The sequence below is a fragment of the Apium graveolens genome, chromosome 9 (assembly GCF_009905375.1).
Source record: "Apium graveolens cultivar Ventura chromosome 9, ASM990537v1, whole genome shotgun sequence".
Lineage (NCBI taxonomy): Eukaryota > Viridiplantae > Streptophyta > Magnoliopsida > Apiales > Apiaceae > Apium > Apium graveolens.
The window spans coordinates 22846557-22918645 of record NC_133655.1 but is presented as its reverse complement, the minus strand read 5'-3'; the positions used below and the strand labels follow the sequence as shown (position 1 = coordinate 22918645).

At 36.9% G+C, this 72089-nt stretch overlaps 3 protein-coding genes and 1 non-coding gene across 6 annotated transcripts; 3 read left to right on the top strand and 1 right to left on the bottom strand.

Moving 5' to 3' along the window:
- Nucleotides 1-6331: 6331 nt before the first annotated feature.
- Nucleotides 6332-6438, top strand: LOC141688186 (small nucleolar RNA R71). The gene has a single exon (XR_012561646.1). It is a non-coding gene; the product is annotated as a small nucleolar RNA R71 (small nucleolar RNA).
- Nucleotides 6439-21950: 15512 nt separating this feature from the next.
- LOC141687148 (uncharacterized) lies at nt 21951-25734 on the top strand. 3 transcript variants are annotated; one of them, XM_074492315.1, is made up of 10 exons: nt 21951-22106; nt 22187-22393; nt 22619-22785; nt 23017-23115; nt 23247-23315; nt 23382-23522; nt 23632-23721; nt 24448-24615; nt 25315-25393; nt 25475-25734. In XM_074492315.1, the coding sequence occupies exons 1-10, from the start codon at nt 22040-22042 to the stop codon at nt 25612-25614; spliced, it is 1227 nt and encodes a 408-aa protein (XP_074348416.1). In that variant the 5' UTR covers nt 21951-22039; the 3' UTR covers nt 25615-25734. The 3 variants fall into 3 exon arrangements, with proteins under 3 accessions (XP_074348416.1, XP_074348417.1, XP_074348418.1); XM_074492316.1 differs by having other exon boundaries at nt 21952-22106; nt 25487-25734; XM_074492317.1 differs by having other exon boundaries at nt 21962-22106; nt 22197-22393.
- A 717-nt stretch (nt 25735-26451) lies between these two features.
- Nucleotides 26452-39228, top strand: LOC141687334 (uncharacterized). Its single transcript, XM_074492576.1, has 4 exons — nt 26452-29906; nt 30173-30432; nt 33892-34488; nt 36547-39228. The coding sequence occupies exons 1-4, from the start codon at nt 26601-26603 to the stop codon at nt 38984-38986; spliced, it is 6603 nt and encodes a 2200-aa protein (XP_074348677.1). The 5' UTR covers nt 26452-26600; the 3' UTR covers nt 38987-39228.
- Nucleotides 39229-40631: 1403 nt separating this feature from the next.
- On the bottom strand, nt 40632-46279 carry LOC141687364 (NAP1-related protein 2-like). Its single transcript, XM_074492606.1, has 10 exons — nt 46063-46279; nt 43779-43901; nt 43620-43670; nt 43330-43401; nt 43104-43217; nt 42961-43022; nt 42162-42222; nt 41426-41482; nt 41275-41319; nt 40632-40853 (listed from the first exon to the last, which is right to left on the bottom strand). The coding sequence occupies exons 1-10, from the start codon at nt 46180-46182 to the stop codon at nt 40806-40808; spliced, it is 753 nt and encodes a 250-aa protein (XP_074348707.1). The 5' UTR covers nt 46183-46279; the 3' UTR covers nt 40632-40805.
- Nucleotides 46280-72089: the final 25810 nt, after the last annotated feature.

Genomic DNA, 72089 nt, shown 5'->3' with positions numbered 1-72089 from the left:
GTCCTCACCAAAAATGGGCCACTGGATGTCAGCTTCAAGGCCTCTGAAAGCAGTCCCAAGTGCGAGGGTGAGCTCCTGAGCAAACCTACTCTGCGACTCATACATCGCATCCATCCTCCTTGATAGCCTCCTATACTGGGCATCAACCATCTCTGAACCTGCACTTCCTGGGCTCTAGAAGAGCCTGCCTCATCACGAGCCTGACTGGGCCTAGCCATAGTAGCACCGGCTGCTGGTCGTCCTCCTGGAAGACGATATCCCAAACCATGTTCTTCGGGCTCTCCACCCGTCCAATGAACTCTGCAGCTGAGTCAATAGGATCGGCCGACATCTGCAGCTGCTCATAAGAAGGCCAATGAACTCCAACTGCTCTGCACAGCCTCGTGACAGTAGATGCATACGGGATGTTGCTGTGTGTCCTCCCCCTCAAAAACTTCAAAATCCCTTGGTAAATGAACTCACCAAGGTCCACATAATACTCCTCATTCAAAATCCCCCATAACAACCTGGCTCGCTCAACTGTAACCTCATGTGCATGCGAAGTAGGTAAAATATTAGCACAACTAAAGGCATTCCATGCACGGGCATACATGTTCATCGTAACAGCCGGAAAAGAATGATACTCGTTAGATCCCATCTTAAACTTCCACACTGTGTCTGGCTGACAGAGGGTAGCAACAATCAAATCCAAATCAAAATCCTCGGGGGTCTTCTCATTCCAATTCTCCTCCTCGGGCTTCCGTTATCGCTGTCCAATCACACGACGAATCGCCGCGGGATGATAATCAACAGTAAGCCCACGAACAACAGTAAACCCATTTTTGTCTGCCTTTGCGTTCGCATAAAACTCGCGAACCACACTCATTGGAACCGCCTCCGGCGACTCGCAAAAAGAAATCCACCCTTTCTCCGCAATCATTGGTAATAAATCACCATCCCTCCCCGATGGTAAAAATCCCTTCTCCTTCAGAATTTGCTTAGTCAAAAGCCTAGTATACTCCTCATCAGCAGCCCTATCCATCAAACGGGGTCTCGCAACAGTTTTCCTCGAAGAATCAGCAGTAGGAACGGTGCTGTTGCTATCAATAGTTCGAGATCTCTTAGGTGCCATTGAAACTGAGAAAAAGTGTTTAGAGTTGTGTTTTGAGTGTAGGGGAGAGTTTTTAAGTTATAAGTATATGGGAGTGTATATGGGAGAATGTATGTATATATAGGGTGGAATTTAGGTTTAGAATTAGAATAGGAGTGGGGTTGTGGGCAAGAAATCGTGGGTTGTGGGTTGTTTGTTGTGGGTATTTATTTTATTTTGGGTTTTCTGATTTTTTTGGTTTTTTATAAGGCTGGAAAAAATTTCTGACAGAAGAGTTCCGAGCGGCCGCCCAGGCTTTCTAGGCGGGCGCCCCAGACTCCGGGCGGTAGCCCGGGAATTCCAGGCGGGCGACCCAGGGGTTTTTGGAAAAAAAAAATTCTTGCCCAAATTTTCTGATTTTTTTTGGTTTTTTGGATATGGTAATAACTTCTAAAGGTTCCTAAAGTCTCAAGTCTTGGGTTGCCTCCCAAGAAGCGCTTCTTTTACGTCATTAGCTTGACGTAGAGGAGTTCGATCAAGTTGACAATAAAACGACACTAACCACTTCCCGGTTTGTCGTGTCCTCATAATAATGCTTCAGTCTCTGACCATTAACCTTGAATGCTTGGCCCTGATCGTTCTCAAAAATCTCCACCGCTCCATATGGAAACACAGTTTTGACGATAAAAGGTCCAGACCACCTTGATTTCAACTTTCCAGGAAAAAGTCGGAGACGAGAGTTGAATAGAAGAACTTGTTGCCCCGACACAAATGACTTAGGAGATAGCTTCCTTTCATGCCACCTTTTTACTTTTTCCTTGTACATTTTGTTGTTCTCGTACGCTTGAAGTCGAAATTCAACAAGTTCATTTAATTGAAGCATTCGCTTCTTTCCAACTGCATCTAGATCAAGGTTCAATTTCTTCAATGCCCAATAAGCCTTATACTCTAGCTCCGCAAGTAAATGACATCCCTTACCATAGACAAGTTAAAACGGGGACATCCCAAGTGGAGTCTTGTATGATGTTCTATATGCCCAAACAGCTTCATCGGGCTTTAAAGACCAATCTTTCCTTGACGGACAAACAACTTTCTCTAGAATGCGCTTGATCTCTCTATTAGACACTTCATCTTGACCATTAGTTTGTGGATGATAGGCAGTAGCAATACGATGATTCACATTGTAGCGCTGCATCATAGAATTGAACTTACGGTTGCAGAAATGCGACCCCTTATCACTTATGATTACTCGTGGTATTCTAAACCTTGTGAATATCTGCTTATGAATAAATTCAACACTACCTTTGCATCATTCATCGGCAGAGCCTTGACGTCTACCCATTTCGAGATATAATCGACTACCAGCAAGATGTACTGATTATTGCAAGACGAGATAAATGGTCCCATGAAATCAATTCCCCAAACATCAAAGACCTCGACTTCAAGCATCACATTTAAAGGCATATCATCCTTTCTAGTAAGATTACCAACTCTTTGGCAACGATCATATCTTAAAACGAACTGATGTGCATCCTTAAACAATATAGGCCAGAAAAAACCTGCTTGCAGAATACGAGCTGCTGTCTTTTCACCACCATAATGTCCATCATAAACTGTGGAATGGCAGTCTCGTAATATCCCCTCCATCTCACAGAATGGGATACATCTCCTGATGATCTGGTCAGCTCCTTGTCTAAAAAAATATGGTTCATCCCCCATATACCACTTCACCTCATGCAGAAACTTCTTCTTTTAAGTTGCATTCATATTAGGAGGCATTATATTGCTGACAAGATAGTTCACAATGTCTGTGAACCATGGTTCTTCCTCCTGAACTGCGAACAACTGCTCATCCGGAAAAGATTCGTTGATCAATGTCTTATCATGTGAAGTAGAATCGGGATTCTCCAATCTAGAGAGATGGTCAGCTACTTGATTCTCAATACCTTTTCTATCCTTGATCTCTAACTCAAATTCCTGTAGCAAGAGCACCCAATGAATAAGTCTAGGCTTCGAATCCTTCTTTGAGACTAGATAGCGGATGACGCCGTGATCAGTGAATACTGTCACCTTTGTCCCAAGCAGATAAGATCGAAATTTTTTGAAATCAAAGACTATAGTCAAAAGCTCCTTCTCAGTAGTGGTGTAGTTCATTTGAGCTCCATTAAGCGTTTTACTAGCATAGTAGACCACATGAAAAAGATTATTCTTGCACTGCCCAAGAACTGCTCCCACTGTATAATCACTCGCATCACACATCATCTCAAGAAGTTCTGTCCAATCAGGTGCCGTAATAACTGGTGCAGTTATCAAACTCTTCCTGAGAGTCTCGAATGCCGCCAAACATTCATCATCAAATTTGAAAGGCACATCTTTCTCGAGCAAGTTGCACAACGGCTTAGATATCTTCGAGAAGTCCTTGATGAAACACCGATAAAAACCCGCATGACTAAGAAAACTACAGATTCCTTTCACAGAAATAGGTGGTGGAAGATTTTCAATGAGTCCCACCTTGGCTTTATCCACCTCAAGGCCCTTGCTAGAGACTTTATGCCCAAGAATAATGCCTTCACACACCATAAAGTGATATTTTTCCCAATTGAGCACCAAATTAGTTTCCACACACCTTTTGAGCACCGAACGAAGATTATTCAAACATTCATCAAACGAATGTCCAAAGACGGAGAAGTCATCCATGAACACTTCGACATTGTTATATCAGAGAATATAGCCATGATGCATCTCTGAAAAGTGGCAGGTGCACCACATAAGCCAAACAAAACTCTGCGAAAAGCAAACGTGCCAAATGGACAAGTGAAGGTAGTCTTTTCTTGATCTTCCGGTGCAATGCAAATATGATTATACCCCGAATAGCCATCCAGAAGACAATAATACTCATGACCAGCCAACCTGCCAAGCATCCGATCAATAAATGGAAGAGGGAAGTGATCCTTCCTCGTGGCTTTGTTCAACTTTCTGTAAGCCAAGCATACCCTCCATCCTGTGACTGTTCGAGTGGGGATGAGCTCATTCTTGTTATTTGCTACCACAGTTATACCTCATTTCTTTGGTACATATTGCACGGGGGTCACCCAAGAACTGTCAGATATAGGATATATGATTCCTGCATCTAGCCACTTCAGAATTTCTTTCTTCACCCCTTCTTTCATGATAGGATTAAGTCTTCGTTGTTGCTCAATAGTCGGCTTGCTACCTTCCTCTAATAGAATTTTATGCATGCAGTACGAAGGGTTGATATCTTTTATATATGCTATAGTCCATCCGATGGCCAATTTGAATTCTCTCAAGATCCTCAAGAGCTTGTCCTCCTTACTACCTGAAAGGTCAGATGCAATAATAACTGGCAAAGTAGATGCATCACCTAAAAAAGCATACCTCAAGTGTTCAGGCAATGGTTTAAGCTCCAAAGTAGGTGCTTCCTTAATAGATGGTTTGAGTTTTCCCTCAGCATTCTTGAGATCAGTATTACCAAGAGATTCAAATGGTATGTCTAGCTTTCGCCTCCAAGGAGAAGCATTTAGATATTGTAGTTGCTCATTGCCTTCCTCATCTTCACTGTCAAATTCCCCCACTAAGGCTTTCTCTAAGGCATCAGATATTAGCACATGATCAAGTTCTGAAATTACCGCAGAATCAATCAAATCCACCTTTAAGCACTCATCGTCTTCTGTAGGGAATTTCATTGCCTTGAATACATTGAATGTCACATCCTGATCCTGCACCCTCATAGTAAGTTCACCTTTCTGCACATCTATCAAGGTATGGCCTGTTACCAAGAAAGGTCTTCCCAGGATTATGGGAATCTTCTTATCTTCCTCGAAATCCAGAATGACAAAGTCTGCAGGGAAGAAGAGCTTATCCACCTTTACTAACACGTCTTCCACGATGCCTCGTGGGTATGTAATAGAACGATCAACCAATTGTAGAGACATGTAGGTGGGCTTTGGATCAGGCAAATTCAACTTTTTGAAGATAGACAATGGCATCAGATTGATGCTTGCTCCCAAATTGCACAAGCACTTGTTGAAAGACAACTTGCCAATAGTGCAAGGAATGGTGAAGCTACCTGGATCTTTAAGCTTTGGAGGTAATTTTTGTTGCAGCACAACACTGCACTCTTCCGTTAGAGCAACTGTATCAAGGTCATACAGTTTCACCTTCCTTGAAAGAATACTCTTCATGAATTTTGCATAGCTAGGAATTTGCTCCAGAGCCTCAACAAAAGGTATGTTGATGTGAAGTTTCTTGAACACCTCCAGAAACTTACCAAATTGCTTATCCAGCTTTTGTTTTTGCAATCTCTTAGGAAAAGGTGGTGGAGGATAGAGTTGTTTCTTCCCTGTATTACCCTCAGGCAGAGTGTGTTAAACAGTAGTCTTCCTTAGTTCCGCCTCTTTTTCCTTTTGCTTCTCTTCTTCATCTACAATTTTAGCTCCTTCATCTTTTGCTTTTTCAGCATTAGCAACTTTTCTGGACCTTAAGGTAATAGCTTTGACTTGCTTTTTAGCTTCCTTCCTACCTGGCATTTCAGTATCGCTAAGAAGTGTGCCATGTTGACGATTGAGCACGACATTGGCTATTTGACCAATTTGATTTTCCAAGGTCTTGATTGAAACAACCTGACTTTTGCACAACAGCTTTAGCTCCTCAAAATCAGCGCTAGAAGGTTGAGCAGCACCTCCTTGTTGAGGATATGATTGCCTTTGAGCATATTGCTGAGGTTGCGTGAATCCAGGTGGATTAAACTATTTATTTACACCTTGTTGATATGGTTGCTGAACAGTATTATGACTATTGCTCCAGCTGAAATTGGGATGATTTCTGTTATTAGGATGATAAGTAGCTAGCACAGGCTGCTGCGTTCGCTGATAATTGTTCACATACTGAACAGATTTATTAACTAGAGAACACTGATCCGTAGCATGAGAGCCTGCACAAAGCTCACAGACCATAGCTATCTGATTGACTCCATAGTTGGCTAAAGAATCGACCTTCATAGACAGCGCTTGAAGCTGCGCTGCAATAGCTGTGGCCGCATTAACTTCCAAAATACCTGCTACCTTCCCAGGTATCATCCTTTGAGTTGGGTTTTGATGCTCGTTTGCAGCCATAGTTTCAATAAGATTATAGGCTTCAGTATAGCTTTTGGCCCACAAGGTGCCTCCAGCTGCTGCATCGAGCATGGGTCGAGATTGGGCCCCCAAACCATTATAGAAACCAGTGATCACCATCCAGTCAGGCATACCATGATGTGGACACTTTCTTAACATCTCTTTATAACACTCCCAAGCTTCACACATAGATTCTGTTGGTTGTTGCGCAAACTGAGTAAGAGCACTCCTCATAGCTGTAGTCTTGGCCATTGGATAAAACTTCACCAGAAACTTTTGCGCAAGATCTTTCCAAGTAGTGATGGACCCAGCTGGTTCAGAATGTAACTAGTCCTTAGCTTTATCCCTCAGAGAGAATGGGAAAAGCCTCAGCTTGATAGCCTCATCAGTAATACCATTATATTTGAAAGTACTACAAATCTCGACAAAATTCCTAATATGCATGTTGGGGTCTTCAGTCGCAGCACCTCCGAAAGAAACAGAATTCTGCACCATCTGAATAGTGCCCGGCTTGATTTCAAAAGTATTAGCCTGAATAGCCGGATGAAGGATGCTTGACTGAATGCCATCAATTTTAGGCCGAGAAAAGTCCATAAGAGTTGGATCTGCTGCTGGAACTATACGATCACCCATCATTATCGGTTCTTTCTGCTCACTCTCTTTATCCGAATCTTCAAAATCTATCTTCTCCGGAATATCAAGAACTGAGTCTGTCTTCTCAGCCATATCTAGAGTTCTCTTGCGAGTACGAGAACGTGTTTGCATAAACGCTCTCTAGAGTACCTGAAACACAATCGGAAACAATAAGTAACACGTCATAATCAATGAGTCCTAATGACCATTGATGGCAAGTACATAAACTAAACAAATATGCCGAGTCCCCGGCAGCGGCGCCAAAAACTTGTTAGGCACAAAACACGCGCTAATAATTCACGCAAGTATACATGTTCGCAAGTAATATAGAATAATTTCTAGTTCGTTCCCACAGAGACTCAGAATTATTATATTTAATTAACACTCACTCCCCAATATATGATTACTTCTCAATGTCAAGACAATGACTCTGTAAGTTGATTAACTAATTATTAACTATAATTAACTACGAGATAAAAACACTTAATTAACACTTGAATTAACAATATCAAACACACATGAGATCATAACTTCATTATTACTTCCTTCAATAGTTATTGTTATTACCCTTAGCATGTAACGGTGATGATATTAATCGAACAATACGAAACTGATAAAAGCCAATTTTCGTTGTACAATTACCATTCTACCAAACATCCACAATTAAGATAGAAGTTGAATAGGCATCAATTATGTTGAGACCCTATATGTCTACAGAATTTGACAACATAACGATTTAAGCGCAAGTTATCCATTATGATTACACAGGGCAAGTAAAACGGTTAGAGTTACCCACTAATCATGCATACACATATATGAACCTATGCTAGCATGGCAAGTTCTAAATCTCAAGATTCATTGTCACTTCACAAGAGATTGACACACTATCTTATATGTTCACGACGCACATAAGATGAATAAGCGCAACCTATGCTAGATATCATACAATCATCACACACCAAGGCATCACACAATTAACTAAAGAAATCCATAATAAATCCGCTACGACCCCGTGATCACGATTAGCCCACGATAGAACTCATCGTCACCATGGGTTCATATGAAAACCTGATAATAACACACAATATAAACTAATAAAAATACTTATTAAAAACCAGAGTACGTCACAAGAGTAATAAGGTTCAAAGTAAAGAAAACTAGCATCCACTGTTACAACGAATAAAAGAATCACAAGAAAACGTATGCTTCATCTTCTTCGTTGCGATGTGCTAAAACGGTCTTCTTCCTTCTCTCCTTGCTCCTTGCTTAATACCACACACTGTGAAACGTCTCTAAAAACTACTTATATAGCAGCCCACAAGAACCAGCCGTCTCAGAAGTCCATCAGAATAAGAATTGTAAAAATCAATATTTAATTTTACGTCCCCGGGCGGCCGCCCCAGCTTCCTGGGCGGCCGCCCCGATCCCAGGCGGGCGCCCCAGCTTCCTAGGCGGGCGCCCCAGCACCTTCTGGAAAATCCTGCATTCTGCTCCTGATTTTGCTAAATTATGCTCCTAACTTCCCACAACCAATGCCAAGCACTTCCCTAGGCTTATTTCGATGAATTCTTCCTACATACGCAAGTTACATCCTGAAATACAAAAACACTAGAAAAACGCATCAAATACACAGAATACATGACTTCAAGACATCAATTCAAGTCATTATAAGGCGTTCATAAAATGCCACTTATCAGTTCTCTACTTCGATGTGCTAAACGAGTTTTGGAACTCAGCTGTGGTGAATATTGTTGTGCATGAGAACCATGCAGTTTTTTTGGTGGTTAATTGCTCAATTCAGGGTAAGCATGTGGAGTTTGATGCCAATAATGTCAACAAAGCTTTAGTAATTCCTACAGATGGCATGGTGGAGGTACCAACAACACATGAGTTGGATGAGTTTATGGATTTCATAAACTACGGTGAGAAGATCAACCTTGCTAGCCTGAACAAGAAGCATCTAAGAAGGGAATGGTCTTTTCTCTTTGACTCCATTGTGAGAGCATTAACATGCAGGAAGACTGGGTATGACAATATATCCAGTGTTGTACAGAAGCTAGTGTTCTCCATGGCATTCAACAAGCCCATCAATGTTGGTCTATTGATCCTGGAAGAACTCAGCACCAGGCTTATAATGTCATTGGTAAGTAGAGGTAGGGAAATTTTCTTCCCTATGTTCATAATGTCTACTTTAAACTATAAAGTTGCAGACATTCATTTACTTGAAATAATATATATAGAAGGAAAATATACAATTATAAACAGGTGTCCAAAATCTAATTTGGGTCAATTATTACAAAGAATCAAATGAGGGTAGATCTAAATGTTACTAACTTCATGTTGGAGAAATTTATGACCTACCCTCATCATATGCCTGACATGAGGACTAGTGCAATCTCTAGTACAGTAGTGGCTCCTGCACCTGTAGAAGTACAAAAACAGGATAATCAATAGGGGCCTTTCACAACTGAAACCACTTCTTCAAAACCTTAAAAAAAATAGGGAACCAACTACTTCATCCTCTCAATAGGGTGGAGTTAGTAAAAGAAGAGAAATCAAACGCCAATGATTACTATTTCTGAGAGTGGTGAGGACCAAACAATTATTGAGGCAAACTTGGTCAGAAAGCCAAAGAAGTCTAGGAAGGTTGAGTTGACCACTCAAATAGCCACATCTGCATCTTCTAAAAAAGATGTAGTTATAACAAAGGGGCACGAATAGATTCTAGGGGCACCTTCTCAACAAGGTGTCACTATTGAACAAAGTAGTCTCCCCACTGCATTCTGTATAGAGTCTGCACCACCTCTTGAGCAATCTCAAGGGGTTGAAAGAAGTAATTTGAATGGCACACACAATGAGAGCACATCTGTTGTAACTCCCTCATCCATTCAGGGGGAGTTGCCAAAAATAAATTCTGAAATCTCTACTCTTATTTCCCAAATTTCTTCTTCTTTTAATGAAATGCTTGAATCTACTTCTCAAGTCTTGCCAAAATTAAGTGACACAGTTCAAGAAACTGTGATCACCACTTTGAAATAACATTTAGATGGTGAGAGGCTACATGTTGAGGTATACCTCGATGACACCATCACAAACACAGGGGTTTCATCAGTTTTTATTGAAAACCCTGTGCATGTTACCTTAGCACCTTCATGTGCACCACAATCTTCATAAACTGCTAGGTTTGAGGGTAGTCCTCTTGAGGGGGAGCTACTCAAATCCTCGCTAATTCAATTGGAGGTTACTCAAGTAGAAATAACTCCTCTCATAACCCTAGCTGACATTGTTTTGTCAATTGAAGCTAGGAGTCCAGTTGCCAATGATTCAGTCAATGAGGAGGCAAGTATAACACATTCAAGTGCCAGTTCCTTGTAAGATAAACAAGAGTTTGAAGCCACAATACATGATAATAACATCCAGTCAAGCTACAATTCAAAAGAAAGACGATGTTGATGTTGGAACGGACAGACTTCTGAAAGCAGCTGGGGGACCTTTCTTGACAAAGAATTTGATGAACTTTCCAAGGCTCTCAGAATCTCTCTCAACAATAATCATTTCACCTATAAGAAGGCTTTGGATAAAAATATTAATTTTCTGAGGGTGATAATGGTGATCAATGAAGCTTTAGAGAAAAGAAAATTGTTATAAATATCAATGACTCAGGAGTGGACCAGTGTATGCAAGTGTCTCTTTCTTATCCCCAATCTAAAAGAGCATCTGAGCTGGACATCCTAATCAACAAAGTCAACAGGGTGATTCAGAGGACACTCTCTTGCTAAATGAGCTCAAAAGGGTCAAATAACTGCATTTTCAGAAGCTTACCTTCAACCTAGCAAGGGAGTGGCTTACATCTGTTCATCTACCAAAAATGCAAGCACTTCACGATCCCTGAGCACTGTGTCATGGGAAATTTGAGACTGATCTTGACTCTAGAGACTGATTTGAAGACCAAAAAGATCAAGAATGTTGAAGATGAAGAGATGGCCAATATTTTGGGTAGATATTTGAAGAATGCTGAAACCATATTTCTTAGAGCTCAAGTCAATACTAAATATGACTTAGATGATGATGAGTAGAAGAAAGATGAACATAAATATTCTGGCTCAAATCCAAGTCGATCTAGCAAAGCAACCGGTAGCAAAGTCGATGACTAGAAAAAGGAGAAGGAAGAAAAGAAGGGAAGGGATGATGGAAAAAGAAGGAGCAAGGATGGAGAAGGGATAACAAAACAACAATATATCCAAGAAACTCAAAAATCACAAGCGCACCAAACTCAAACCCACAAACCTAGCCAAAAAAACACTTAATCAATCCAAACTCAAAAACCCAAGTACCTATACAAGCCAACTGTTAAATCCATACTCAAGATACCTATAACTGCCGGCCAAGTCTCCTTAAAGAAAATATCAAATCCACCTTCATTCAAATCTCCAACCAAAACACACTTCAAGAATACAGGAAGAAAACCAAGAAAAATTCAGGCTGATGATGGTTCCATCTGGAATCGTTTCAATCAGGATGACTTTCTACCAGTTTCAAGAAGCATAACATATGATGATTATCACCAACAACTAGCTAATGAGATAGTCAAAGTTTGTGTTATTTCTTTGGGAGAAGTCAGGATCTACTACAAGGATAACTCCTTCATTTTGCTGAATAGAGAAGTAATAGAGACATTTTCAACTATAGAATTGAAGAAGGTGATTAGTTTGATGAAGACTAAGGACTCGAGTATAAGGATGATGAAGGTTGTATTGGATGAAAGGTTGAGAGAAAGGAACATAAGGCGTGCTAGGAAAAAGGCTGAGAAGGAAGAAAGGGAGAGAAAATATGCCAAGAAAATTGAGATGTTTGAACAGAGATTTAATGAACTCAAGGCAAGGGGGTTGAGCAGGGTTTTAAATGATGGAAATTTTGTAAACATCAAAGTTGGAAGATTCTCAAGATTCACAATTAATCTCCTCAACAATTACTCATTGGAGGAATGGCTCAAACTAGTGAAATCTCTAAGAGTGACTGAAATCATTGAAGAACTTGAAGTGCTAGTCAAAATAAAGGACCTCATTAGAAAAGAGCCTGGTTGTGAAAAATTCACCTAATGTTAGTAATTGTGAACCGATGTAAATTTTCAATATATAAAAAATGTATTTGTCAATCTGTCAATTTTATTGTATTTGATTTTATCCTGGGGTTAGTTTTGTTATCAAACATGAATTTGTGATAAGCAATCTTCTCACAAATTGGGGGAGATTGTTGTGCAAGACATGCTTGTATAATAACAAGACTAAGTCATATTGACAAGCCTAAGATTAAGTTGTATGATAATCAATATTTGTATTTTGTAATTGTATTCCCTGGGTCTGTAAAAATATTTAGTAGATTAGACTAGAAGATTTTTCCGTGAATAGTTTCAAGCTAAGGAATAAACTCTGGAAGAAGACCAAGTACTGATCATGCCTCAGAGAAAAGTGTAGAAGCTTGGAGTTGAATAATGTTGTTCTAGGAAAAATGTTCTAAGTCAAGATATCGACAAGTCACAGATCAAGGGATATCGAGAAGTCAGTTGAGAAGTCTAAAATGACTTTTAGAAAAGTCCTAAGAGATATCGACGAGTCATTTCTGCATGTAGAGATCTTAGAGATATCGACAAGTGAAATGAAGATGTAGATAACTAGAGATATCGACAAGTCATTTCTGCATGTAGAGATCTCAGAGATATCGACAAGTCAAATGAAGCTGTAGAGAACTGGAGATATTGACAAGTCAATTTTTTATATAGAGATCTCAGAGATATCGATAAGTCAATTTTTTATGTAGAGATCTCAGAGATATCGACAAGTCAATTCTTCATGTAGCGATCTCAGAGATATCGATAATTCATTCTACATATAGAGAACTGGAGACCTCGACAAGTCAAATATACCTATAGAGAACTCAAGATATCGATAAAACATTATAATTATCGATATATCACTTCTCAATAGAACAAACAGAGATCTCGACATACTATCTCAAATCAGAATACAGACAAGTTCAAGATTCAAGATTATCAGTCAACAAATAATTCAATCACCGAATTGGAAATACTATAAAAGCAGCTTGAAGAATACAAGATCAAAGGCCAAGGTTCACTGGATAAAGGATGGTCACAGACCTGCAAGAATTTGCACAGATTTGCTAACACCAGAAAAGGAAATAGACAAGGTTGCTTTAGAAATTGGTTTAGTATATTTTAGTGTAAGTTTTATAAACCCGTGTTGCTAGTCTATAAAGCATGCACAGGTCCTTAGTTTAGATGTAACAAACAGATCTAGAAAATCTTGTATTCTCTCAAGATAGAAGCTGAGTTCTTATTTCTTTTAAGAACACAAATTTGTAGCAAGACAAACTTAATTAATACAATTAAGTGAGTTTTTGAGATATTGTGTTTGTGTGATTTCTGTTAAACATAATATCTCTACAATTCTTAACTGCTTTGTTCAACCAATATCCAAATAGTTTTAAAAGTCAAGTAAAATCCAACATTCACCCCCATTCTGTGTTACATTTCTTTGCATTCAATATCTAACAGTAGCTATTTGATGGAAATTTCCCTGCGATCTGCATCGAGCATAGCTATTCGTCTGCGCCACAAAAACCGCCCTATAATAAATTATTTTAAACTTTTGTGTTATGGTTTAAAATTTTGACAAACCGTACGGTGCAGGTTGCGATTCATTTTCTACACTGTGGTTTAAAGGTTTAAAGTTTAAACCGTACCGCAATGTAATATTTATATCGTAAATAATTATATATATTTATGTTAACCTATAAAAGTATATTGGATAAACATCTTATTTTATTTTCTAGATCATATCACTTTAATGCAGGGATATATTACTTTTTTTAACAATAGTGACAAATAGGTTTGAAAAAAATAAAATATATTAAAATAATTATATACTGTATCTCGTATTTCTCTTGAGGTCTATGTACCCTTTACAAACTATTAAAGCTTTCCTCAAGGTTGTATCATCTTCAATAGTTTTATATACTCAAATGCTCTCACAAAATGACCCTTAGATTTAGGGAATTTACCAAATATATCACTTTTATGAAAATATTTGCAAAAATACGGACGCGGGTTGCATATGTGGTTGCACATGAGGTTGAAACGGTTGCATATGTGGTTGCATATGAGATTGATATTTAATTTTGCAAATATTTTCTGCAACTTAGGTATTTATATAAAAATCCCTAGATTTTAACTTGTTTGAGCATATCATAATTTTTTACAGTTTATATATATAAATTTAAATACAATTATTTTTACTAAAAGTATAAATCGTAGTGAACCATATCACAATGCACTGCATTTTTGTGAACCACGTGATTTTAAAATTTCGTGATATGGGTGTGGTTTGAGAATTCAAGAACCACATATGTTGTTTGGTATATGTTTTTTGTAAAATAATAAAACCGCATATACTGTTTGATATGTGATTTTCATAAAAAAATCGTACAACGATCACCCTTATTGAGTCCCCACCTTTGCAACTGCAAAATAGTGAAGTTCGATACTTCTTCTCGATGGGGTTGTGGTCCTAACTGGATTTTGGATATGTTTAAAGTAAATTGAAGGTTTTAATGGTAGTTTTTAAATTTTTGTAAGTTTGTGTTTTGGTTTCACCTTCAGTATTGATCGTAGACATGGTTAAATAATAATGGTGTTTTCGTTTTCCTCTAAGAAGTTCCCGCATGAGGCGCCGCCAAATGTTCAACTTGCGTTATACATTACCTTTATAGATTTGGTGCTTCTGCTTATAAAACTTGATGGAGGTTTGGTTTTTCTTATGGATTTTAGACGGCACTTTAGAGCTCGTTCTCAAGAATTATAAGGGTTTTGGATCCATCTCAAGATGTTTAATATTCTTTTTATAAAGGATCAAATATACACAGTTCTTTCAGGAAAAGTCACCTCATCTGATTATGGATGAGGCAAAGATCCTGTTGACGATCAGACTGGTATTTTTTTTTATCGTGCACTCTTGATTGGAAATATCTGATGAAGGGTAGAAATGCATCTCTTCAATATACTCATTCCCGTTTTAGGAAGTCTGATGAAGAGATGATCCTGCTATACCGAGAAGCTAGAAATTGCAAATTTTTAACACTATGTTCCACCCCCTATTTTACAGTATCTCGTATTGAAATGGAAGGATACAAAAATGGAACTAATATTAATTGATGCTTCTACTGGAGAAACGATGACCAATGAACTTATATCTTCACAAAATGTTAAAATTTTAGTTCTTGTTAGAGACTTTGATGATGTGGGCGACAACTGGACACATGGGAAGTTTAAGAGTAACTTTGTTAGAGCAAGGAAGATGAAAAAGGCCCTTATAACAATGGATGTTGTTTTAAATCTTGAAGACGAAGTTGGTTTGCTTGGTGATATAATTAGTAATATAATTTAAGTTGGTGAAGGCTCAAGTGCAGACTGTGAGCATAGTTATAAATTATTGTAGTGAAATAAGGGTGATAGAAGCTAAGACATTTCCATTTTATTCTTCATGGTGATCCTTACGAATGGACTTGTCTTTTCTTCTCTCGCCATAACTTTATTACAATTAGCTCCCAACCTGAACTTACGGATTTTTCTCCAGCTTGAATCATCTGTAATAATTATATCACCAAGCAAACCAGCTCCATTTTTAGGATTTAATACTACATTTCCAAACTAAAAGGGCCTTTGTCCCCTCCTTGGACCTAACAAGGTTACTGTAGAATGCCGCATTTGTCCAATTGTTACCCACATCATCATCAATCAATGCCTACATCAAGAACCACAATTTCAACCTTTAATGAATACAGGTTAACTGCTAACAATTTCTTTAGTAGAGGCATTTTTATAACTCAATCTGCTTCAAAGAGAGATTCACTAAATATGGGCATTTTTATATTATTGATGCAGAATATAATGCTGGAATCTGCAGAGAATAAATGTCATTCCCTTTGATAATGGGGAAATTTCAAGTCTGGATAAAAATGATTGGGATTTTTTGAACGCCATGAAGAATTGGAGACCGAGCTAAACATTAAATATTAAAATTGGTACTCCCTCCATCTCATATTACATGTCCTGTTTTAATTTTTAGCTAGTCAAATTGACTAGATTTTGACTGATAATTAAGAAAAAGTTATGTATTATTTTAAATAATTGAAAAATACATTTTAAAGAGGATTAAATATATTTTCTAATGACGTAAGTTTTCAAATTTATTTAACAATAAATTAAGTGTAATTTGCGGTCAAAATATGATAAAGTTGACTATAGACTAGTCAAAACATGACACATAATATGAGATGGAGGGAGTATTAGATATATGCTTCAGTATTGACTTCTTAGTTAAGATCTTTTCTTATTCCCCTATCAACCGAGTTGTTTTAAGTTTAGTCTTCTATATTTATTTTAATGAAGTGTCACCATAACGCTTTAGAATTTTAGTGTGTACATATAACAATTGGCAGAATTGGAGGATTATGCTATCAAGTAATTGTTCTACAGTTGTATGTGTCACGTATAAGTGGAACGATATGGTGTCTTTTGTAAATTTGTAAGGAAAAAGCTTCAACGAAATATGTTGAGGTTCTCCTCGTTTTCTTAAGATATAACTGAACTATGTTTAAAGAGCAAATATTATGTAGGATGACAAGGAAGATTGGTAAGAAATTGTGGACGGTTTAAATTTGATAATTAAATTTAGAAAGGATATGGTGTTTTATTTAATTTGATAATTAAATATTACGTAGGATGATAGAGAATATACTAGTACTTCGGAGGATTTTAATTGTTTCATGCTATTCTTTATGTCCTTGCAGCTTTAATATTACTAGTCGCGAACGTCTCTAAACTATCAAATGCCATGTCTTGACCATTAGGTGTTAAGTGTACTCTTGAGGGTGTTAAATATCATAAGAATTTCATTTTTTAGTCGTGGACAATTGAATTAATTTGAAAATAGCACTTCTGAGGATGTTGAACTATAGTCTTTTTTGCTAGAATTTGAAAGTGTCTTTAGATAAGGTTATTTATAGAAATGTGTTTGATAAAAAACATCTTTCTTACCTAAATAGGGGGTTTTAATTCTTGACATAACTTTGCTACAAGTTCGTTTATTCATCAACATTTTTACTTCATTTTATAATTGTTAAACTCTTTGTCTGATTTTTCTTGTTCTTTTATGTAAGGACAGGGTGAAGGAAATGAACTTAATATACAATAAAACTATATTTGCCTGTTTAGCTAAATAATATCAGTGGTGGATGAAAATCTATCTAATTGTGTCTGTGATTTTCGCTTATGTGTATCTACTTGAATTAATGTTGTGTACGCTTGTTTATTTTTGTGCTGATTAAGATATTCCTCATAGTTGTGCTTGTTTCATGATATAATTATAATTCTCTTCTAGTCTTACTTTACGGTGTTGCATGCAACTGTATATGTGTGTGTCATGGTCAGGTTAATCAAATCATGTTGTGTTTTTTAAGAATTTTTAAATCAATCGAGTTGGGTTCGTGATCATGTCCAACACCATCACTTGTTTCCCTTCACTAATCCAGATGCCTCTACCCTATGTCATAAAACTTTCATAAACATATTGTTGCAGTTGGCACTAATTTCAAAAGATATATAAAACCAAGTTTGATAAATTATTTTTAATGCAAATAGTAACAATCTTAATAAAAGCCTAGATAGTTCATTTCAAGGTGTGTTTGTATCCCTGTAAAAGAGCAGACCGATGTTATACATGAGAATGTAACATGTGTTACAATATACTATATGATCCATTTAAGAACTCTGACTAGGATTTTACGTAGTTAATAAATTATAACAAGGCATGGTTGAAAAAAAATGATCTTAATTTATAACGAAAAAGTATAGTCATGTGTAATGTGGTCGGACTAGTTAGAGGTTCACCGAAGGTCCCCGTATTTTCCTATGAATATGTTATCTGATGATGAACAAGCATATTTTTCCTATTTTTAAGTTGATTAATTTGATTTATTATTAAACAGAATAATATCAGTCATGGAACACTTCCCTTACACCTCAAAATAACAATGATGGAAACTCCTAACCAGTTCAACAGTTGGAAGATCTATTTCTAAGATGATTCTAATTGTCTATGCACAAACTTTGTGTTTGTACTATTATCTTCAAAATCTATATTCTTAACTCCCTGTATTGCGAGGGTTATTCGTGATACATCATATTCGTAACATGCTAGTGGATAAGTTCATGGTGCTCTAGAAATCGAGACTGATGGTGGATGGATTTGTGGGTTGGCCTGGCCTGTTTGGGAGTGGGATGTGATCTTGGTGGAACATTTTAATATGATCCCCAAGAACTCATGAGCAGGAATTATAATGGAGCTAAATTTGGAATGCCTAGTTAACTTGTGTATGGTAAGAGAACTCCGGAACAAGAATGTAGTCGAACTTGTTGCTGGGCCTGATCCTGATCCTCAGGAACTCCAGAATAATAATCATAATGGAACTGAAACTCCATTTGGCGTCATATTTATTCACAATCCTCAAGAACCCAACTGCATGAATCATTATATGAGAATGAAGTAGGATTTGGAAGTTTAAGTGGGCTTGTTCTAGGGTGGATTTTATTAATGATAACGTAACAAAGGTTTGGTCCTTCCTGCTGTAGCAATGATGGGACTGAATCATGGAACATGAGAAATTCTCAGCGTCATAAACTGGAGAGTACTAGTACTGGAGGGAGCATAACTAAAAATCAAGGAAACCGATTTCAGAATATGAACTGTCAGCACTTAGCAACCTAAATATTTTTGAGGCAGAGACTGATGCCCTTTTCGATAATATAGTATTCCTCACCTTTTCAAGGGTTACCCAATCACGGAATTTGAACTTTGAAACTTCTTTACTAGGTTACTAGGTACTATTATCCAATACAAAGTATGTGTCTGTACTATCATCTTTATTATCTAAAAACTCTCATATTTGCAATTTATACAAGATTGCAACCTCTATGAGGTTGCTACATACTGCAAGCCAAATACATAGTTAGGCAATATTTCAGACTTCTAATTTGTCAAAAGCTCACCCTAGTGACTAGTGAATGCATTGCAGTGCTTGCATCTTATTCTTTAATGATCTTCCAGGTTACAGACTTGTGCTAACTTGTCGGTACAGAATGAGTTTATTATACATCATACGTCCAATTTTTTATTCATCAGTACATAATGAATTTATTGTTATAAACTGAAACTTTGAGGCATAATTAGATTATGATCTTGATGGAATTTCCTGAAATCATAGTTGGAAGTTGTTCCTTGTTAAGAGGACCCAAACTTTCATGTTTGGATCTAAGACATTTTTTTAGTGGAATCCATAAATAAATGGAGTTGAAATGGCTAGCTTGAAATGAATTTGTGGTTGATTAAGTCGTAAAAACTTGAGTACCACATTGATATGGTAAAAGAGTGTTGGTGGCTTTATATTGTATAACATGCAAGTGTAGTGCAAAACTACTAAGGCATGTGGGTATGCATGGATATAGTGTGGGCCTCGTGCGCACACACACACACGCGCCGTCGCCGCCTCGCTACGCCACGCCACGACTCGGGTCGGGTCGGGTCGAAGGGTGATTTAGGCGAATGTCTCGGCATCTCGCATACGCGAGGCAACCTGGGCGAGGGATTTTACTATTGTTTTAATTAAATAAATAGTGACTTAATATAATATTTTAATATAAATATTATGTGTTAGAATTTGTTAGTGGGCCTAGAATTTATGGGCTTGGGCTTAGTATATTGGGCTTGTCTAATTGTTACAATTCTAAATAATATTCATATTGAAATATGCTTTAAGTAAAAGATTTATTTTAATTAAAAATATATCAGTTACGTTTTTAGGATTAATAATATTCATAAAAACGTTTTTGAAGTAGTGGAAAACCCTAGCAGCCTCCTCTTATCTCTCTCTCTCTGAAATTCATACATACATAGGTTTCGGGCGACTGAGGTCTGATCCCCGTTGAGCATCGCGCTACTGTGAGCCTGGTGTTATGTTGCTGTTTTATCCTGGGAGGGTTGTTGCAGGCTCTGGATACAGTAAGTGAGGGCAATAAACTCTTCAAGAACAACCTCTTCCTCTTGAGGGATTGGTGACTCAGCTGTGAAAACTTCATTATGATAAACTTTCTTTCCCGTCTTATTTTATTTAACAGTTTCTGATTGTTTTATGTTTTCGACCTTCGTGTCTTATTTTCGTTATTGGTTATTTGTCTTGTTCTTATTATTCGTTATATAACTGCCTCGTTGTGTTAATATAGTCGTTGTACTATTATTTTTTCCCAACATTTATTATATATCATACATCCATTTTTTTTACTTGTCAGTACAGAATGAATGTTATCACAATTTATTAAAAATTTAATTTATGCAATTATACAATACGTACATCGATTGTTTTAAAAAGGATCGAAATGTTGCACTCCATCTAGTGTCTCAACCTATGAAATGTCAGCAACAAGTTAAATGTAGACATTAATGCATTATGTTACAATTTATATTCCCTCCTAATCAATGGCGGATTCATGTAATGACTAACTGGGATTAAAAATTACCGATTTTTTACTAAAATTCTAAGGTATAAGTATGTTTATTTTAAAAAGTACCCCCTCTAAAAAATGTTAAGTGTGCCCTATAATGCTAGTAAATCTTTTATAATTTGAATTATACTTGGTTTAATTTATAGTTATATGATCATAAATTGGAGATTAAATGGTTGAAATACTATTTTTTAGCACTTAAGTCTTGTGCCCAAAATCTTGCATGGGCTAGATTTAAGGCCCATAAAGGGGTTGAGCTTGATTGACATGGATTATGATATGTTTTGGTATGATTTTGGCCCAAAGGTTCATGGTTTTGGAGCTACCTACACTAAGGTGCAGAGCCTTGGGTAAAGCAATGGCTAAACCAGGAGGTTCACATGGCTATTAGCCGGTTTACATGGTCGTGAAAGGTGCTGTTGCCCAGCAATTGAAGCCTTGTTAGGAATGTAAGGTGATGGAAGCACTGTGGTAGCTAGTCAGGCTGGAGAGCTACGAAGGCAGGTGCACCAGCGTACCTCATGGGCAGAATCAGTATTTAACAAGGAATGTACAACCTAAAATCAAGGAGAATGGACTCTATTTTCAAGGAATGGCTTTCTAATGCAATTCTAACACTAAAAACATGGTGATAACTTCTAATTAAAGGATATATGTCGGATTTATTGGATAATTATATTTAATTATGGATTAATCAAGTTTTGAGTGTCCTGTTAGAGCTAGGACACTAGAAGCTCACGTGGAAGTGGTTGGATAAACTTTCGACACATGAAATGGATTTTTAATAAGATTCCACCACTGTAAATGTGGTAAATAACAAGGATTAAAAGAAAAATACATGACTTAATGATAATCATGTCTCAGTTGTGGATCAAATTAGGTTTCTAGTGTCCAGCCGCACTTGGACACTAAAATCTCACTTGGAAACAGTTGGATTAACTGTGGGAACTGGTTTTGGCTTATAAAAGACGTGGATTATAGGTCAAGGAATATAGTTCAACCCTAGATAACTACATTGAGTTTGATCCCTATATATAGGGTATGTAGGCAATTGGAAAAGGGGTTCGAATAATTAATTTTTACGCGAATTGGCACGTGTGACCACGACTATTTCCAGGTACATTTGGCCAGATTGAGAAGGATATTCTTAGCCATTTTTACTTGATTCTTTGCCGATTCAGCTCTTTTTTCATATACGATTCCGGCTTTGTTTCTGCAGTCGCACCTCTGTTCAGCAGCCACCTTCTCACCCGAAAACCAAGGGTAAGTTAGTTATTTCGGCACAATTAATTCGGGGTGCTGTTACCAAATTACTCTCACAATATTAAGTATTAAAAAAATTGAAAAATCTAGTGAAAATGTTAAAAAAAATTTGAGTTTCAACCATTGACACGTAACACAATTTAGTTAAATCTGAACTGAACATCATAAATTTTTATTGAAATAAATAAAAAATCTAGTTAAATACACGAAATTCATAGAAATTGAAAAAAAAAATCGAAGCTCTGAGTAAGACGGGAGATTGCAGAAATATAAAAGTATAGAAATGAAGACAAAAGAGAAGTACAAATAGAGATGAGTTTGTTATTGCATCCACCTTGTTCTTCATCATCACTTCAAATTCCAGTTAAAGCAGCACGAGGTTCTTAATTAAACTAGCTAATTTGTTTGGGTGTTTCTGGTTTAACAAATGTGACTCAGTTTTTGACTAAATCTTGATAGGAAAATGCAGTAGTCTGATGATGATTAGTAAGACAAGTGGTGGGAATTGCATTGCAAGAATGTCGATGATATCGAATACGAACACGATGAAAAAGAAGAAGCAAGTGTGGGTGTGGACTGAGAATCAACAAGTGATGACCACTGCTGTTGAAAGAGGCTGGACCACTTTCCTCTTCTCCTCTCCCCATCTCGCTACCAATTGGTCTTGTTAGTCTCTCTCTCTCTCTCTCTCTCTCTCTCTCTCTCTCTCTCTCTCTCTCTCTCTCTCTCTCTCTCTCTCCGTCCCTCCCTTCCTCCCTCCCTCCCTCCCTCTCTCCCTCTCTCCCTCTCTCCCTCCCTCTCTCTCTCCACATCTCTCCCACTGTCTAGCATATACGTAATGTAATTTGATTGAAATTTGTTGAATATGTTGTTTGAATGTGCATTGTGCAGCAATAGCAAGGATCAATCCTCTTTTTTTAAAAGACAGAAATATTTACAATGTTGATGATCAATTAGTTGCCACTGTTTCTTCAATTTCTACTCCAGAAGAATTAAAGCAGTTTCAGCCAACTGATCAGCAGCCAGATAATATTATCGTCAATCTGCTAGATTGGCAGGTATCTTATCATTTTCACAAACTTGTTTGTATAGTGTTAGCTCTTTGCTTATTTACTTAGGAATACAGGCCTAAGGTACAGAGAGATCCGTCTAAAAAACCTAACAAGGCAATTTTCGAATAAGGCCAATCTTTAAAAGTTTTTGAAGATTCGTGATGATGTAACCAATATTAACTGTTTACGAATAGTGTAATAAATCTAAACTCAGCTGCCTTGAACTTTTCTTTGTAGGCGATCCCTGCAGAAAATATAGTTGCAGCATTTCAAGACACGGACAAAAGAGTAATGGCAATTTCAAAAACTCCCAAGGAAGCTCAAATGTTCCTTGAGGTAATATACTTCATTTTTAGTTGATAAGATGATTGAATGACGTATAAATGCATTGGGGAATTCCTATTACTAATTGTTGAGAAATTTCTAGTCTAATGCGTCTCATATGGTTTCTTGTATGCTATTTATAGGCACTGGAGCTTGGATTAGGAGGAGTGGTTTTAAAAGTAGAGGATGTCAAAGCTATCCTTGATATGAAGGTAATCCATCTTTTAATGATGCTTCCTTGGGCAATTATTGTTTCTTATTATGTTTGATATCAACAGGAATATTTTGATAGAATAGATGAGGTGGGCATCCCATTAGGCTTGACCAGAGCTACTGTATCTCATGTTCAAATGACTGGAATGGGTGATAGAGTCTGTGTGGACATCTGTAGTTTAATGAAGCCAGGGGAAGGTCTTCTGGTTTGCTTCCTGTGCCCCAGCGGCATTTGTGATCTCCATCAACTACTAATTGATCATCCAATATATTTTAGATGCATCAATTTTATAATTTGTGATTCAATATTTGAAGGTTGGATCCTTTGCAAGAGGGCTGTTCCTAGTTCACTCAGAGTGCTTAGAAACAAGCTACATTTCGAGTAGGCCTTTTCGAGTCAATGCAGTGAGTCTTCTTATATGTTCTTCAATATAAAAGGCAATGTTACCATAAATTATGTTCAAATATACAATGTCTGCCATCCAGATTACCAGGTAATTGGTGTTTGGATTTCACTCATATTCCTACTATATATCATATTATCATAACTTGACATATTGTGCTGCACTACGGCACATGAGACTTGAGGGTGATACATTTTACAACTTTAGCGATAAATAGAATTCAGTTTAGAACTTTCTCTAGAATTATGCCACGATTTTTCTAATACTGGGAATCCTTCACAATTTAGCAAGTCCAGTACGGTATTTCTATCAAATGCTAGCAGACGCCCCAGACCCTTATAATATACAAAACTACCTGCATCTCAGTTCACCAGCCTAAATCAACTTTAAAACAAGTGAGAAAAATATTGCAATAATTATAAAATGAAGTTACGACTTCAGACATTTTAGTGGAAGAAAAAAATTCTAGTAATTGACTGATTGTCACCTTTATTAATTTCAGTAAGTTTCCATGAATGATTTGTCTCTCTCTTTAGCTCTATTTTTCTTTGGATTCAATACTCAATCCATTTCCATATTGTATTGCTTAGATGGCTTAAACAAATTAAACCAGTGTATGTTTGGCCATCCAGCCCATCCTAATACCTTAACAAGTAAATTTAAAGTGATCATATATCTGATTTTTCGGAACTTGTTTATTTTTATTTTTTATTTTGGATATCTGCAGGGACCTGTTCATGCCTATGTTTCTGTTCCTGGAGGAAAAACGTGTTACCTCTCAGAATTAAAATCAGGCAAGGAGGTGATAGTTGTTGATCAAAGTGGGAACCAGCGGACAGCTGTTGTTGGGCGTGTAAAGATAGAGACTAGACCGTTAATTCTTGTTGAAGCGAAGGTGTGTGCTGCATATTTTGTACTTTTAAAGCACAATAATATAAGGAGGCTTTCTTTTGAAATGCTGAGTTTGTTGACTTACTAATACTTTTATTCTCTACTAGTTTGTTAAGAGCTTTCTTGTTATGCACTGAGATAAGGGTCTCTCTTTTAAAGTAAGATTGGAGAAAATCTTCCACCAGGTTATGTACCAATGATAGGCTAGAATCGGTTACTGGATAAAAGTTTTATTAGATCCTGCGGGTAAAATCTGAATTAATTGATTCAAGATTGGTGATTTATTTTTGCTGATGAAGGGTATTAAAAAATATAATTTCATCTGTGAAAAAAAGGATATAGATTCACAACTAGATTTATATATACATGTCCACTCCAAGTATGCAACACAACATACTCATTTAGACATTGCTTTTTTCCTGTGTTGCATGAAATAATGGAACTTTAATTTTCCAAGTACCAATTTTCCACAGCACACAGCGTGATTGTAGGCACTGAACACTACTAAATAGTTCGAATTTGTGACATGTTCTTAAAATACGAGTCCACGGAGTCCACTGTCAAACATTTTTAGCATTTGAGCAAGTATAACTAATATCTACTTCGAGGTTTTGCTCATTCATTCGTTTAACTGCATCCCTGGAGGCTGATTTTGAGTTCTAATTTCCTGCATAAATTTTAACCTTCAGCACTGTTACTGCAGGCAGAAACTGATAATGAAACTGTTTATAGCACACTATTACAAAATGCTGAGACGGTTGCCTTGATCTCGCCAAACAAGGGTATGCTATCTCTATATTGCATATACCATTTCAAATTTCGGACTTGAATTGTTAGTTGTGTTGATAACCGACTGTTGCTAGTATGTCCTTCAGGGAGTGGATCTGCAAATATGGCAATACCTGTCACTGCACTGAAAGTTGGAGATGAAGTTTTGATGAGAGTGCAGGGTGGTTCTCGTCACACAGGAATAGAAATTCAAGAATTCATTGTTGAAAAATAAGAATTTTACTTATGCTTGTACATTATATATTTGTACGAGTCAATAATATTAACATATTATTTGTGAGATTCGAACATTACATACGAGTGTAAATTGAGCTAGTTGACAAAAATTTTAATATTCCATCTTTAATCTAATATTCCTTCAGTCTCAGCCAATTGTTATCGTTTCTTAGATAGTGTCCGACACGCATTTTAAGATTAATATAAAGTATAGTTCTATAACTTCTTTTTTTTAAAAAAAAATTCTGAATAAAAATAGAATGTTTAAAATTTTGTTCAGAAAAAGATTTTATTTTTAAAAGTTATACAACTATAATTTTTATTCATCTTAAAATACGTGTCGGACACTCTCTTAGAAACAATAATAATGGGGAGGGACGGATGGATTATAATAGTATAGATATGAGATGTTTTATATATAAAAAAATACAAATCGTAGAAAATAGTAAAAGCTGAGTTAAAAATTGTAAAAATGGAATTAGAAAATCGTAAAAAAAGGTATTATATTTTAAGTTTTAGGACATAAAAAACGTAAAAAAGGACAAGGCAAAGAATATTAAAAATAATTAAATAATCACAATTTATATTGTATTTAACCATTACTCAAACAATTAGATAGGATAACATTTTTAGTTCAATTAATAAATTTAATATGTTAAAAATGTTTATATCCTTAATACAAACTAAAATAATATTAATCACAAAATTTATTGAAAATTCCTATCTCAGCGTCGAGTTAATATATTAACGTTGCTAAAATTAAAATATAAAAACTGCAACCAAATTAAACTATGAGTGAGCAAACTGCAATTTATTCTTCTTCCTTAAGAATTATATACTGTTTTTTTTACAAAAAATTGCCCTAAAATCCCTCCTTGTGCCGCCTCCATACTCAGGCCATCTCTCTCTCTCTCTCTCTCTCTCCCCCCACCATTTTATATAGAGTGAGAAAACCCATAAAGCTAATTGAGTTAACAACAAACAATGTCAGCAAAGTGGCGAGCTTTACAACACAGGCATCGTTATACATACAGCGCCGTTATTTTCCCTCATTATTACATACAAACCTTAAACCAAACATCTCCGCATCATGTTTCTAACTGTAAGTCTTTTTACTCTCACTTAAATGAATTAGTTTCTCTTAACTCTACTTATGCTCAACTTGCCCATGTTAAAAAACTAGCTCTAGCTTTCTCAGACTTACTTACATCATCAAATTGTGATAACTTTGTGTCTGTGGCTTCAAGATTTTACTTGGAAATACTTTTTCTCGAAAATTCGTTGCCTTTACATAAGACTTTACTTGGTGTTCTTGGTAAAGTTAAGAACTTTCATAGTGTTATTGGGGCTTGTTTTAGAGTGCTTTGTGAGGATTATGGTGGGGAGAATGGGAAAGGGAGGAGGTTTTGTGTGTCGAGAAGTGTGTTATCGGTAATGGGTTCGCCTAAATTGGGGTATTTGTTTGAGGTTGTGGAGGAATGTGGGGTTTTAGTGGGGTTGGATGTTGTGGGGGGTTTGAAAGGTGTGATCTTGGAGACTAATGACGGGTCTAGGCCTTCGCCTATTGTTATGGAACAATGTCAAGAGGCTTTGTCGTGTATGTACTACTTGCTTCAGAAGTTCCCGTCCAAGTTTAGGAATGATGAAAATGGTGTTTTGGAGATGATTGTGACTGTAATTTTGAGTTTATTGAAGTCGTCTGCGTTTTCGAGGGATTGCTTGGTTGCAGCGGGGGTTAGCTTTTGTGCTGCTTTGCAAGTGTGTGTTACGCCTGATGAGCTTGGTTTGGCCATAGTTCGAGGAGTTTTTTGTCAGAATTTTGTTTATGGTTCCGATAGTGAATTGTTAGATGTGACTAAGAAGGTTGCATATAAGGGGAATTTGTTAGCTGAAATTGATGAATTTCCTGTTTTAAATAGAATTTGCTTGATAAGAGGAATACTTACAGCTGTCTCAAGAACAGTACTTAATACACCTATTGTTGTACCCAAGGATGGGTCAACAAGTTTTCATACAATTCTTTATGATGGCATTTTACCGGAGCTGTGTAACCATTGTGAGAATCCCATTGATAGTCATTTCAACTTCCATGCATTGACGGTAATGCAAATCTGTTTACAACAGATAAAAACATGTATACAAGGAAATCTTAGTGATCCGCCTAAAAATGATGACCTGATTTCTGAAGAGATGGGAACTAGAATATTGAGGATCGTATGGAATAATCTGGAAGATACACTAAGTCAAACAGTGAAGCAAGTTCATCTTATATTTGATCTCTTTTTAGACATTCAGTCCAGCCTTAGTTGGGCCATGGGTAGTGATAGAATCAAAAAATTTCTGCAGAATATTGCGTCTGACCTTCTTCGTCTGGGTCCACGTTGCAAGGGAAGATATGTTCCTTTAGCTTCCCTTACCAGAAGGTTAGGAGCAATGACTATTTTAGATATGAATCCTGATTTGTTGTTTGAAATGTCAAGAGCGTATATTGATGATGATGTCTGCTGTGCTGTCACTGCATTTTTGAAGTGTTTTCTTGAGTGCTTACGTGATGAGTGTTGGAGTAAATATGGTGTGGAAAGTGGGTATATTAGATATAGATCTCATTGCTTGCATCCATTTTTGTATGGACTTGCTTCTGGAATTCCAAAGCTCCGTTCAAATCTGAACACTTATGCTGTACCAGTTTTGCTTGAAGTAGATGTAGATAGCATATTTCCTATGCTTTCAATTTCAGTTGGTCAACGTGGAGAGAGCGACAAACTGCTCTTTCCCGACCTTGATATTGCACATGGGTATCTTACAGTTGAACAGCAAGTAGCTGTTTTAATTTCATTGCTCAAGGTCTCTCGTTCACTTGCTTTGATAGAAGGGGATATTGATTGGTCTGAGAACACATTAGTATCCCAGGAAGAGATTGCCAAGACAGAAAAAGATTATCGCTACGCCACCGTATATGTGAAGGGTATAAGTATCAAATTCCTGGTCGCCTGGCTAATATTGGCGCTGACTCATGTTGATGAGACACTCCGTGTAGATGCAGCAGAATCTCTGTTTTTGAACCCGAAGACATCAAGCCTGCCATCCTCTTTGGAGCTTAGCCTGATGAAAGAAGCAGTGCTTTTGAATATGAGGTGTTGCTCAACAGCATTCCAGATGAAGTTGACCAGCTTGTTTAGGAAATTCTTTTCTCGAGTTCGAACAGCACTGGAAAGACAATTAAAGCAGGGAATGTGGCGGCCTCTTACATCGAAAGATAATAAAGATATCCACCCTTGCAAAACAATTGATAAAAATTCAACCGATAGAGCAGAGGATCTTTTTCAATTTATGAAGTGGTTGAGCAATTTCTTATATTTCTCACTTTATCCTTGTGCACCATATGAAAGGAAAATAATGGCAATGGATCTTATGTTGATAATGAACAATGCTTGGTCTATTGTTCTTCCTTTGCAAGATAAGTGTGATCCTACTTCTTCTGAAATTGTTCTCAGTCCTTACAGTAAAGCATTTACTTCACCCGATTCTACCTTGCTCTTAGTTGGTTCAATAGTTGACAGCTGGGATCGGCTGAGAGAGAATTCCTTCCGCATATTGCTGCATTTTCCTTCTCCACTTCCCGGAGTTTCATCTCCAGAAATGATCCAAAGAGTAATTGTATGGGCTAAAAAATTAGTTTGCAGTCCACGTGTTAGGGAAAGTGATGCTGGAGCTCTGACTATGCGCCTTATTTTTAAAATATATGTTTTGGAGCTCGGGTGGATTATAAAGGTCTCACCCAATGTAGTTTCTTTCCATCCATGGTCCGAAGTGGTTAATGGGGATTATGTAAATGGTACATGTAGCTCAGCTACAATAGAATATGTAAATTCTCTCCTTGACTGGTTGCGTGTTGTTGTGGAGGTCGGAGAGAAGGACCTTTCTGAAGCTTGCAAGAATAGCTTTGTTCATGGAATACTTCTTACGCTTCGTTATACGTTTGAGGAATTGGATTGGAACTCCAGTGTAGTTTTATGCAGTCTCCCTGAGATGAAGCATGCACTGGAGAAGCTCTTAGACTTAGTCATGCGGATAACTGCATTGGCTCTTTGGGTGGTTTCAGCAGATGCATTGCACTTGCCCGAGGACATTGATGACCTGATGGATGATGATGTTTTATTGGATGTTTCCGAGGAGATGGATGTAGCTGTCACTGAGTCAGAAAGCGAGGTTAAAAACTCAGAACTGATGAAGGTTGTTGGTCCATCCGAACAGATTGTAATGGTGGGCTGCTGGCTCGCAATGAAGGAGGTATTTAAGTATTCTTTTTATGGCTGTCTAGTTATCGCAATGCATCATATGTTGGTAACAACCTTACTTTCATATTTTTTGTAAATAGCAACTAAATCTGGTTATTGAACTTGGAAGAATATTACGAGTCTAGTTCATGAAGTCAAATTAATTTTCTTATTTAATCAGTTAAAATTTTTAAGTAAGCTCTCATACTTTATTTATAAATTGTCACAAAAGAATTCGTTTTATCCCTTATATTTAGAGTGACTTGATTATCTGGACAGGTGAGCCTCCTACTAGGAACCATTATAAGGAAAATTCCATTGCTTACTTCGGACATGTCAAAGTCGGTGGTGCCGATTCATGATGACACTGATGCTGTAGAATTGACTTCTTATGTCATGCTTGATTTGAAACAATTGGAGAGAATAGGAAACCATTTCTTAGATGTCCTTCTAAAAATGAAGCATAATGGTGCTATTGACAAGACAAGAGCGGGATTTACTGCTCTTTGCAACCGTCTACTTTGTTCAAACGATCTAAGGTATATATTCTCTCTGGCATTTCAATATATGTATAGATGCGCTGCTCATGCCTAATATAATCTGTATGTAAACAGCAATATTCATTCTGATCTATCCTATAAGTAAATTTGTGTAATAAGAACAACAGTAACCAGGATGTTAATAAAATCATCGAGTGAAATATATGTACCATGTCATTCCACAATCATGATCTTCCCTAGTTTATTCATGATGCAGGACAAGAATTGAAAAGACAACGATTTATTAAGCAAGATCGATAATAAGAGACAAACGATGAATTATACGATTCCTAAGAATAATTAATCAATATTATTCTCAAGAAAAGTGTATAATCAAAGCTAAGTGATATGTGGGGGGTTACAATGCTTATATAGGGAACAGAAACCCTAATAAAATAACCTAGACCAAGGCCCATAAACAATTGGGCTTTATTATAAATAAAATTCTTAACTAATATACTCTTAGCCCCACATATAAAACATATAGATAAAATATAATACTTATCTTTATACTAAATAAATATAAACTACTTAATAACATGTATATTAGTTCTTTATTCTCGTTCCTCATCATTCTCCCCTTGTTAGAGAAAACTCGACCACGAGTTTTGTAAAAATCAAGAATCACGCAAAGATGAGATGGAACCAAGATAGAATTTCATGTTCTTATGGGAGAACGGTTGAGGTGCAAAAATCTCTGGAAATTGACCAGCCAGCGAAAGAGGCTTAGGCACGTACTCCGGAATGATGAAGTCGATGTGCTCAACCTCAATACTACCAACTACATTATGATCGTCAACAGTTTGAAAGCAGTCAGGCTTGGTTTCTTCCACTTGCTCACTAACAATCTCAGTATGCTCAACTTGTTTAACCTCCTTTGTTAGATCTTCCGTAATTTGTTTAACCTCCTCAACTGGATCTTCCATGACAACTTCTTCAATAGGCTCAACTTCCATTTCCCCTTTGACCATTTTCTCATTCTCCAAATGCATAAGACGTTTTACTTGGGATTTGAGAGTCTCAATAATACTCTTTGCATCATCCACTGTTTGGTTAAGCTCCTCATCTCTACGTTTGCGCCTTTCTTTGCTCAACTCAATTTCATACCTCTTTTCCAATCTTTTAAGTTGATCAAGTTGATTATTTAACTCCTTCACCGTAAGTTTATATTGAAGTAACCAACGTTCGTGATGACAAACATAGACTTCGTAGTAAAACTCATCATGTTCACGCTCAAGACAATAGATATTATCTATTACAATATCAATGTGACACTTGATATGAGCAGACATGTCTTGGAAACATGGAAGAACTATTCAGGAGCAGATTCTGAAATCTCAGGGGGTTGGAACTGCAGATTCGGAATTTTCAGGGGCTGATTGGAACTTTCTGGAAGCCCTATTATGTTCCAAACACAAGCAGACAAGAGATACAACACTGGGAATGAACACTGAAGAGGCAGCAAGCTTTCCCGGTGGCCGCAGTGACCCTTTCTGGCGGTGAGAACTCCAGTGGGTGACGGGTACTTCTCCGGCAGGTCCGTTTCCTTGTTCCCCCTCTGATTCTTGTCTCTTCTTTGTCCAATTGTGATGTTTATAGAGGATTGCAGCAAGTTTATAGTGCAGCAACGACTTATGGATCAGGTTCAGGACTTGTTTTGAATTGGGTTTCAATTGGGTCGGGTTTTTAGGGTCCAAGTATGATTTTGGGATTCTGGATAATCGGTAATACTGTGGTTGCAGCTGTGGTATAGAAAAGGACTTGGGTTCTGGACTGGTGGCTGGCCTGTTTTGAGGGCTGATAGGGTTTAGAATTCGGGGATCAAGGTTGGTAATCTGGCCGGGTCGGGTATACAATTAGGGTCCAGAATATAGGGATTTGGGTAGATTTTTTGGTGGGTTTTTTCCTGGTGGGGGTTGATATTTATGGAGATAGGCAGCGGCGGGGTTGTATAGAGATGGCAGCGGTGTGAAAATCCAACTTTGAACAGCGAAAAAAAGCGGTGAACAGTGATTCCGTCAATGAACAGTGAACAGTAAAAAGATTCGGGATTCAGCTCTGATGCCAATTTGATGCAGGACAAGAATTGAAAAGACAGCGATTTATTAAGCAAGATCGATAATAAGAGACAAGCGATGAATTATACGATTCCTAAGAATAATTAATCAATATTATTCTCAAGAAAAGTGTATAATCAAAGCTAAGTGATATGTGGGGAGTTACAATGCTTATATAGGGAACAGAAACCCTAATAAAATAACCTAGACCAAGGCCCATAAACAATTGGGCTTTATTATAAATAAAATGCTTAACTAATATACTCTTAGCCCCACATATAGAACATATAGATAAAATATAATACTTATCTTTATACTAAATAAATATAAACTACTTAATAATATGTATATTAGTTCTTTATTCTCGTTCCTCATCAATTCACATTCAATTCTTTACGTAACACTTCTTAGGCACCCGGGAATTGTATAAAAAGATTCAAGGCTTCAGATTGCTTGTTTCTAGGTAGGACACAAACATCAATTAAAATCACAAATGCTCAGAGTTCCTACTTGGGAGTAGGGGTGAGAACTGAGATGTACACAGAACTTACCCCTACTATGCCAAGGAGAAAAGAGGTTGTTTCTCTCCGGCTCCTTCAGAAGCTGGCAAAGTTTCGAAATATGATGAAAATTATGACTAAAAGTATGAACATTTTTCCCAAAAAATTCAAGCTTAATTCGAGAAACAACAAAAAAAAGGTTTGAAAAATGAAAAGGCGGTGTTGGTAGTGTACCAGAAAACTGTATGAGAAATACAGACATGCACGATGCAACAAAATTAATAATGCATATAGCAACAACAGTGAAACAATTGAGGATGGTGGAGCATAAAGCCAGTTTAGAGACATAGTGCGAATTTCAGGAGATATTTTTTACTTGGCCGATACTAAAGTTTGCTTACTTTGGTTGATTTTGGTACTGCTTTTGTGCTATGCCATCTTCGAAGTTTGTCTTGAGTGAATTCTGTTACTACATTGGTTTTTGCAAATTGGTTGAAAAGATATATGAAATGGAGATTGACCTTTGAAAAAAAATGCACTTTCTGGTGCTATCTAATATCTGTATTATTCTTATTATTATATTCCCTTCGTTTCAAAATAGTAGTCCACTTTTAAAAAAATATTTGTTTCAATTTAGTTGTCTATTTCAACTTACGGTGTAAGGTTTAGATTTTCATTTCAAGATTACCCTCCAGTTTATATTTTCAAAATCAGCTCTATTCCCCATATTATATTCAATTAATGCAATAGATATTGATACAAATAAAATTTTATATCAACATTAATTTTTCTTCATATGTGTATTTTTTGAAAGTGGAAAAATGGAGGGAGTAGCATGGAAAGTGTAACGTAAAAAATGATTTCCATCATAACTAAAAATTAATATTATTCCTGCTGTTCAGACTTGTGAAATTAACGGAATCTTGGATGGAGCAACTTATGGAAAGAACAGTCGCCAAGGGACAAACCGTAGATGACTTGCTACGGAGAAGTGCAGGTATTCCTGCTGCATTCATTGCTTTTTTTCTGTCGGAGCCAGAAGGTACCCCAAAGAGGCTCCTCCCAAGAGCACTAAGGTGGCTAATAGACATAGCTAAGAGGCCTCTGTTGGATCAAGATGTAGCAGAACCCTCAGCTAGCAAAACAGCCGATTATCCCTCAAAAAAGTCATCCCCGGAAGCTTCATCTATAGAGCCACCTCAATTGTGTGAAAATGACAGAATTTCAAAGAAGCGAGATGAAGGTGTTATTCCCACTGTGCATGCCTTCAATGTCCTTAAAGCTGCTTTCAATGACACCAATTTAGCAACTGATACATCTGGTTTCAGTGCTGAAGCTCTGATTACGTCAATACGTTCTTTCTCTTCTTCATACTGGGAGATCAGAAACAGTGCATGCCTTGCATTCACTTCCTTGATTCGCCGCATGATTGGATTTCTGAATGTACACGTTCGAGCATCTGGAAGGCGAGCGATAACTGGAGTGGAATTTTTTCATAGGTATGCTTTCCTAGTCATTTAATTAACATCGTCTATGCTCTTGGTATGTTGATATTGTCTCAGTTTACAGTTATGTAGTTGCTTAAAATTTGCAGCATAAGCTAGATTAATTGCAGTAAGTTTGATTCAATTTCAACCAGAATAATCTAGTTTCTACAAATTAAGATGGTATGAAGTCGTTTGAGTTTTTCCACAATTTAAAAATTATGAATCCATTTTGTTCTCTCATGTCTCATAGGGTAGGACACCAATAGGAGAAAGTAAGAACTCGTAGTAACTTTAATATACCGTTGTTCCAGGACAACTTGTTCTAGTACTGATATGAAGTAAAAGTTGTCCAGAACAAGTTGTATAAATAGTGCAGCCTCTATGAATTATGAATTACTTTATTATATTTTAGCAGTGCTTTACTTTCTTACAGACTCTGGTAATGTACAAGGTTGTTAAGGAACGCCTGATTAAAGCTCAGTAGAATATTTTGATTGTCCTTTTGAGGCTGAATTTATGTTAAAGAGAGCATGATTACATTATCTGTTGTATGAGTATACTAATGCAACTCTAACCCTTTTGATATAGATGCCTTTATAATGGAAGGTTAATCTTAAAATGGAATTAGTTTTCCAAGATGAAGCATGTTGTCTTAACCCTCTGAGAAATGAAGCATTGCACTGTGTGCTACTAATGAATTACCATACATTTTGACTGAAAAATGAATATATGTCATCAAGTTATCAAATTTATTGTTATCAATGTCTCCTCTTGATCGCACCATAGAGAAAGAAACACTGTTGGTATCCATATCATATAGTCCAAATGTGCTTTTAAAGCTCAGATATTTTTTACCTGGTCATTTTCGAAAGCTTGCCTCACTTGTGTCTGTGTGTGCGGGATGCTAATAAAGCTTTTACGGGTGATCACTGATCACATAGGAACCGCATGTTAGGGTTACTTAATACTGTTTTCTTCTTTATAATGAGTTTTACAACTAATTTTCATTTTAACCTTTAATTAAATGGCGGTTCAAAGCGTGTGCTCGCAAATAAGGAGTAATCAAGGATTATATATATGGTGCATTTATTTAAGACATTTTTTGAATTTTTATACTTACTATCTTATGTTGTTTCTAATGCACACATCTTGTAAGTGTGCAAAATGGAGGGAAATATATAAGAATGCAAAGGATTAATAGAAACTATTGGAAATAAGTGCCAACAGTTGCTGTAAAACAATACCATAAATTAATAATTTTAGTGAAGGATGAAAGTGGAACTGTAGAATTGGTGAAATTATCTCAATAGATATACTACCCTAGGGGTTCTGCGTGCAGTGGTGAAGGGGAGACAAACCCAATAAATGAACAGTTAATGAAAAAACTAGGAGCATGGAGTATTTATTACAAATAATCCCAAAATAATATAATTGAAGAACTGTGTCTGAAAACATATTTAGCAACAAAAAATGGTAAGTCTGAAACGTATACTAATAAATATCATTGGTAACAGCTAAAATGGAACACAAACCTGTCAGCAACTCTCAATAAATTGAGCTGAGCCCAAGAATTGCACCTCTCTCTCTCTCTCTCTCTCTCTCTCTCTATTTATATATATATAAATATATATAAATATGCATACATATATATATATAGCCATCTATCTATATATTTTTTCAATCTATCTTTCTCTCCTTCTAAATATAAATATATCAATATACATAAATAAATGTGAGTTCATGATCTTATCTATGGCTTTAGCACTTTGTAAGCACTTGTAAATGTAAAAAATCTTCACCTCTCCCTCCTACTCCCCCCCTCTGTGTGTGTGTGTGTGTGTGCGCGTGTGTGTGTTTGTCTATCTATCTTTTCTCTTTCTCTATATATTTCAATACATATAAATGTATGGGTGATAAAGATTTTAGGTTATAGCAATCTGTAAGAACTTGTATCTTAAAGATCTACACCATTCACTTAAATAGTTGTCAACTACTTAAGCTGATAATTTACAATTTTTGTGCTGTGATTTCATCACAATAAAATAATTGGAGTTTTCCTCTTCTATGAAGGTATCCGTCGCTGCACTCTTTCTTAATTGGTGAACTGAAAGTTGCAACCAGGCTGCTTAGCGGTAGTTCCGCAGATTTAGGAAATAACTTGGCTAGTGTGGTGCACCCAAGCTTGTGGCCCATACTTATTCTTTTGTCTCGTCTCAAGCCTTCTCCTGTGACAAGTGAAATTGATGATCCGCTAGACCCTTTCCTATTCATGCCATTCATTAGGAGGTGTTCAACTCAAAGCAATCTACGTGTTCGTGTTCTTGCAGCAAAATCTTTTATGGGTCTGATATCTGATGATAAGCTGCCCACAGTTCTGCTCAATATTGCCTCTGAACTGCCTCGTATAGGCAACCAAATGTTTGTTTCTTTGGACTCATATGTTTCTTCCAACAATACAAATGGAAAAGATTGTGTTTCCTGTAATTCAGTTCATGGCATGCTGTTACAGCTGAGCTCCCTGCTGGATAACAATTGTAGAAATCTAACTGACATTTCAAAAAGAGATCAGATACTTTATGATTTGATTCAAATTCTGGCATCGCGTTCTTGGATCGGAAGCCCTAAATTATGTCATTGTCCTCTCATGAATGAATCTTTCCTAAGGGTTTTAGATAACATGCTCAGTATTGCGAGGACATGCAATACAAGCCGAAGCATCGGTGATATCTGGAAGCTCCTTTGGGAGTTATCTGCAGAGTGTTTAGATTCGGAAACTGCTCGTGGGATGTCTTATTATGATCCAACCATTGCAGAATTACGCAAACAGGCATCATTTTCTTATTTTAATTGTGTTTTTATGGCATCTAGAGAGGGCGATGAAGAGGACATTAAGATGCCAAACAGGAGCTCCCCACTGTCTGCATCCATGTCAGTTGCTGGTTCTGAAATGGATGAGGCTTGTTTTGCTGACTTCCAGAAAAGATTAATATCTTCCATATCAGATGAATCATATGAAGTACGAATTGCGACATTCAAATGGCTTCATCAGTTCCTTAAGGCCTCAGAATTTGCTAGTGAGCCAAGTGCACTGTCTTCCTACCACAGTAGCATAATAAACTGGACAAATGCTAATATCCATGTGACACTGATGAATCTTTTAGCAGTGGAGAAGAACCGTAGATGTATCTATTACATTCTTAAGAATCTTTTCACTTGGAATTTACTTAAATATCAGAAATTAAACCGTCAACAATGCATGGGCACAACGTTTGCTGGCAATATGAATACCAAGTCATTTTTTCAGTTTTGGGATAAGTTGGTTAATTTATGCAAGATAACAAGGCATGCAAAGACGCGAGAAACTCTCATCTGTTGCATGGGAATATGTGTTCAGAGGTTTGCGAATTTGGTTACAGGTACTCTTCAACAAAACAGAGTAAAAACATCACTTGATCTTACTGAATATGATGAACGCGAAAGTGTGTCCTACTTGTATGGTTGCATTGGTTATTACATCAACCTAATTCAACAGTACAGCGACTCATCACAGCCTGTCAACATGCGGAGAGCAGCTTCAAAATCAATTATTGCATCTGGATTGCTGGATCAAGCTGTCCTTGTTGGTCCACTCATTAATAAGGAAATTCTGGCAGAAGATCAGTGTTCTCAGTTCAAAATAAGAGATGCTGCTAATATTTATGCTCATAAAATATTGAGCCTATGGTTGACATGCATAACTCTTCTAGAGGATGAGGATATTGGCCTTAGAAGCAAACTCGCCATGGCAGTCCAGAAGTCCTGTACTTCAACAACCTCGGATAGAAACTTTCAGGCTACAGAGGTACCAAGCCAAGTGGACAAAGTAATTCATTTATGTTTTGATCATCTGTCCTCGGTTTTTGGTCAATGGCTTGATTACTTCAATTATCTAGCCCAGTGGATTCTAAACTCAGCAAATAATGTTGTTGGATCTCAAGGGGATCTTGTCAAACGAGTTTTTGACAAGGAAATTGACAACCATCATGAAGAAAAGTTGTTGATCTGCCAGATTTGTTGTTTTCATTTAGAGAAGCTTCCGGTTTTAAAACCTTCGACTACAGGCTTCTCCCATATGGTAAGTCTATTGCTTGACTGGAGAACGAAATTCAGTCAACAGTTGATTAAATATGCCAACAGTTATACCGAGAATCATGGAGGAACTGAGTGGATTGGCGGTGTTGGTAACCACAAGGATGCTTTTTTGCCTGTATACGGAAACCTACTTGCATTTTATGCCTTGTCAAAATGCATATTCTCTGGTGATAATGTGAGTAGAGGGTCCCTTCTATCAGAACTTGTAGAACTTGGAAGGGCTATTAATCCATTTCTCAGCAATCCCTTTATTGGTAATATCTATATGTTGGTGGTCAAGTCCCATGAACACATGGTCGTCGCAAATGGCAGCCTTTTGTACGAAGGGGAAGTTGATTCCCTCTGGGAAGGCTTTGATCCTTACTTTTTAATAAGGTAAAGAATAAGACATTCGACTTGTATACTAGAGTGGTCAATCCATTCATTATATAACATTTACCGTAACTTTTCATGTTTTCAATATGTTGCTAGGTTACTTTATATCCTTCATATATAGACACAAAAACTGTAATTTCCCCTGCCTCAAATTGTAGATAAGACGTTCTCCGGTGAGATAGTTGATAAACTGCCCCTTCGGTCTTTGATAGTATATAAACTGCGATGCACTGCTCCTTCAGTATTTGATAGTATTTGGTCATAGAATATACACTGTCAGTTTATTTAAATGCTTTTGGCATTTGGACTTTTGATTCTTAGTAAACTAGTATTCACACTTTAAGTTCCTGTCTGGTTGGAAGAAAATAGAGGGGATGAGAGGGGAGGGGAGGGGAGGGTTCCTACAATAAAAAATGTGTTTGGTTCATATTTTTAGAGGGGAGTGGAGGGAAATGAAGGGGCTAAAATTCCTTATGGGTCTTATTTTGTTTCCTCCCAATTTGGAATTTTTTGGAGGGGAGAAATTTTATTGACAAAAATGACCTTACACCTTCTTAACAATTATATATATCCTAAAGGATTTATATGTAATTTTAATTATAAACCCCTCTCTTCCCCTCTAGTACCAAACATAAAATTGAGTTATATTAAACCAAACACAGCGTAAGTTATAGAAAGAAGTCCTCAATGAACAATATGACGATGATAATATTAGACTTGTTTCTGTTCAAAAAAGATATATTGAACTTGCTCTTTTCGATTTACGTAAATTTATCATGTTCAAAACTACTAAGCGGAACTGTAAAACTCTACATATTTTAATTTAGCTTTTTTAAATGATTAAAAATGTTAGTTGTGTTACATGAAATCCGGACATTTAAATACTTGCAAACAAAATTTGCTAAGCAAATACTTGCATTGTAAATTTCAAACTGTATTTATACGAATAAATCAGATTTTAACCATTATTGGCTTTACACCAGTGTTTTCATAAATATTTTTTTATTTAAATTATTTATAATTTTAATAAAAATCTAATATAAGTAATAAAATATTAAAATTAATAATTTTAGAATTATAACCTCATTAAGAGAATTTTAATCTGAATATGTTTAATTTTCAGTTAAGATCAAATATTATAAAATAATGTATGATAATATTTGAACCATGAACTTATGTGTTTCTTTATAAATAAAAAAATAAATGATTGTTTTTTGTGCGATTCATACTGGGACCTTATCTGTTGTTTTATAAATATAAATAATAATATAAACATTAGATAACGAAATTCGAACATGTAAATTGGGTATTCCTTCAATAGTTAAATTAAAGTATCCTGGTCTTGATTTAACCAATAATCAAACCAACCAAAATGAGAGGCTTCTCAAATTATAGCTTATTATAGTTATTCTATTTTAGTATTAGTATAGTTATTTGGATGCTAGCTTTAAGTTTTGGCATCCTAGTTTAAGAGGACATTAGTAAATCACAATCCAAATAAGTAAATGAACATACATGCGATCCGTGTCCAGTTTTCATATACGTTCATATAGGTCAATACTCAATATATAGGCGCGCTATATATAGGGGTGCAAGTCCGCTAACAATTATTTTTTGACATGTGACAACATGCAATATAGCTCAGCAGATAATAATAACATAACAGGGATATATTATACTAGAAAAGTTTAATATAAGTAGATTCCGTGGATTATCTCAAGCCATTTCGCAAGAACAAAAACTATACATAATTATTTAAATCTTCCTCAACCCAGAAAAACACATATCTGAACAAGAGGAGAAAATAAAACCATAATGAAAATTCAGCTGTCATCCTCCTCATCCCCATCTTCCTCTTCGTCGTCATCTTCCTGATAAGTAGACATAGCAGCAAGCACAGAGTGTAAGATATAGACAAGTAGTTTTTGATGAACTGGATATGAAAATGAGCATTTAGAGTACTAAAAACTATTCTGAATTAGCAACAAAAAAAAGACAGAGAACACATTTCATCTAAATTTATGAAAATAGAGCATGAGGACATATAATGGTTAACTTGAACAGTTGAACTAGATGCTAATTGTTTGTTTTATGGTCAGAGTACAAAGCACAAAAGAAGTGAAAAAACAACCTGTTCAGTCACTACTTGAAAATGTAGTGATAACCAAAAAATAAATGTAGTAGTAAGCAAATGTGAAACCGACGTGACATTTATACGGAAGTTTATGCAAAAAGGTATCTACATGTCAAATCCTTAATATGCATAGGTCTGTAAAAGTATCCTTAATTTACCTCATCGTCATCCTCATCTCCATCAGAGTCTTCTTCATCAGCTTCCTATGTAAAATACAATTAAAAAAATAGAAAAGAATGTAAGCATAAGGAGGAACCTGTAATCCAAATGCAAATTTGTGTAAATTTGTAAATTCATTGGAAAAAGTACATTGTTAAAATATTTGAGAGGATTGGGCCACAGCTCCTCTTTAATCACCTCAGCAACCTGCAGTTTTGGGAGGAGGGCCAATATGTTAGAAGACTAAAAGGAAGTGAAAGTAAAAATTATATGCTTTTAACTAACATGGACAATGATCGGGATACAGATAAGTGACTAAATTATGCACATGCCTTAAAGGTAGCTTCACAGAATAGCACACCCCTGGGGACTGTGAAGTGCAAAACATTATATATCAAAGTACCTTTTCTGCTAAAGATGTGGATATACATATATTCTATTTTCCCATATAATTAAACACTCTCATATTCAATTTTATAGATAAATCAATATTATACAATTTTAATGCCTGATTACATGGGTATTATAGCCTTATCACTATGTCCTGGAGAAAAAAGGTGATTTAGTGGAAGATTAAAAAAGTTATTTGCCAGAGAACTCACTTATCTCGATGTCACTTTTCTGGTGACTGTGAGGAGTTCAATGAGCCAGTTTCATCTATCTACGCAAGCTCACTAGGATGCAGTATATCAAACACCAAAACAACTTAAAAGTGCTTCTAGATAATTACATTCATTGCCTATAGGTGCTGATGCATCGTATATTCTCATATTGCATTGAAGTTAAATCAATCTAGACTATTTTCTTATGTTCGATATCACATAATAGGAAAGGACAAATGATAAGAACTAAGTGAAACAATCCTAGAAACAAAGATATTATGTACCTCATCATGAAGACCATCAACAGTATCTTTTTGTTGAGTTTCGCGGAACCAAGTAAAGAAGCTGTAGAAGCAAATTTTTGAGTCAGGTGCATGTAAAATTGGCCATACTGACAAAAATAGATGAGCATGTCACTTAATCTATCATAATGTGTTTTCTTTGCTTATTAATGTGAATAATGAGTTTGAGTTTTACTAGAAAAGAACAGGGTAATCTTTCATATAACAAACTGGATGAGCTGGTTTGACTGGTCTAATAAACAGAAACACTTCAATGTAATTACATGGACTGCGCATTCAGTCACCAGCAACAACTTCAATAACACTACTACAATCTTTTTGATAAATATATGCAGTTCATGTAATTTACAAAATCTATGAGAATGGAAGAAAGTAACCGCTGTCGTGATTCCATGTTTTAAATCATGATTACATACATCGCCGCTGCTTCTAATTAGGGCTTGGAAAGTTTATCAACGAATTAAACTATAAAGTATAAACAATATATTAATATTTCTTTTTCCATGTGAAGAATGGAAAAATTAAAGCATTCTACCAAATGCAAAAACATCTCAATCCATCTATGTTCATTCATTTTTTTTGCTAAGTATCTATTGTTCATTCTTGATAGAAAAGACCTAAAATCTTTCTTTTCTCTATCATCATTTAAATTATTAATTTAATTCTGCCAAATTCCAGGTGGTAATACATCACCCTCTACATCGGAACTTATCCAATATTCACATCAGCAAGATAATTTTAGTAAATTGATTTTATTGAGAGAAATCAGTGTGAACTTTACCTCTCATCAGCAGGTAGCCGTTTGTTTTCTTTCTTCTCATGTGTATTTCCATTAGCAGTTTCCTTCATAATCAAACTCTCAGTTAAATGTGACATTTTAAAATCCAAGGAAAAAAGAAAAGAAAAGAAAAAAACTGCTACTACCATGCCTTCCTTCCACCTAATGGCTGTACCAGTTATCTTTGTTGTTCCTTCATCACTAAATGCAAATGTTTTCGTGAGCTTTGTATCTTCAAAGTAAGGATTTGACTTGAAGTTCTGAAATTGAATAACTAGATTTGTTAGTTACACCTAGCGGAGTCACAGATTTTGCACATTGTTTGCTACATATTCAAGAATTGACATAAGTAAATAAGGAAGAGAAGATTACAAAGGTAATAGAGTATCCCAACTTCACGTCTTTAAAGTCTTCAACCTCAATAGAATCCAAGTACTTGAATACCTAGTGAAAGAGTGGCGTATTTTAGATAGTTAAACACATTAAACGTCATCTGAATACAGCATACCATGGCCACCATAATACACCAAATAAAATATGGCGGGAACAAAGAAAACACGTTTAATTCATACAAGGATGTTAGAATTATGATATTTCGAGATATTTAAATTTCAATTAATTCAAATCAAAACACCAACTGAATATTTTATCATGTTCTATACCTTTTGGTCTTCCTCAATTAACAGTTCACCAAGTGCGGGATGGCTTTGGAACTGCATGGTGGAAAAGCACATTCACCAAGATGCAAAATTAAGCAAGGTTAAATATAATAGCTCAATTTCAAGTTTTAGAGTTACTAAAAGAAGAGTTAAATGACTCACAGCAGTCAGCCAAAAGTCAGGAATAGATTTGATAATCTCGCCACGTCTGGCGTAAACAGGCCTCTTTATTTCATTATATTTCTGTTCAATCTCTAAAACCTTGTCACTGGCTTCTTCGTTAACCTGTAAAGAGATGTCTCAACAATCAGAATTCAAAAAAATAATATTTAACAGTAAACAGATAAATTTTACACGAATTATAACTATATACTTCAACTGAAAAGTGATGTTATCCAGCAAATAATGCAATAAATAATAAATTACATGTATTAAATACGCCTTTTACAATTTATATAGTACTTTGTCAGCAAGATATCAAATTCCAATCATATTACTTGTGGGATATTGTTTTGGACATCACGAGTAATTAGTAAATGAAAGGTGTAGATGCTTGTTTAAGAGTCAAATTCTTACAACAAAAACTACTTCAGAAACTAGGAGTGATCTGTAAATGTAAGCATCTAGAATATTGTGGTTATCCAGGTGAGTCGCAGAATGACGGGTAAAGTTAATGTTCACCTTAATGCATAGACAAATAATATACAAGATTCATGTATTACTAACTGAAACACATATTCAGAAAACACGAGATTTTTATTGATTACCAAAAATAGAAGAGTAACCACATCGCTGGAAACAACTAAATCACATTACATTCAACTGCTAAACATGTATGTTCTGATCACAAGAAACAAGCATAAGCTACTGAATTGATGACAAAAGAAAGAAAATTTATGTGACTCCAGGGACAAGGAAAGTTATTCTGGGTCGGGCTGTTTCTCCCATTATATCAATAGACACGGTTGCCCTCTTTTGAGTTATATATATTCTTTTTTCACTTAAGTATTTCTATTTACTTTCTAAATTTAGAATCCATAGGTTATTTCCTATGGTTAAATTTTCGACTAGATCATTGAGGCCAAGTACAAACTTTAAAATAATATTTATAATTTAGTCTCTGGATTGTTATTTTAATAATTGACTGATCTGGTAGAATATGATGCTGCCATCATTTTGGATATACAGAGAACTCAGATGGATTTAATTCTTCTTTTGAGTGCAGGTATATCACATATTTGGCAATGCACTGGATTTTAAAGTATATGGGGGGGGGGCACTGGGCTAACTTTTACTTGTTCAACTCCGAACCAGAGTACACCATCCTCCAATAGTCAATAAATATGCTTATACCAATAACAACAACATACATCCGGATAAAGAAAGACCTCTGAGAACAAAACTGAATGATCTCGGATGTTCAGCTCTGGGTTTGGGTTATGTTTAGGTAAATTATGAGTGGGCATATTACATATAACTATATAAGTACCTGTGCGTTGTTGATCTGGACTATTTAACCTAGTATTGCAGATTATAGTTGCCAACAAATGATTACAAGACCTATAAAGCCTTCTGATGTGTGGAAATTAAAAAACATGCAGCCTAGGTATGGTCTCCATAAAAGCCGCAAACCTCAGCGGTTGATACATGTTACAATTAAATTCGGTTTACAGGAATGAAATACATACACATAGAGTTACATGAATTAAATTCGGTTTACAGGAATGAAATACATCCACACAGAGTTACATGAATTAAATTCCATAAATTAACTCGAAATTCTCTATAGGGAGAGTGGACAAGTCAAAATCCATGTTGCATGTTTCCTCTTCTTTTTTGCTAATATATTTGTCCAAAATATAGGAAGGTTAGTTTAGCATACTTCCTCAGATATTACAAATGCCAAAATATACAACGCAATACATCAGTACAAATCCAATCTACTAGCAACTTCCTACTCACATTTTTGTGGGAAAAATTAAAAAATAAAATAAAACCTCCAACACGAAAATCAAGGACCAGAATTGAGGAACAACTAAAGAAACATATGACCTAAATATATTTGATATATATGGAGAAACTTAATCGATTTTAGATACTTTTTATAAATTAATTAAAAATAGGGCGATCATTAAAACGGAATCAAGCATGTATACTCCAATTAAAGGTTTGAGGGGAGGAAAAAGGGATCATTCACATAGATTCGATACACATACATGCTTAACTTGTTAAGATCATATCTAAAATCGTCTCTTTTATCGAAATTAGTAATAATGCATCATACCTAATTTGCATAAAGAAAGAATTAAGCAAAACTAAACAAGAAGAATGTAAAAAACAAGTAATAAAACTGTCTAGAGAGGGAGAGAGGGAGGGAAGGGGGGGGAGAGAGAGAGAGGGGAGGGAGGGAGAGAGAGAGAGAGAGATGGGGGAGAGAGAGAGGTACCTTGTCGAGTTGATCTTGAAGCTCCTGAAGGTTCTCGATGGAGACGAGGAGTTGTTGGTCAATGTGATCAGAAGTTTCATCAATTTTTGGTTTCTTGGCACCACGCTCATCAGCTACCATCTTTTCCCCTCTTTTACTCCTCACTTAAACCCTAATTCACCCCCCCTTGATTAATTAGTATTTTTTTTTTTAATTTTGTGAAATCATCGTATTTATATATACAAATACAAGTTTGTTTGCAATTTATAGGCAGGGGCGTATTCAGTATTGACTCCACCCTTGTGTCTACTGCTGCTTCTGGGCCTCTGGCTTAAAGGTTAGTATAATTTATTATTATTTGTTTTTTTGTCGAAAATCATATTTATTTATTATTTGATTTAACAAAAATCATAATTTTAAGTTCAACAATTTTTTTATAACAATGCAGTAAACTTAAAGATAATATCAAACCCGCCTTTTCTCGTAATCATATCTAATCGTAGGTTTTACTAAGTTATATTTTCAAAATAACATGCGTTTACACTGTTTATAATTTTTGTTTTAAGAAAAATTTCCTAATTACGTAGGGTTGGAAGTTACACAAATCATGTACTCCTATTTTAATAATAAAATTGTGATTATTTGATCAATTCTTGCAATTTTTAAATTTTTTTTTGATATTATTTCTTATTATATTTTTACCTGATATTCATTTGTCAAAAATTTAACGGTAAAATTGGTCAAAATTTTTCTGTCATGTAATATAGAAAAAGGTATGTTCGGCATTTTCTGGCTGATATTCTATAACTCTTTAGTATTTAATTGAGCAATGCTAAGTTGCCCAAACAAAAAATTTCAAATAATTTTGACATGATACATGTCAAAATTTAATTTGGAAGTTATATTATTATTAAAGAAAGTTACAATCTATACTAAATATAGTAAAAATGATACATGTAAATGTAATGATAATATTTTACGTTTCATGTCAACTTTTCACTTGCAATGTTGATGCTACTACCTTTCCTTAAACCTATAGAACAAAATATCAGTAAGGTTTTACGATTTTACTCAAAATCTTGATGAATGTAACTTACAATAGTAATTCTAAAATATTACTAGCATTTAGATTCAAAATGGTTATGAATGATTAGTCTGTTTGCACTAGAATGCTTGCAGTGATAAGATTTTGCTAGTACACGAGCTTTGGACTCTCTTAAAGTTAATGGAAGTTAGGATTCTTAGGAAAGGTCTCCACTGAGAATATATAAACCCTGTCTGCATTCAGGAGAAGAAGTTTTTAACTGAGTACTCACATTCTCACAACCATGAATCTCAGCAATGTAGCTCTGTTCTTATTAGTCTGACAAACAGGATTACCTCCTATGGCCTATCATATCAACTAAATAACATAATTACAAAACACAACACACCGTACGTGATGCAATTAAAACAATTAAAACATAAATAACCATTATACAAACTCAAACTCACATCCATCATATCAGAGCTCGGTTTAGGGAGGGAGGTCAGTGGCAGTTGTTAAGTTGAGCAGGCTAAAACTACATAAAACCCTTATCACGAAGCAAGAAACTAATGAAGTGTATGCTGATACGACATGTTATAGGAGTTGGGACAACACCCTATGCATTAGTATCAGGAGGATGGTTAAGCTTGAAACGTATGTTCATCATTGCTAGTATCACCTTCTACACGGCCTTGTCAATTCAATCATGTATGGATGCTAATTCTAGTATTAGGAACTAACCCTGTGTCCCTGAAATTGGGGAACTCCATTCTGGAGAAAAGGCAGACTTTTGTTTTCGCCTTTTATGAATGTAGAACTCTACTCAGCTGCCACAGGTTTCTTCATTTTAAGATCTTCTGGAGACCATGCTGTAGCTAGAGATTTTAAGATGCAATTAGATTTTAAAAGAATCATTTAATTTTTACCTACAGGCTGCAACTAGAAGGTAAACAAAAATTAAACTCAAATCGCGATCCAAGGTCTCTCGAATCGTAAGTTATCAGCATACACACATTTAACGTGGTTGAGACATGTGTCAATGTAGGCTGTTTTATGGGCGGCCTGGAAGCAAAACCTCAGTGCTTGACTCTCTGGACGATACAAACGCTGACACACAGCCACACGGGTAGTATTATCTAATTTATCTTTGCCCACACACTGACACTGACACTGACACACAAGAGGATATAGTAAGGCGCATGACCAGGGTACACGTTCTGTAAAATAAAATTCTAAATTTTTGTGATGAGTTGATGTTTACGTGATAAGTGCGAAAATTGGTTTATTTTTTATAATAATGATAGATCCTCTGCATTCACTCCAACTTCATCAATCAAATTGACCTAAAATTATATGTCCTTGAACACATTATAGAAAAATCGAATAAAATTTTATGTTTTTTCACCGTTAAATAATTTAATTATATAAGAAAGTTTCCGCTAAAAATTCAAAAGTATAAAAATATCTTCTTAAAATTTGTTTGGTATCCCTCTAAACTAAAATTTTTGAATCTGCTCGGACTCGGCTCGTTTAATTCGGACTCAGCTCAGACTCGACTCAAACTCGATAACTCCACTCGGCTCGGATAAAATTTATATGTATTACAAATAATAAACTATTACTGATCACTTAAATATTTTTATTATTATTTGTTCATCATTTATTAATAATTTAGTTATTTTAAACTTTTTGTTTAATTTTCTAAATTTAACACTTAATTTTATCGTAAGTAAATTATACAATTGTTATCATGACATGTTCATCTCCAATTCTCCCTATTTCATAAACACCATTAAATAACTTGTAATTTACATAAATCAAATTTAAGTAAAGCAACAAAACATAATAAAATTTCGGAAATGTTATTTACAGAGCTCGTTTTTTATTTCTAGAACTCATTTTTCATTTTCAGAGTAAAAATGCGTGAAAAGACCAAATTACCCTTCCATTAGTTTTTTTAGGTTTGTTGATGTGCATTCATGGGGCGGTTTTATCACTTCACCCTCCTTTTGCTCTGAAAGTAAAAAAAAAAGCTCTGAAAATAACATTTTCCTAAAATTTTGACATCGCCATTTTTAAAAGTGATGTACGATTTATAAAATTATGAATGTCTCAATAATTAAAAAATGGTTATATTTTTAGAAGTCGTCTTGAAAAATAAAATGATATAGATTACGAAGTATGAGTGTTCATATATAATTGTAAGATAAGACTAGTAGTTAATCTCGATACAAATTGTAAAATTATAAATAATAATTTAAGATTAGTCATTGAAAAATATATGGAAATTATTAGTGACAACTTGACTCGACTCGAGTTCGGCAAGCTCGGTTATTTGTGAACAAACTCGTGTTCGGGCCGGGTTCGACTCATTTATAAATGAGCCAATCTTGAATATCACTTTCCGTTAGGTTATTGATAGGTCCATATTATTGCATATTATCAATACCTATTTTTTGTCTGTTTTCGTAATTTTATTAATAAATTGTTTTACTTTAATTTGTAAGAAAATAAATAAATCAGAATTTGAGTTGGAAAAGGTGCAAATAAGGAAGGAGATGGACTATTTTAGAAGTCAAGGGAATTGGAAGATAAATAAAATACTTATTGGAGAATAAGAAGGAAATACTTTAAGAATCTTACTTGTATTCCAAGACTCAAACCCTTATATTTTTTCTATATATATGGGTCTCCCCTCTTGTATTTTATACATCCTGAAGGGTTTTTAGCACATAAATGCAGCGAAAACGTAAATTTAATCTTAAAAAAAAATCAAAACCCTCCGCAGAATCCATGCGAAAAATAATATTTAATTTGTAGTTGAGTATGTTTACCTTAAGAAACTTTACGTTAATGGAAAGATGGAGGTCTTTAATAGCGATCCAAGAACAATGAACGGAGATCCTTAGCAGCTGCTCCTCAAGTGTGAAGCACTCCACCGGTATCCGCCAAGAAAACGATGTAATGAAGGAAGAGGAGATGGAGAGAATTAGGGTTTTATAAATCTTTTTGGTTGAGGCAAAAATAGGGTTTATAATAGTATATTTATAGTCAAAATTTCCAGCTGAAAATTTTCCCATAAAATATTATTATTATTAACCCTTTATTATTCTCACTAATAATTAAAACACCTTTTAATTATTAATCTTTTTTCTAAACTCTTTAGAAATGATTCTATCACTTGATTTAATTTCCAAAAATTAAATTCTTAATTAATAATATTAAGAACCTTTTCTTAATTAATTTATAATCAATTAAAATATTATTTAATCAATTATTAAATTTGCCAATTAATTATTTATTTCATAAATAAATAATTATCAGCCATTATTAATTAATTTCTCCACCATTAAATCATTCTCTTTTATGGTGTGACCCTGTAGGTTCAATATTAAGCCGGTAGTAGAAATAAATAATAATAAAATTATTTTATCATTATTTATATAAATTCTATAATTCATTAAATATGATTAATTAATTAATCATATTTATTCTATATCGTGAGGGATACTTCTCAGCATATCGCGACTATCCGGATAATACGAATTCACTGCTTAGAATACCAAGAACCTATTCAGTGAGTAGTTACCGTACAATTAATTCCTTCTACCCTGCAATGTCACGATTAAATACAAGGCATGGAACTTGTGTCAAGCCTATCTTATTTAATCACTTGCTTTCCCATTCACTATACTTAGTTCTATTTAATGTAAATTAGAAACTCCTTTCTAATTTCATTCACTCTGGCCAGAGATTCCTGAACTAACATAAGTGGATCAACATTGAACATTCTCTTCCTACACTGGAAGGGGTAGATCCTTTATTGATCATACACTATCTTCGTGTACAAATTTCTATACCCAATAGAGCCCTTATAATTGTCCCTTGAGACTAAGAACTAAACCAAAGCATAGTTCAGTGTACACAAGATGACTATGATGACCTCAAGTCTAAGGATACTTGTACAACTATCACTATGTGAACAACTGCTGACACGTGAGTGAACTCCATCAGTTGTTCAGCTGTGTGAGTCATGTTCAGTGAACTTATTCTATAATAAGCACCTACATACTATCTATAGTGTCACCACACAAATGTCTACGAGAACAGACATCCTTCATAATGAAGCAAGCATAGTATGTACCGATCTTTGCGGATTATTAATTACCAGTTAGTAATCCTACGACCAGGAACTATTTAAGTTTAGAGTTATCATCTTTTAGGTCTCATTATTATGATCTCGTCACAATCCATAAAAAGCTTTACTCTAAACTGTGGTATATCTTATTTAAACATTTAAATAGATAGAGCCCGCAATAAAAACAAAACAAGCCTTTTATTAATATCAATGAAATCAAAACAGATTACATAAAAGTTATTCCTAAATCCTCATACATGATTGGACGTAGGACATATCTCTTTCACATCCAACACCCAAAACAACCCAAGACACCCAATTAGTTATTTGCTTTGTTCATCTTTTTATCATGTGTAGCTAAATTTGTTCTCTGGGATGAAGATGAAGTTAATTTAATTGCTTTGATATCTTCTCGTTCTTATTATTTAATTCTCATGATTTTTCTTGGTGTTTAATTGTTTGATTGACAAAATGGTTTTGATATATTATTGTTACCGGATTTATTTTTCATAGCCTATGCTTACTCCATGAAGTTTTGATGGGTTATTGTTAGATAACAAGTTTCATAGTATATGTTTGTCTCGTTAATTAAAATTAATTTGTAAAGAAAAGAGAATTGATTTTAGGGCGAGTTGCTATTAATTGTGATTGATTAACGGATTCGGATTCCTAGGTTTTTCATAATATTTGATTTATTTGCTAATTAGGTTAATTCAAACTTCTCTCAAATCTTATTGTCTAGTTCTCCTGATTTAAATTGTTAGGGTTTTCAAAATTCATAGTCTCTATGGATCGACCTGTATTTGCTACAATTAACCGTTGTGCACTTGCAGTTATTTTTATACATCAAGTTTTCGGCGCCGCTGCCGGGGACTATTGTTAATTTTTACTCCTTGATGTTTTATTCTTCAAACTAATTTTTTGCTTTCTCTTTGTTTTTTAGGGAATCATGAAGCGGATGAAAGTTTGAACAAGAAGATCACAAGAAGGCTTAGCCGTCTCTTTTATAATTTTTGAAAGCGCTTTTCGGTATTCCGTATCACCTCTCTATTTTTTCTTCTCACTTTTATTATTAAAAAATTAAAAAATAAATAAATATTTGAAAAGCCCAAAAATAGTAGTTAGTTATTTGTTAAAAATCCATTTGTTGCATCATTCACTCTTTCACATACGATCACATCATATAGATTTACTTTTTGTATTTATTGTTTTTCATCTTATACAATTGTGGTGATTGCCAGAGGAAAGAGGTACGCATAATTTAGTATAAATCACGTAGTGTAGTGTATCCATAAGTGTTTATTATCTCGTTCTTTGTGTGTTGCATCATCTAATTATTCTTAAGGGTGCCACCACATTACAAGATAAGGTGAGGGATTTCATCACCCTTTCCTTGGACCACAAATCACTAATTTCCTCATCTTGCATTCACCTACCTTAATAAAATTAAGTAGACATTAGCCCCTAGGATTTCGAGCTCAATTAGGAAGGTACCTAAAAGAGAAAGTAAATTTGGAATTATTCGAAATTTTGGTTACAATGCAAGTGTATCACTTATCTAGACAATTTGGATTGGTGACTAGGCTAACGGTTTTCTAATTCAGCGCCTTGTTTACAAGGAAGTGCCCCCGCTTACCTGGCCAATCGGTTTGAATAAATCTAGATTTATAGACTTTTTGGTGGTCCAAAAGTTGGGAGCTGTCTAGATTTATTTTTAGGATTACCCCTAGATCTAAGTTTTTTTTTCTTTTTAATTTTCCATTTTTTCTTAGGTGTTTACTTATAGCTCTTATCTGCTACGTGATTAATTGTCTTATATGCAAACTAATTGGGTTCGAGACCATTCATCTAGATTAGTAAGACACTCTAACCTTTCATCTCCTAAAGTAGTAAGGCAACTCGACTTCTCTTCACCCACCAAAATTGAGTCAAAAGAAGAAATAGAAATTTCACCAGTAGTCATGTATGTCTCACTTAAAGACCGTTGTTACCCCGCTCGTTCCGCTGAACCCTCTTGCATAGTCCTACCTCAAGTAACCGTGAATAATTTTAAAATCAAAATCACAACATTAGCATGTTACCTAGGTTTGTTGGGATAGAGGAAGATGGTCCATATCTTTTCATTTGAGAATTTGAGGGAGTGTGTGCTTTACAAAAACTCCAACAACTTAGTGAAGACTCCATTAGGCTCAGACTTATTAAGTTTGCTTTAAAAGAAGAGGCTAAATAATGGTTGTATAGTCTACCCATTCATTCTATTTCCACGGGGGGGGGGGGAATTTGTGTCTATCTTTCTTAAAAAATATTTTCCAAACCATAAGGCAAACAAACTTATGAATGAAATCAACCAATTTCAACAAAATTAAAATGAGTCTTTTTAGAAATATTTTGATAGATTTAAAAATCTTTTGTCTAAGTGTCCTCAACATGATATAAAAAAATGGAGACTTTGTAAAATTCTTTATGAAGCCTTAGACAGTCAAACCATTACATTGTTAGAGTCTAGGTATCAAGGTAAATTTATGGATAAAAATAAGGAAGAAGCTTGGAATTTTTTTGAGGAGTTAGCTGAGAAAACAGTGTTGTAGGAGTCAACTAGGGAACCCAATCTTGAATCTGAAAAATCTAAGGGTTTACACGTAGTTGGTAATTCTATTGCAACCGAAGCTAAGTTAGCTACACTCACTAAACGCTAGAAGCCTTAGAAACCAATAATGTGTCTGCTCAATTTTCTATATGTGCAAACTGTAGTTCTTCTAATCATGTGATGGACAATTGCCCTGAATTGAACCAGTCAATGCCATGTTTCAACCTAGAGTTGGGAATGATCCATATGCACCCACATACAATCCTGGTTGGAATAATCACCCAAATTTCTCATGGAACCAAGGTCAATACAATCAGTATAATCAAAATTCACAACATGTTTTTCAAAAGCCCAATCTTGGTTCATACCCAACTCAAAATCCAAACTAATGTCCTCCTCAAAATCTTGGTCATTATCCTAACTCAGTCCCCTTCAATTCTCCTGGTTTTAGTGAATCTGATAAGAAATTGAATTCCATTGAAAAGAGTATGGAGACTTTACTTAAATCTCAACAATCTTTAATGCAAGCTATGACCCAAGATAACCAGTTCCTAAATTCAAACACACAAGCCATATCTAAGCTAGAGGTTCAAGTTAGTCACTTGGCAAACACAATCAGTGAGAGAGAGAAAAATCATTTCCCTAGTCAACCCGAGGTTAATCCTAAATTTTATCAAAACCATAAGTCTCATGAAAATGTGAACTCTGTCATCTCTCTAAGGTCTGAAAATCAATTCAACCATTATGCTGGTGTTAATACTCATCAGGAAGATAAACTAACATCTGAACCAAATTCTCTATTCTTGAATTCTAGTCTTCAACAACCTCCTAATCAAAATCCTGAAACTTCTGAATCTAACGAGTCATCTGTTAGTGTATACTGAAAATATTTATATGAAGTATGTGCATTTATTTCTGGCCAGTTTATTTGAGAATCATTTGAATGTTTACATGTTGTCTAATATTATATATTGTGAACAATCTAGTATCAAATGGGATACAGAATATTAGATTGTTAAATACGGTTATATAATATAATAAGGTTCACAGCACAGGTGGTGTTGGACAATCCACTGGTATGGCTGTAGTATTATTTAGATTAGTTTATATTGACTAATAAATAATACTAGTATACTTTGTGTATATTGAACATGATCAAATTTAGAATTGTTCCCTTAATACTGATTAAGAAGGAGAACTAGGATTCTATGTTATTATTAATGCTTAAGTTCTTAATCCGGAAATAGTAATTGACACGTGTATATTATTTACATGCTTTGATTTATATATGAAATAATTCTTTTGAATTATATCATTATATTTTGGGTGATGGAATTATATACATGGTGGATATTATTTATTGAAGGAATTCATGTCCTGATAATATTCGGGTTAATGATGTCCCCTTGAAAGCTCAAAAAGATTTAATTATGTGAAACCCTGCAGGTGGAATTTATTCTGGCATAATTAAATAAAGGTTGAGTGGATGATCAAGGATAAAAGATATTAATTAAATAAATTATCAGTAATTTATTTAATTAATGGACATATGATATTTTAAACATGGGGAATTTAATAAGCAAATAATATTAAAACCGAATTAATTAAATTACGGTATTAGGAAAGGTAGTGCAAATATTAATTCTTTAGTGGATTGAATTAATATTTAATTACATTGGGCTAGGCTCAAGATGTAATTAGAAGGCCCAGCCTAATTATCCATGGTCCCTATTGTAGCCTATATATATTCTTATTCTCTTCTTGCTTGGAATTGTGTGAAAACATATTGTAGCCACCAAGGAGCAAGAAGAGAGGATAACTTGATAACTTGAGGATAAAGCGTGGAATCAACCATTAACAAGGTAATCCTCTTTTCGTAATCTTTATCGTAAAACGTAGTAACACCCTAAGTCCGTGGTTCCCAACAATTGGTATCAAGAGCCTGGTAATGGGTTCTACGTTTTATGATATAATGTCCATGTCGTAATTATATATGCGTGTATATAGTGTTTTGCTTGTATTGGTTTTGATGCAGGTTGTTAATCCACTATTATGGCCATGTATATTTTAATTATGTGTTTGGATCCCACGTGGTTTAATCGTGGTTAATTTTTGTTTTGGTTTCCACGTGGTTTAATCGTGGTTGTAATTTACACGAGGGTTGATCGTGTTAGAATAGATTTTACAAAATTAGTTTTGTATTAGATCTATTTTTTTTGTAATTGTTCCGGGTATTTTGTAATAGTTATGTGCGATCGGAAATCAATTCTGGTAGTTTTTTGTTCCGCTGTGCGATTACAAGGGGCTGCTGTCGATGTTTGGATCGAACAAAATCAAAACAAAACTCACAGAAAAGCAACAGGCGCGCGCGCGCGCTGCGGCCGTTGCGGCAGCTGGGGCTGCTGGGGCTGTCGCGGCAGCTGGGACTGCCGGGGCTGCTGGGGGCGTCGGGGCGCGCTTGGGACAGATTTTTTTTTAGAGCTGGATTTTTTTTTCAAGGGTCATAATAGTGGAAAATTTATTTTAAATTTTTCCATTAAATTTTAATTATTGCTTTAATTTATTGATTATGTGTGTCATTAATTATGTGTGTAATTCTTTTAAAATTGCATGTTTAACTTAATTAGGACGACATGGACATAAATTTTATTTATTGCTTTAATTAAATGTTATATGTTGCTAAAATTATGTGTGTATTTTGAATGCATGATTAGACATAATTATAGCAACATAGGGCCCCATTTAATTTTAAAATTCCTCAATTTTAATAAAAAAAAATTCTAAGTGGGAGAGGGAATTAATATGAAATTAAATCCCATGGTCTCCATTATTGGTTGTAGGTAATTTAACATAAAGACAAATATAAATTATATACATGATTAGACATAATTATAACAACATAGGGCCCCATTTAATTTTAAAATTCCTCAATTTTAATAAAAAAAATTCTAAGTGGGAGAGGGAATTAATATGAAATTAAATCCCATGGTCTCCATTATTGGTTATAGGTAATTTAACATAAAGACGAATATAAATTATATATACGTCACCCATCGTGGCATGTAATTTATGGTGTCTAGAATGTTATAGAAATTACTAGAACAAACTTCTTAAATTAATAAATTTTGAAAGGAATAAATACGGATTTTCTTTAATTCTGATTTGGGGCGATTTTGTCAGAAACGGGTTCATCGAACTTGTAAGGCTGTGGGTTTTAAGCGAGACCGATGTGACTCCTCCACTACCTGGAAATCAAACCATTGATGAATATTGAATTGAAGTATTCTATTCAAGGCAAAATTACGAATATTGGAAGGTATACACGCCACCCATCGTGGCGTACCATGTTCCATAGATTTCGAATAATTTAAGATTTGACGATGGTATACACTTAGCTATGAAAAATAATATAGTCCACCCCAACGTGGCATATTGTTTAGTAATAGGACCGAAGTAACATTTAAACAAAATTAGGTGGTATACATGTCACACATCGTGGCGTACCAGAAGCTTATGGTGTTTATATGTTAGTGCATTAAATTTTAATAATTGTTAGGGGAATCAATAGATCTTAATAATTAATGCACCCTTATTTATGTGATGTTTTTATGCATGATTCTCAGGATAAAATGGGTTTTAATCCACTATTCACCATACTTAAGGATAACAAACTTACCGGACCTAACTATATTGAATGGAAACGAAATTTGGACATTGTGTTGACTGTTGAGGAGTACAAGTTTTGCACTTATGAACCCAAGCCTGAACAGCCTGCTGTTGATGCTCCTGAAGATGAGAAAGAGTATTATAAACGGTGGATTAAGGCTGATGAAATGTCGCGATGTTACATTCTGGCAGAAATGTCGGGTGTTTTGCAGCATCAGCATCAGTCTATGGCCACTGCTTCGGATATGCTCTTTAATCTCAAGGAACTTTTTGGAGATCAGAATAGGGCTGCTAGGCAAGTAGCCATGAAGGCTTTAATGAACACTCAGATGGCTGAAGGCACACCTGTAAGGGATCATGTTCTCAAGATGATGTCTCATCTGAATGAGATAGAGATCCTTGGTGCTTAACTTGACGGAGAAACCTAGATTGACATTATCCTTATGAGCTTGTCCAAGAGTTTTGAGCAGTTCCGCTTGAATTACAACATGAACAAGAGGCAGTATAGTCTCGCGGAACTGCTGACAGAACTGCAGGCAGCTGAAGGATTATTTCGGCAGAGTGTTCAAGTGAATGTGGCTGAGAAAGGTTCTTCCTCTAAGCCGAAAGGTATTAAGAAGAAGAAAAAGGCGCAGACACAGAAAGCTGTGAAGGCAGTGGGAGTTCAGGGTGGTGTGAAAAAGCCTAAGGGAAAGTGCTTTAGATGCAAACAGTCAGGTCACTGGAAACAGGATTGTCCTCTTCCTAAGAAGACAAAAATACCGGTATGTCTCTTTCTCTAGTTACAAAAACATTTATAGCGGCTATATCTACGAGCACTTGATGTGTAGATACATGAGCCACTGATCATGTTTGTAATTCTATGCAGGGGTTCCAACTATCCAGAATGCTTAGAGATGGTGAGATATACGTGTTCATGGGAGATGCTACGAAAGTAGCAGTAGTTGCAGTAGGAGTTATTCATTTATCTTTTGGTTCTGATAGGATTTTGGTTTTGAACAATTGTCTTTATGTACCTTCTTTTAGAAGGAATTTAATTTCGGTTTCTAAACTTGCTTTGGATGGTTATAATGTTTGTTTGGATCGTAATGTTTCTATTATGATGAATAAACGAATTATATGTTCTGGTACATTGCAAGACAATTTGTATATAATTAATCCTAGTCAACCTGCACTGCAACTGCAATTTAGGGAATTGAACAACACATCTTCTAACTCTACTAAAAGAAAGGAACCTTCTAGTTTGAACCAAACATATCTTTGGCACTTGAGATTAGGTCATATTAACTTGAGGAGGATTCAAAGACTGGTAGTAGATGGGCCTTTAAGCTCATTGGCAGTGGAGCCATTTCCAGTTTATGAATCCTGCTTGGAAGGTAAAATGACTAATAGGCCTTTCAAGGCAAAAGGGAATAGAGCCAAATAACTGTTAGATTTGGTTCACTCTGATTTATGTGGACCCATGAATATCCAAGCAAGAGGTGGTTATGAATATTTCGTCACTTTCATTAATGATTATTCTAGATATGGGTACGTTTATTTGTTGCACCGTAAGTCTGAGTGCTTTGATAAGTTCAAAGAGTACAAAGCTAAAACGGAGAAGCGACTTAATAAAAGTATCAAGTCACTACGATCAGATCGTGGTGGCGAATACTTGCTTGGAGAATTTAGGGAATATTTATCAGAAAATGGGATAGAATCCCAGTTAACTGCACCAGGCACACCCCAGCAGAACGGTGTAGCAGAGAGAAGGAACCGGACTCTTTTAGAGAGTGTTAGATCGATGATGAGTTATTCGGATTTACCCAAGTCGTTTTGGGGACATGCCTTAGAGACAGCAGCTTATCTTTTGAACTTAGTACCTTCTAAGTCGGTTCCTAAAACCCTCTTAGAATTGTGGATCGGGGATAAACCGAGTCTAAGACATATTCGAATATGGGGTTGTCCAGCACATGTGCTGAACAAGAACGCGGCTAAGTTAGAATCTCGTACAGAAGTAAGGTTGTTTGTAGGCTACCCCATGGGAACGAAAGGATATTTATTTTATAGTCCGAAAAATCGGGATGTCATTGTTAGCACCAATGCAAGATTCTTGGAGGAGGACTATATAATGAATCACAAACCCATGAGTAGTGTCGTTTTAGAGGAACTAGTGGGAGGGACAAATAATACCCATGAAGCTGTAGTACAAGTAGAACAACCACAACATAATGTACAACCTGTCACTAATACCGCACCAGTGCCTCGTCGTAGTGGGAGGGTTGTTCAACAGCCTGATAGATTCATGTTTTTGGGAGAGTCTTCAGACTTGGTCCCTGGTGAACATGATGATGATCCCCGTACATACGAAGAGGCAGTACAAGACAAAGATGCAGATCTTTGGCAAAAGGCGATGAAATCTGAGATAAAATCAATGTATTCTAATCAGGTCTGGGAGCTCGTGGAACCACCCAAAGGTATAAAACCTATTGGATGTAAGTGGATCTACAAGAAAAAGAGGGGATTAGATAAAAAGGTGAAAGCCTGGAAAGCAATACTTGTTGCGAAAGGGTATACTCAAAAAGAAGGTATCGATTATGAGGAAACCTTTTCACCGGTAGTCATGCTTAATTCAATCCGTATTCTTTTATCTATATCAGCTCATCTTGATTATGAGATTTGGAAAATGGATGTCAAGACAGCTTTTCTTAATGGAAGTCTTGAAGAAACCATCTATATGCAGCAACCAAAAGGATTCATTAAGGAAGGCCAAGAGCATCTGGTATGTAAGCTTAAGAGGTCTATTTATGGACTTAAACAAGCTTCTAGAGACTGGAATATTCGTTTTGATCAGACAGTCTAGTCATATGGATTTGATCAAAGTCCAAGCGAATCGTGCGTGTATAAGAGAAGTGAAGGTAATGCAGTGGTTTTTCTAGTACTATATGTAGATGATATTTTACTCATTGGAAATAATGTTGAGATGTTGTCATCAGTAAAGGCATGGTTGTTCAAACAATTTGACATGAAGGACTTAGGTGAAGCGGCATACATCTTTGGGATCAAAGTTATAAGGGATCACAAGAAAAGGATGGTGGCTTTATCTCAAGAGCCCTACATTGATGAAGTATTAGCTCGTTTTAACATGCAGAACTCCAAGAAAGGTTTTTTACCTTTTAAGCATGGAGTTGCTCTATCTAAGAAGCAGTGTCCTTCAACACCTATGGATATAGAGAGCATGAAAGCAGTACCTTATGCTTCAGCATGTGGAAGCTTAATGTATGCTATGTTATGTACGAGGCCTGACATCTGCTTTGCTGTAGGCATGGTTAGTAGATATCAGTCGAACCCAGGTCAGGAATATTGGAGTGCAGTAAAAACTATACTCAAGTACCTGAGAAGGACTAAGGAGTATATGTTAATTTACAAGGCCTCAGATCTATTTCCTTTGGGATATACTGATTCAGATTTCCAATCAGATAGGGATAAGAGGAAATCAACCTCGGGATATGTTTTTACTTTGGGAGGTGGAGCCGTTATATGGAGGAGTGTAAAGCAGAAATGCATTACAGACTCCACCATGGAGGCCGAGTACATGGCGGCCTCTAAGGCTGTATGTTTCAGGAACTTCCTTTTGGACTTAGATGTGGTACCTAATTTGCCTAGGAGTTTGACGGTGTATTGTGATAACACTGGTGCTGTGGCAAATTCAAAGGAACCGCGAGACCACAAAGCAGCTAAACATATTAAACGTAAGTATCATCTCATACGAGGAATCGTAAAGCGAGGGGATATAGTTGTGGCTCACATATCATCAGAAGATAACTGAGCAGATCATTTCACAAAGAGCTTGCCAACCAAGGTTTTTGACAAGCATGTGGAAGCGATATGAGTCAGATGGATGGACACATAGATTTTTATGTAATAGTGGATTAAATAAACACTGATGTACACATAGAATATTTTGAGTATAAGTGGGAGATTGTTAGTGTATACTGAAAATATTTATTTGAAGTATGTACATTTATTTCTGGCCAGTTTATTTGAGAATTATTTGAATGTTTACATGTTGTCTAATATTATATATTGTGAACAATCTAGTATCAAATGGGATACAGAATATTAGATTGTTAAATACGGTTATATAATATAATAAGGTTCACAGCACAGGTGGTGTTGGACAATCCACTGGTATGGCTGTAGTATTATTTAGATTAGTTTATATTGACTAATAAATAATACTAGTATACTTTGTGTATATTGAACAGGATCAAATTTAGAATTGTTCCCTTAATACTGATTAAGAAGGAGAACTAAGATTCTATGTTATTATTAATGCTTAGGTTCTTAATCCGGAAATAGTAATTGACACGTGTATATTATTTACATGCTTTGATTTATATATGAAATAATTCTTTTAAATTATATCATTATATTTTGGGTGATGGAATTATATACACGGTGGATATTATTTATTGAAGGAATCCATGTCCTGATAATATTCGGGTTAATGATGTCCCCTTGAAAGCTCACAAAGATTTAATTATGTGAAACCCTGCCGGTGGAATTTATTCTGGCATAATTAAATAAAGGTTGAGTGGATGATCAAGGATAAAAGATATTAATTAAATAAATTATCAGTAATTTATTTAATTAATGGACATATAATATTTTAAACATGGGGAATTTAATAAGCAAATAATATTGGAACCGAATTAATTAAATTACGGTATTAGGAAAGGTAGTGCAAATATTAATTCTTTAGTGGATTGAATTAATATTTAATTACATTGGGCTAGGCTCAAGATGTAATTAGAAGGCCCAACCTAATTATCCATGGTCCCTATTGTAGCCTATATATATTCTTATTCTCTTCTTGCTTGAAATTGTGTGAAAACATATTGTAGCCACCAAGGAGCAAGAAGAGAGGATAACTTGAGAAGACGGTGGCCACACTTCGCTCAAGAGAATTTGGGAATACAATAGAAGAGCGTGAAATCAACCATTAACAAGGTAATCCTCTTTTCGTAATCTTTATCGTAAAACGTAGTAACACCCTAAGTCCGTGGTTCCCAACATCATCACCATCCAAAGAACCACCTTCAAAACCCCACACTGATGTGTCTAGTGAAAAAGTTTGTAAACCGAAAGCTCCGTCTCCTCAAAGACTTATCTCAAACAAACAATCTGCTCAGTTAGATAAGATTTTGAAAGTTTTTAAGCAAGTCAAGATCAACATTCCTCTTTTAGATGCAATTCAACAAGTTCCCTCTTATGCTAAGTGTCTAAAAGATTCGTGCACTCATAAAAGAACCGCTCATGTTCCTAAGAAAGCTTTCTTAACCTCTCATGTTAGTTCTGTATTGTCAAATCAAATCCCTTTGAAGTACAAAGATCCATTGTTAAAACTTCTGTTGGTGAGTCACCCACACTCGATCCTATTCAATCGTTTTCCACTCTTAATCAGCGTTTGGTAGTTGATAATAAAACCCATGATGTTCTTATTTCTAGTAGCAAAGTTCATAACCAAGAATTAAGTCATTAATTTGCTTAAACAACATAAAGAAACGTCTAATTGGTCTATGAATTATATTTGTGCTATGAATCTTATCTTGATGCATGATCTTATCTCTCTAGTGGATAATGTTGTTCGTATGAGTGAGTTTCAAATGTGTGTTGATTGTGTTACGAAGGTAGTTTTCCCACGCTATGGTATTGGTTAACAAATATTTTTTGTGTGTGTCTCCCATAATAAAGTGTATGTATGGAGGAGTAATTATGTGTGTGTGTGAGTCTGAGTGTGTGTGCGTTATAGGTAATTGTGTTTCTCCGGCGTGCCCTTATCAGGTATTCTCGTCCTTTTACTTTGTCATTTTTCTCTCATTTGCATACATTGAGGACAATGCATGATTTAGGTATGAGGGAGGGGTTTAGTAGTATTTATATATAAAAAAATCCAAAAAATTTGAAAAATTGAAAAAAACCAAAAAAAATCAGAGATATTTTAGCTAAGTTGTCCAATCCACTCTTGTACTTTAATACTAGTTGGTGTTAGCAGTTTTTCAAAAAAACTTATATATATAATGCCTTTAGATGATTTGAACGTAGTTAAGTAAGGTTGTCTTCATGAAATTTGTGTCGAACGGATTTTTTCTTAAGAGTCCAAGACGACACATTTACACAAGGTCTTTGTAGGAAAGATTGTTTAAGGAAGTTTTCGATATCTGAGACAGAGCACACATGTTGAAATAATGTCGAATCAAATTTTCGCAAAAAAAAAATGCTTGAATAAACTACTTCAATACCCACTATTCCTCACAAATAAAAAAAATTGAGATAATGGGCACAAGTAGTATAATTGACTAGTCTTGTTTTGTGGTCTTTGTTACTCGAGTAATTAAGTCCGTAAAGGTATTTCAAAACCTAGTGCCCTAAGACCATCTGGTTTGGGAGTCATTGGCCCAAAACTCGCTACATGGGTAATGTAGAAAGCCTAAGAAAACGGATATTGCACAGTCAATTAGAAAAAAAAATTGTGAATTTTGGCTAGATACTTGTTTTGATAGAGATTGGGTCTGTTCAATATTGGTTTAAAAAAAGGAAATGTACTTACTCAATTGATTCTTCAGAGACCTATTTCACGACACACCTTGGGATTTTATGTAAACGCTCAGAGTCGATATAAATCGATTATTGATACCTATATCTTGGCTATAATTAGAAGAATCTTAAAGGCATGTATTTTCCTAAAAAATCTCGTGTTAACATTGATAAATATTATTGTTGATAGAGTTTGGACACTTACTAAAGTATTTCACAGATTTTATAGGCATATCTTTTGTAAACCTTTAGGAGACAACACTCCTCTTGTAGAGATCGTCTATGAGTTTAACGGGTTCGTAAACCTATAATTTCGCGCCACGCCTATGAAAAGGAGCATATGACTTTTCTTAGTTAGCATATTTCTTTTGATTTTTCTCGAGGACGAGCAAAAGATAGGTATGAGGGCATTTGATAGGTCCATATTATTGCATATTATCAATACCTATTTTATGTCCATTGTTGTAATTTTATTAATTAATAATTTTTTTCCTTTATTTTGTAGGAAAACAAAATTAAAATCAGAATTTAAGTTGGAAAATGTGCAAATAAGGAAAGAGGTGGACTATTCTAGAAGTCAAGGGAATTGGAAGATAAATAAAATACTTATTGGAGAAGAAGAAGGAAATACTTTAAGAATTCTATTTGTATTCCAAGACCCAAACCCTCATATTTTCCCCATATATATGTGCTCCCCTCTTGTATTTTACACATCCAACACCCAAGACAACCCAAGACACCCAATTAGTTATTTGGTTTGTTCATATATTTATCATGTGTAGCTAAATTTGTTCTCTAGGATGAAGATGAAGTTCATTTAATTGCTTTGATATCTTCTTGTTCCTATTATTTGATTCTCATAATTTTTCTTGGTGTTTATTTGTTTAATTGACAAAGTGATTTTGATATAATATTGTTACCGGATTTATTTTTCATAGCATATGCTTACTCCACGAAATTTTGATGGGTTATTGTTAGATAACAAGTTTCTTAATATATACTTGTCTCGTTAATTAAAATTTATTTGTGAAGAAAAGAGAATTGATTTTAGGGCGAGTTTATATTAATTGTGATTGATTAACGGATTCGGATTTCTAGGTTTTCCATATTATTTGATCTATTTGCTAATTAAGTTAATTCAAACTCCTCTCAAATTTCATTATCAAGTTCGTCTGATTTAAATTGTTAGGGTTTTGAAAATTCATAATCTCTGTGAATCGACATGTATTTGCTACTGTTATGCCCGCTTTCGGCCATGGGCCCTAAACAGGTCCCTGTGGGTGTACTAAATAGCTGGACTCTCGTGTGTGGGCTAGAACCATGGATTTATATGACTTGGGCCAGCACATGCGGGTTGGGCTCGTAATATGCGAGCTGGGTTCACATGCGGGCTGGGCTCATGACATGAGAGCTGGGCTCACACATGTAAGGTGAGCTCACATTTGTCATTTGGGCTCTCATATGCGAGCTGAGCTCGGTTGTGCCCACGCGAGGTGGGCTCAGGTGCCTTCATGCGAGGTGGGCTTAGCTGCCCACACGCGGGCTGAGCTCATGAGCCCACATCTTATAGAAACAGAGGTAACATTATATTTATTATTTGAAGGCGGTGCGGGCCGAGGTGACCAGGCCGGGCCGCATCGAAAGATTTTGTGTGCAACATGGAAAGTGACTCATAGATGACTGAGTTGCTCGTAGATTTCGGGGTCGACACGGGTTGTTCCTACAATCACGGGAAGGATTGCGGAGATGCCGGGAGATTGTAGGAAGCGTGTGGAGCTGATCGAGATTTACGTGACTAATTGGCTGAAGGCCTGACTTTATCGTGGGCTTGGGCTGCACGGGCTGAAGAGTCCTAACCCTAGCCTACGTGACTTGTTCCCCAAGAACTACGTGAGGCTTGATCCCTATAAATAGGGTACGTAGGCACTTGTATGAGACATGAGTCGACACTTGACAGAGAATAACAAACCCTATTCTTTCTTAAGGAGTCCACATACAAGCTCAGCTACCACCAAACAACCTTCCTCCGCCCTCAAACACCGTCCTTGATCTTTGTTCCGCCCATTAACCTCCACAACATTGTTATACGAAATTCTCCCTATAACATTTGGCGCTAGAAGGAGGGGGACGTTCATCTTAGGGAGAAAGATGACCAAAGAAAGCAAGCAAGTGACGACACCAGGGAGCGGAGGCAAGAAGGACCCTACTTTCAAACACACGCCCCCAGAGAATCAGGCGCCACCTCCACCAATTGCAACCATGGACGGGCAGGCTGTGATGACGTATCTCGAAGGGCTGGCCGATCAGATGAATCAGATCAACGCCCGAATGTCAAAGGTAGAAAGAAGCTCGGTCCGGAACGCCAAGCGTAAGGCGCGCCGCCTCAAGGTCTCACAGCGTAGCTGGAAGGGCAAAGGCCCTCAGAAAAAGCTGATCCACGATTTTGATGACGTGGCAACCGAGACCAAACAGAAGAAAGAAACATCACGCGAAAAGGAAGATATACCCCGAGGCCATGATGAGCGGGGCAGCCAGATCTCTACGAGATCGGGGCCGAAGCCAGCTTCATCTGAGGCAAGGTCAACTAGCGTGCTAGACCGAGTGGGTAGAAAACTAAGCGAACATGACCTCAGGCTCAAATTGGAGAATTGTAAGAAGGAGAGAGAAGAGAAAGAGCCCGTGGATAAAAGAGGCTCGAAAAGGGAACGGGCAACGACCCCTCCGGAAAGACGTCAACACACCTCACCCAGGAGGGAGGAGCGACATAGACGCAGATACAATCGTGAAGAGGAGTCGCAGGACCGAGCTGGAGGAGGGGGACGCCGCGAACGACCTCAGGGCTCACATCATTCGAGTAATGCGGGAGGTGACAGAGAAGGGGAAGTTGTTAGAGTAAGGGACCTGAGAAGGATCTTAGATGAGATGGAGCAAGAGAAGAGAGGGCCCCCTACTTCGGCTGCCCCCTCTCCGTTTACGGCTGCTATCCGATCATCCCCCTACCTCGGGTGTTTAGGCACAACCCCGACCTTCTATTCAACGGCGAAGCCGACCCGGCGGAGTACCTTATTCAATTTAACACTGAGATGGAAGTCTATCAGGTGCCGGAGATGACCCGTTGCAGACTCTTCGCGGCATCACTCAGAGGTAGCGCCCAACAATGGTTCTCCAAGTTGGGACCGGCTAGCATAAGAACGTGGAGGCAGTTGGAGGACTTGTTCGTCAGAAAATTTCAGTCGACCCTCCACTATTCGCCTCCTGTGGCCACGTTAGCCAACATCAAGCAAAGGGAGGGGGAGCCCTTGGCAGAATACTTTCGTCGGTTCAACGCCGAGGTCCCCAAGGTGAGAGGAGCCAGTGAGGAGACCATCAAAAATTTCTTGATAGCAGGGCTGAAAGAAGGATCGAAATTTTGGAAGAGCCTCCAAGCGAGTGAGCCGAGGACCTTGGCCGAGTTCTATGAGCAAGCCAAACCCTTTAAGAGGGTAGAGAAATCAATGAGAGAGCTGAAAATCAGCGAAAACTATCGAGACAAGAGGGACCGATCCTCAAGCCCTGACGAAAGGAGGAAGACATATCGGCGTAGTTCGAGCCTGAAAAAGTCTGCCCGTGGCAAAGAGACCACAAAAGATTCGGGAAGGCCTTACACAAGCAAATGGCAGACACACACCCCTCTGGTAGCCTCTATCGACCACATATATGCTACATATGTGGGGAAGGGGGTATTCAGGAAGGCAACTCCTCTCACAGACTACAATAAAAGAGACACTTCGAAGTATTGTGCATACCATGAGGCCACCGGACACGATACAGCTGATTGTAGACAACTAAAGGATGAGATCGAGACTTTGATTAGACAAGGGAAGCTTACGGAGTGGGTTGTCAAGGAGGTTCGAAGACACAGGACGGATTATCATACCGTCCCTCCTCCACCCCCAGAAGACAAAGAAAGGGTCCCTCGGGCTGGTAGTATTCATATTATTCTAGGCGGGTCTCACATTGGTGGAGACAGCCGGAAGGCGATGGACAGATATGCCCGGGAAGCAAAGGACAAGCCGCTCACCAATGTCAATCATCTAAGCCAAAGGCCCCCGGAGCTCTTTGAAAGGGAGGTCGATGATATCGTGTTTAAAGAGAATGATGCAAAATGGGTGCATTACCCTCATACCGATGCCCTAGTCATAAAAATGAAGATTGGGACGGTGAATGTTCATCGAGCAATGATGGACACCGGGAGCTCGGCTGATGTTTTGACTTATGATGCCTACAAAAAACTGGGATTATTGGATAGAGAATTAACCTCAACAGGTGGGCACCTGTACGGGTAAACGGGAGACTCGATCGGAGTGAAAGGGACAATTCGGCTCCCGGTGACCATAGGAGAGGAGCCTCATGTGGCCACCCAGATCGCTATGTTTACAGTCGTAGACCAGCCCTGTGCCTACAATGCTATAGTGGGCAGACCCCTTATGAGGGCAATGAGGATGGTGACCTCGATCCATCATATGACGATAAAATTCCCAACCCCCACGGGGGTAGACATCTTGAAGAGCTGTCAATACGAATCCAGGGTCTGCTACAACCAGGCACTCAAAGCGGCCGAGTCAAGAAATGCCTCAAGGGAGATAGCTGAAGCAGGTGAGTGCGACATCCCCATGGAAGAGGCAGAGGGCAGGAAAAGAATACGTCCTGAGGGCCACGAGACTTGTAATTTGATTTCAATTGAGGAGTTGCCCGAGAACTACTTCGAACACATGGGAATTCATGTGGAACCACGCCCAGGGGCCTTACTAATGGAAGCATCTCAGCCCATCATGTTGATACAAGAGGGGATTGTAGAGGAAGCAAGTGATGAAGAAGAGAGCCCAGAACAAATCACTGCAACACTTAGGAGAGGGAAGTGGGCACACAAAGAAACAACAATCACTATGGACCCACCCAACGGAATCACTCGAACTGTAACTGCGACCTCTGAACGCTTGATAAACCCGACCCAAGCTCACCAAACCGAGCTCAAGGATGCGGAAGGTTTGGCAATCACGGAAATGGAAAAAACTAGCGAGGCTCGAGCAGATCTAGACCCGAGAATGCCCTCAATGGTCGAGAGGGCCGGGGCCGCAGAGGACACAATCCCGATCTTGGTAGACCCAAATGATCCCTCCAAGGTACTCAGAATAGGCTCTAACCTAAGTCCTGACTTGAGAGAGGATCTAGCCCGCTTCCTAAGGGAGAATTTGGATGTCTTTGCATGGTCACACTCCGATATGATAGGGATTGACCCAAATGTCATGTGCCACCGGCTCAACTTGGACCCGAAAAAGAAGGGGGTTAGGCAAAAGAGACGGCCGATTAGTGGAGAGAGGGCAGAGGCCCTCAGAGAAGAAGTGGATAGATTAATGGAGGCAGGACTTGTGAGAGAAGCCTTCTACCCCGTGTGGCTGGCCAACCCTGTGCTTGTCAAGAAGCCCAATGGCAAGTGGAGGACATGTGTAGACTTCACCGACCTGAACAAAGCTTGCCCGAAGGACAGCTTTCCTCTACCCCGAATCGACCAGCTGGTTGATTCCATGGCTGGGCACGCGCTGCTTAGTTTTATGGATGCTTATTGGGATATAACCAAATCCCCATGTATGGGCCAGATCAGGAGCACACCTCCTTTATTACTGATCGGGGCCTTTACTGTTACATCGGGATGCCCTTCGGGCTCCTTAATGCGGGGGCAACCTATCAAAGGCTGGTGAATAAGATGTTCAAACATCAATTGGGGAAGACTATGGAGGCCTATGTAGATGACATGCTGGTGAAATCGAAAGAAGCGAGGGATCATGTCCGCCACCTGGCAGAAATGTTCCAGATCCTAAGGGAGTACAGAATGAAACTCAACCCCCAAAAATGCGTGTTCGGGGTTGAATCGGGGAAGTTTTTGGGATTTATTATCAACCATAGAGGCATTGAGGCCAACCCAGCCAAGATACAAGCCCTACTCGAGATGAGATCCCCTCGACGGGTGAAGGGTGTTCAAAGCTTAACGGGACGAGTGGCTGCCTTAAACCGCTTCGTCTCAAAATCCTCCGATAAATGCCAAGAGTTCTTCAAAGCAATCAAAGGAGTGGGGAGGAACTTTAAGTGGACCGAAGAATGTGAGGAAGCCTTTCAGAACATAAAGAAGCATCTCAGTAGCCCTCCCATGTTGTCCAACCCAAAAGCAGGAGAAACTTTGATCCTATACTTGGCCGTCTCCGACTTTGCAATAAGTGCAGTATTAGTCCGAGAGGAGGATGGTGTCCAGATCCCGGTATATTATGTGAGTAAAAGGCTAGCCGATGCCGAGACTCGATACACAAGCCTCGAAAAGCTAGCGTATGCTCTGATTCTGGCCTCCCAAAAACTCAGGCCCTATTTTCAGGCACATAAGATAGAAGTGCGAACCTCCTACCCCCTCAGACAAGTGATGCATAGACCAGAATCTTCTGGTCGAATGTTGAAGTGGACGGTTGAGCTCGACCAATTCGAGGTGGATTATAAGCCAAGGACTGCGATCAAAGGCCAAGCCCTGGCCGATTTTGTGCTAGAATTTCCCCCACATCAAGAAGTGGAGCCGGGAGCCCTTGTTGTTATACCTAGCACAGAAGAAGTTGGACTGGAGAGATAAAATAGTGCCCCATGGTGGAGCCTATATGTGGATGGTGCCTCTAACGGTGATGGAGCAGGAGCTGGAATCGAGCTAATCAGCCCAGAGGCTCACAAAATCAGACATGCGACCCATCTGGCCTTTCATGCAACCAACAATGATGCTGAGTATGAGGCCCTGATCAACGGTCTCAAGCTAGCTTTGGAAATGAAGGTCGAGAATTTGAATGTGTTTAGTGACTCCATGATTGTGGTCTATTAGATAAATGGGGGGTATCAAGCTAAGGGGCCGAGAACAGAGCTTTACCTGAAGTGCGCACAAAGGATAATCGCAAGATTCAACGAGGTGAGGCTGGAACTAATCCCGCGTGGGCAGAATGAAGGCGCAGACGAGCTAGCTAAGCTCGGCTCACGCCGCGAGAGCACTTTGCTAGGGACCGTGCCCCTTGATATACAGAGGCAACCTAGTGTGCCCGAGCACGAGGTGGGCAGCCTCAATAATAAACTCGGCCCCACGTGGATGACATCTATTCTAGCATACATAAGAGAAGGTTCACTTCCGGACGAAAAGAACGAGGCAAGGAGAATAAAATACAAAGCAGCTCGTTATGTGATATACGACGAGATTCTATACAGAAGAGGGTTCAGTGTTCCTCTTCTCAAATGCATACATGGGGAGGAATGCAACTACATCCTAAGGGAAGTACACGAGGGTATTTGTGGCAATCACTCGGGGGGTAGCTCTCTAGCTCAGAAAATCCTCCGTCAAGGCTACTACTGGCCAACGCTGAAAAAAGATGCCTTTGAATTCTCCCGAGCTTGTGATAAGTGTCAGCGATATGCCAATTATTACAACAACCCCGTGGCCTCTCTCACATCCCTCATGAGCCCCTGGCCCTTCTCCATGTGGGGAATTGATCTGATTGGGGAACTCTCGAAGGCCAGGGGGGGCGTCAAGTATGCGGTAGTTGCGGTAGACTATTTCACTAAGTGGGCAGAGGCCGAGCCCCTAGCCACTATCACAGCGAGAAAGCTCAGGGAGTTTGAATACAGGGCTATTGTATGTCGCTATGGCATCCCTTACAAGCTGATATCTGACAATGGGAAACAATTTGATAGCAAGGAGATGCGAGAGTTTTGTGAGCAGCTGGGGATTCAGAAGAGCTTTAGCGCAGTCTGCCATCCCCAGAGTAACGGGCAGACAGAGGCTGTTAATAAAATCATTAAGCATACCTTAAAGGCAAAGCTTGAAGAGAAGAAAGGAGCATGGCCAGAAGAACTCGCCCAGGTCCTATGGTCTTACAACACTACACCCCGAACCACAACTGGAGAGACCCCTTTCTCTCTGGTGTATGGGTGTGAAGCTATGGTGCCCGTTGAAGTGGGAGCGAGATCTTTTCGAAGGGACAACTATGACTCAGAGG

Bases quoted from the DNA above. Each gene is read 5' to 3' on its own strand.
- LOC141687148 (XM_074492315.1), top strand. From the start codon at position 22,040: ATGAGTTTGTTATTGCATCCACCTTGTTCTTCATCATCACTTCAAATT. The intron at 22,107-22,186 runs GTTCTTAATTAA...AAATCTTGATAG, and splicing joins TCCAGTTAAAGCAGCACGAG to GAAAATGCAGTAGTCTGATG. The intron at 23,523-23,631 runs GTTTGCTTCCTG...CAATATTTGAAG, and splicing joins AGCCAGGGGAAGGTCTTCTG to GTTGGATCCTTTGCAAGAGG.
- LOC141687334 (XM_074492576.1), top strand. From the start codon at position 26,601: ATGTCAGCAAAGTGGCGAGCTTTACAACACAGGCATCGTTATACATAC. The intron at 29,907-30,172 runs GTATTTAAGTAT...TTATCTGGACAG, and splicing joins GCTGGCTCGCAATGAAGGAG to GTGAGCCTCCTACTAGGAAC. The intron at 34,489-36,546 runs GTATGCTTTCCT...TCTTCTATGAAG, and splicing joins GGAGTGGAATTTTTTCATAG to GTATCCGTCGCTGCACTCTT.
- LOC141687364 (XM_074492606.1), bottom strand. From the start codon at position 46,182: ATGGTAGCTGATGAGCGTGGTGCCAAGAAACCAAAAATTGATGAAACT. The intron at 42,223-42,960 runs GTAAAGTTCACA...TTGCTTCTACAG, and splicing joins CGGCTACCTGCTGATGAGAG to CTTCTTTACTTGGTTCCGCG. The intron at 41,483-42,161 runs GTACATAATATC...CCAAAACTGCAG, and splicing joins TTGATGGTCTTCATGATGAG to GTTGCTGAGGTGATTAAAGA.